Raw genomic sequence first — 55,143 nt, forward strand, 5'->3', positions numbered from 1 at the left:
TGGGGGAGGGGTCTGGGTAGGCTATGTAGCCCCAGCTCTAGTTATATTTTAATTTTGGGTCCTGGATTGGGACCTCTCTTATGTTTGGGCAGTCGTTATCCGTTATTTTTAATTTTGGACCTGCATCAGGTCCTCTCTTGTGTTTGGGGAGTAATTTGTTGTTTTACGCTGCACGCGAAAATATATATGCTTATGAGGTGATTTGTTGTGTTACACTACATATTGAAGTATTTATATATGCCTAAAAGGTTTACAGTGTATCGGATCGATCACTTTTTATGTTTGGCTAGTGGTTTGTTATTTTCATGACTTTATTGCTACATTATTGTACAAGTATTTCCTCCTATGAAAGGGATGGATGTTGATGGTATTGCTAGTGTTTATATCACAGTCTTGATGTAGACTTTGGCGTGGACACTGTCGGCATTGTCGACGTTTGCCTTTTCATGTCAAGGCTTATATCAAAACAAATGGTTATGTTTGTGTCAGATAGATGCTTATGATATCTCTAACCTTCTTTTTTTTATATAACTAAATCAAAAATAATTTAATTTAAAACAAAAAAAGAAAGATGATATGTCGGAATACGTTTCACGGATCCGCCATGGATTCATATTTATTTGGTTATTTTATAAGTTTTCGAGGTCTACTTTTGGTATAATTGCGCGCAAAAGCGAAAGTGAAAGCATGAATGAATAGTGTGGTTCACTTATGAGATTAATCCGCCTTTATTTTGTAGATCCGGTCATGTTCAAAATTGTTAATGAGCGTTAAACTTGCTTCCCGCCTTTTTGGAGGGCAGCAACAGTGATTTTATTGGTTAAAGTACTAATGATGATGTCACGTTTGTTCCCTAATAAAAGGCAGAGGCACCCCGCTTAGGCACGAGACCGCACGTTCTTCTTATGTTCTTTTAGTTGGTTTTTAGTTGAAGTCAATTTTAGTTTAAGGGATCAGGAGCGGGCTGGATGGGTTGGATGGGTTTTTCTTTAGTTAGAGTTAGATCGCGGAAGATCATTCGGTTTTAGTTTTAGTTAGGTTTTCTTATAGGTTAGCCTAGGGTTAGGCCCGCGGAAGATATTTCGGTTTTAGTTTATTTAGTTAGCCTCGCGGAAGATTGGGCGCGTAGGGTCTTTAAGCTTAGGAGAACTTAGCTTAGGGGACGAGCCTACGCGGGTTCTGCCGAAGCCACTAAAGATACAACCGGTGTCTGTCTTCCTTTGGGGTTAACGGGGGGAGTAAAGTAAAATTTTTAATTTTCTGTAATTTGGTCCGTCTATTCAGAGTCAGGGTACATATTTTATTTCACGAGGCAACTTTTCTTTAAAGAAGGCAATTAGGAACTCACACACCACCAGAGTCTTCAATTGGCTTACTCATCATCCTTCAGACTGTGAGGCTTGGCCGGCGACCGTGCTCAAAAGCACGCGGAACGCTGGCCGCTTTCCCCGCAACTGGTACCTCGTGCATAACCAGTCCAAGGCCGTGCACGAGGAGCTCCAGCACCCATACCCCGACAGTAGCTGTCCCAACTCCCTGCTGCACAAGTTGACCTTTTATACAGTACCCCTTTAGCTGAACATGTTGAAGCATTAACAAGCAGAGGATATACTGTACAGGTTTGTCCCAAATGCAAGATGACTAAAATAAAACTAATGTTTTGTTCATTGCTTATCAGTGAGTCAGAATACTGTATGCCAGTATACTGCTGTTACCATGATGGATCCTAGAACCACCTACAGAATATGTGAGGGGCAATGCAAAACACAAGGGTCACTCCTAATGTAAATAAATAAAATAAGGCATTTGTTTAAAATAAGTGCCAACCATCCTCCTTTGTTCATTCACTTTACAGAGAATCCAAATTGGATTCCAGTATTTTCTATGTTGTCTCCCTATTCTTTTTCAGACCTGAGTTGTGGTGATTTTTCTTTAAATTTCTAACATATTCATAGTGTCAGATTGTCAAGTGTGGATAGGCAAATCAGTGTAAAGGTTCTCATGGCTTCTGTAGCTTTAAATAGAAGCCTTCTGTGTCTCTTCTGCTGCTAACGGTTTCCTGTTGAGTAGAGTAGCAGCATTGGTGAGTCTAGCTCTTCTTAGTTGCCCCTTTATGTTAGTCCCTGTTTTTTGGGGGGGGTATGAGGTGTGTTTTAATTATAATTTACTTTATTCTCTACAGGAATATTGTGGTAGAAAAGCCTCAAAGAGCTCACTGGGGAATTCAAAGTTGGGTGCAGGCTCAAAGTGTTTTGCCAGGCTCAATTAATTTATTCTTTAACAACCAGCTAAACACTTTTTACTTAGAAAGTGCTTCTGGGAGGCCCAAATTCAGCCTTATTTTTAAATGTGCCTTTTAATACTGGTTCTTTTTTATAAGCTTTATTTAAATAGATAAATCACCTTGTATGTTGCTTTTTGGGCATTTTATAAAGAAACAACTAGCATTATAAATAAAACTAAGTAAAGTTTGTACAGTTATCAAGAACTGCTGTCACTCAGTGCTCTTCTTTAAGGAAGAGTATAATTACAGAATGTGGTTGACTGTGGTTGCTAAGTAGCCTTATACTACTCTCTAGTGGCCAAGCTAGGAGGTTTACAGAGGTGTAAGTAAAGAGCAACCTTATGAAGAGTGTATTTAAATAGTTCTTAGCAGCCTCTCAAGGCTCACTACCCTCATGTGACTGCTTCCAAAACATTTTGACCCATAAAAACCTCTCAGCTACAAAGTTCCATTAACTTAAAATTTCTGGCACAATTCTTTTAGTCATTTTGGCTAAACACTACTGTTTTTTAGGCTTCATTATTTCTGTGCTGTTACCTCTGTGATATATTGTTGTTGTTATATTAATTTTATACCCCGCCCATCCAGCTGGGTATTGAGCATATTGCAGTTGTCCATATATGTTGTTTTATTGGTAATATTTGTTTTAAATTTTTATATTGAATGCATTTTTATTTTATGTTGATGCTTTATAATGTGAGCAGCTGCTCTGAATTTACATCAGAAAAAATGTGATGTACAGCTTAAATTGTTTAAGAAAATTATTTTAGGAAATTCTGTCAAATAATACAGCTTTTTGGGCATAAAGAACCATTAGTTAGGCTGAGTAGCTTGATACGCCAAGACTGGGGAACCTCTAGTCTGCAGACCTAATTAGACCCACTATGCCTCATTTGGTGGCAAGGCTATTTTGGCCAAGCCAGGCCCACTGCCCTATACCTAACAGCACATATGTCAGCTGCAGGGCAAGCAAATGTGTAGTTGGGCCAAAAAGGGGATTGTATGCACCACCACAAAATGGCAAAGCCCAGGGCTTGCACAAAGCTGCTCTGAGGCCCTAGTCACTCGTTGATAGGGTTTATTCCGAGTCACAGTGTGGTTTTAGAACTCTGAGGTCAATATGATTTTCTCACTGCACCAACTGCAGGAGAAAGGTCTACCAGGTTTGCATGTTGAGCACACTGTGTGTGGGCAATTTACACCTGCCAGGAGCGATGCCTCAATGCTTTCTATATGCTCTGCATCAGGAAGGTTTTGGGCATCACATGGCAGGACAGTGTCTCAAACAAGGATGTGCTCTTCCACACCCACATTCCCAGCACGTTCACCCTTCTTCAGTGACGTCTATGCTGGCTTGGTCATGTCCACAGAATGTAAAATGGCAGGATCCCCAAACATGTGCTTTACAGGAGCTGGCTTTAGGCACTAGGCTTGTTGGCAGACCAACTCTGCATTACCAAGGTCTCTACAAATGTGACATGAAGGCTGGGAACATTAACCCTGCTGTCATCTTTCAAAGACTTCAGTGCCTAGAGACAGACAGTCAGACAGTATCCACAGCAGTTACAAGAGTAGGAATGACTGCTGGGAGAAACGCAGAGAAGAAATATCACGGTGAACCTGTAGCAGCAAAACTGGATGCCTTCATCAGCCCTGCCTGCAATAAAACATGTCTCTTCTGTATTGGTCTCTATAGTCACAGCAGGTGCTATAACCCTCCGAAGGGGCACACTTCCATTTTCTTCCAAGACAGACTGATGCCAACAGCAATTGCTGGTACTTGCATAGAACCCTTGTGGTACTTTGAAGTGGGGCTTCAAAATGCCATGCAGTGTGCTTGTGCCCAAATGAGTTAATTTCACTGTGCAGGTAAAAACAGATTACCCACACCACACTGACATAGTGTTCAAAACTCCCATTGTTCTAGGTGCATTTTGTGACAGGGGATTTCATTAGCAGGAGCTGTTTCTAAGCTCTGGTTACAGTACTGTGCCTAAGATTTCAAATTAAAACTGCAGAATGGAAGGAAAGGACGACTTTTTTCTGCCTCCCCACTTCCACCTATTTTCTAAAGACTGGAAAAGAGACCCCCTTAAGAATATTAGAGGGTGGGCAGGGGAAGGACTAGACCATGTGAAAAATGAACATAATATTTTAGCTGCAGTTCATTCATTTTCAGCTTTGTATTCTTGTTATAAAAAAGCGTGCCTAGGCATTCTGTTGTTGTGCCCATAACCTAGGTTTAAGGTGCCATTTAGCTCCTAGTTTTCATATGTTTCTAACACTGCACTGACATCAGATGATTTGCACATGAGTAGCCTTGTCTACCTGTCAAACTTGGCCTGCAGGGAATGGGGGAAGGTAAGGATTCAGCCCACAGGCCAGAACCAGTTCAACAGCACTGGTATAAGGCTTTGTGTTAATATAAGCATCCTGAATTTGGCTTTATAGCATGTTGACAGGCAGTGCAACACCTTGGAAACTGGCATAATATGTTGTTACGTTTTTGGCTGCACAAGCTAGATCCTCCATCTGGGTTGGCCAATTTGACAGGTAGCCAGGACCACTCAACTCTCAGTTGACAGACATGACAATGATGCCAGGTGATTTGGTAGTCTAGCTGGGACTTCACAGGCAGCAAGGTACAGTACTGTTAAAATGGACAGAAAAAGACTGTTTGAGCAGGGGTTTCAATGCAACCCTCTTCCTGATAAGGAGCAGGTTTGTAATGAATCATGTTCATCAGCTGATAATTTGCTGTATGGACTGCAAGAAGATCAAACCTATCCATTCTGAAGGAAATCAGCCCTGAGTACTCACTGGAAGGACAGATCCTGAAGCTGAGGCTCCAATACTTTGGCCACCTCATGAGAAGAGAAGACTCCCTGGAAAAGACCCTGATGTTGGGAAAGATGGAGGGCACAAGGAGAAGGGGACGACAGAGGATGAGATGGCTGGACAGTGTTCTCGAAGCTACCAACATGAGTCTGACCAAACTCTGGGAGGCAGTGGAAGGCAGGAGTGCCTGGCGTGCTCTGGTCCATGGGGTCACGAAGAGTTGGACACGACTAAACAACATGTTTAGATCTTAAGTACTGTAGCTTTATTTATATTAAATTGTTATGCACCACTTTGGTAGTAATATTTATTCAGCTTATATCCCACCCTTCCTCTCCAAAGAGCACAGAGCGGCAAAGGTATAAAACCCTCTTTGAATCTGAATCTACACATTCATTTTAAGTTAATTACTTTAAGCAGAAAGTGAGTGTGCGGGTGAGATGGATGCTGTGACCTGCGCTCCTTCCTCAGATGAGTCAGCTCAGCTGCCTGCTTGGGCAAGTGGAGGAGGGAGATTCATTTGCTCTTCTTTAGAGAAACAGTTGAGAGGATTGGGCTCAGAGTGAGGGGGCAGCAGTTGCTATTCTTTATTTCCACTTTCCCCATTCACTGTCGCCTCACGGCTCTTGGGCTGTCGAGCATGCAGAGGAACCGTCCTGGCCAGAACCTCCACACAAAAAGCAACAACAACAACAACATGGCAATCCTACTTTCCTGCGTGTCTGATTTCAGTTGATGGACTACACAAGCGCAGGGCCTGGCGTTCAGACAGCATCATCTTACTCGTCTTAGTCTTATTACACCAGAAACCGGCTGCCCTCCCCGCGTTGCTTCCACGCGCGCGCGACAGCATCCTCTCGCGCGCGCGCCTTCCCGCTGGCCTATCAGAGGCGCCGCGCGCCGGAGGCGCCAACGGCAACGCTTCCCCCTCACTCCCGCGGGAAGGAGCCAGAAGCAAATTGCATAATCGGATGGGGAAACCACTGGCTCGTTTTTGAACGCCGTCCGTCCCGGCAGCCAACCCGAGGTAGCTCCTGGCTCTCCATCCCGCCCCGTTCTGCCACGGCAGCCTGGCAGCCTATGAAGGGGAGGGCCCTTCCCTGAGCTCCGCCAATCTCAGAGCCTCCTCGAGGATTCTCCTCCCGGCCTTGCCTCCTGACCGGTAGTACCGTGCTATGGAGAACGGAGCGCTCGGAGAGCAACGTCGTTGCCTCACAGAACCCACAAATCAAGGCAGGCTGCGGCGTCCGGCGGGGACATGACCCAGAACCTCAGTATTGGCTCCCCCGCGGGCACCCCCAAGAGCCATAGTAAAGCGGCGGGCCGGGGAGACAGCGCCGGGGGTGGCAGGTACGGCAGGGCGGCGGCGGCGGCCACAACAACAACAACTCCCACCAGGCAGGCAGCGTGTCGGACGCGGGGGCGAAGCTCCCTGGGTGCCGCGGAGCGGCCTGTCCCACGCACGTGCCCGACGTGGGTTGGGGGTGGGTAGTTATGAAGCGGAAAAAGGGGCTTCAAGGCTCCCCAGCGGGGGTAGGTGGGGGGTTGCGTCTTGCTTGCGAACTCTGCTCTTTGTAAAGGAAATAGCCTGCAAATAAAAATTGCCATTAAGTGGAAGACTGTATGGGCTAGAACCTTAACACCCTCAGGCGCTAGATTTTTACTTGCAATGACTTTTCCTTTTGAGGGGCAGCAGGGTGGAGCCATGTTATTTTGGCGAGGGGGCCCTTCACAATACAGTATGTCATTCGGTAGTGGTGGTGGTTTGTTCCACTTTCCCTAGCCTGGAGACAACAGAAGCAGGACAGCGCCTTGCAGGACAGCCTCACTTGCCCTCCTCCTCTTGGGGAAGCAACAGTGAGGATTCCCAATTATTTTGTGTCGTCTCCTACTTGCTTGGCTTCTTGCTGAGGGGAGTTGCCTTAATTTGATTAATTAACCCTCCCTATCACTCCCCCACCATTTTGTTTTGTGATGGGCAAGAACGTGAGCTAAAGCTGCTCTTTGCAGCCACCTCCTTAGGTGCCAGGACCAGAAAGCATAGTCCAGCCACAGTCTGCTTATTCTGTGTGAGCAATAGAGTGATTAAGATTCCTCTTGGTGTCTTATTCTGGGTTAACCTAGGTTATGACTGCCACAACAGAATGTCTAGGTACCAATCTTTTGTAAACAATGAGCCTTATTATTGTTTTCCTTATTTTTCATTTCTATACCACTTTATATATTAAAGAAAAAAATCAAACCAGTTTATAACACATTAAAACATCAATTGAAACAATCCAGAATAAAACAAATATAAGCTTCAAAGAAAATATTACAGATCCTTCTCTAAGTGATGTTTTGCTTTCCCCATAATTATTTACTTGCTTAATATATATAGCTGCCCCATAGCAGAAGTAGTCTAGGATGTCAGTGTGCTGTAGTGGTGTCAGACCAGGACCTGGGAGATCAGGGTTCAAATCCACACTCATGAAGCTCACTGGATGATCTTGGGCCAGTCACAACCTCTTAACCTACCTCACAGGGTCATTGTAGGGATTAACTGAGATGGGGAGGTGAACCATGTACTTCTTGGAGAAAAACATGGGATATAAATGCAGTAAATAAGGTCTGCTTACCTGCTTAAGAAAGCTGGAGGGGCCAGAGTGACAGATGGAGTTGTCAGTCACCAACCATCTCCACAGGGTTGCAATTGGACCCACGCCAGTCATAAAATGTGCCTGGCTAACTTTGGACACTTGTTTCTCATTGCTAGATTGCCAAAAGAGAGAAGGCAGGTAGGCAAGCGCCTTGCCGTTGTCAATTAGCCACATGATTTTCTTGGTCGGGGCAGCCACTTCTGCTTGGCTGCCTACTCACTCTAGGTAGTACTGGGTCAGATTCCCACCCCTCTCCTCTGCCCAGAGGGAGAGGGCAGACTAAGGAATGGAGAGAGCTGCTCTTTTGAGCTGCTGTTTGTTTACCTGGGTTGGGGAGGAGGAGCAGGTGCTGCTGTTACCACAGACAAAGCTCCAGGGGACCTTTCTTTCTGGTAGCTGTTCAGAGAATGGCACTGATGGACCATCCCAAGATGCTGAGGCTTTGGCATCTCCTGTACAGTACTACCCCACTCCCTGTGGGAAAGCATTAAAAACAGCATTTCCTACCTGTAATCTGAAGAGGTGCAACTCATCTACCACGTCAGGACCCTTCTTCCCAGTTCATACTGAATGTGCACACAGATCCACAACTGTACTTGGGGATCAGAGTCATTCTTAAGTTCTACAGCTCTAGACAGCTCCTGTCACTCAGACACAGCATTTTTAGGATGGGTATAATGACAGATAGAAACAAACCAGGTGGAACTTAGTGAAATATTCTAAGGCAAATTGTATGTTAACAAGGGGCCGGCCAGATATTTTTGTGCACTTGCAAGCATGATACTTTAAGGGTGACTACTTAACTGTGTTCATAAGCCCTGGTATTCTTTATTAGAAGTGTGTTACTAACTGTTGTTAGCAGCTGTTGACTGCAATACCTAATAGAATTCCATTCATCTTTTAGAAAGCCATCCAAGATAGGCAGTTCTTAGAGAAAAAGATTCCTTAATTATGCATTGTGTAAAGTACACTCTTTCCTGATCTGTTTTAAGATGGAAAAATCACCTTCACTGATTGGGTATTGTCCTAATGTGGATTTTGGATTTTTTGTTATGTCTTGCCCAGCTACGGTTTGTGTACTTTCACTGTGTGATCCTGAGCTCTGTAATATGAGATAGAGCACACAAACAATTAATCTTCTAATAGACCACAGGATAATTTCTCTTCAAAACCTATGAAATTGATAATTATGGAAATCAAGCACATTAATTTGCATGGGCTTTTTTCAAAAAGCTGAAGAATGTTTATAGAATTAAGTATGGTGTGAAGAAAGAGGAATAGAGGGAAATTTCTCTCACATAATACCTCTCGCATAATACCAATGCAGCTGAGTGTTGGAAGATTAAAGGTAAAGGGACCCCTGACCATTAGGTCCAGTCACGGATGACTCTGGTTGTGGCGCTCATCTCGCTTCACTGGCCAAGGGAGCCTGCGTACAGCTTCCGGGTCATGTGGCCAGCATGACTAAGCCGCTTCTGATGAACCAGAGCAGCACACGGAAATGCTGTTTACCTTCCTGGGGGAGTGGTACCTATTTACGTGCACTTTGATGTGCTTTTGAACTGCTAGGTTGGCAAGAGCAGGGACCAAGCAACGGGAGCTCACCCCATCGCAGGGATTTGAACCGCCGACCTTCTGATCGGCAAGCCTTGGGCTCTGTGGTTTAACCCACAGCACCACCCGCGTCCCTCGTTGGAAGATTAAGGACAGACAAAAGAAAGTACTTTTCATACAGTACATAGTTACAGGCCTGCCGAGAAGAGGTTACTGGTGTACGAGGAGGCCCATAGCTGTCTGAGGGACCACTCAGAGAATTTTAAACAAAGAAGTCTCAGTCCCTTGTACAACAAGAAGAGTTACAAAACGAAAAGTCTGAACACCACACTAACTGTTTTTTTTTAGTAAATAAACTTGCCTTGCCCTTCAGTGTTTGTGACCAATAAGCAAAGTCACAGCTTTGAATGGGTGCGATGAGAAATACTGTAGAGAGTTGCATGTGATGTGCAACTCCCTCAATCAACTTAATAATGATTAGGAAGTCCTTCAGACAATGGAGAACAGTCTGCACTGTTTCTTTTTGAAAAGTTTGTCTTCTCTATCATAGAGAAGGTCATCCAGAGAAAACAATTGATAATTTCAGGTTTGTGTATCTGATTGGGCAATAGCATATCCACACAAATGAAACTAGCAGAAAAGATATCCATGCTGTTTCTAACTCAGGTTTAATTTTATGACATTCCCCCCAATGTTAACATTATAAAAATTACCCTTTTAAAGAAAATAAATACATTGCTGGGGGTAGCGCTTTGTGTCAAAATTACTAGAGAGGCATCTGAGAGAGTAGTGTATGAGATCCCAGCAGTTTAGTCCTAGCTATCCAATTTCTTGATGTGTTTATGCTTTGGGAGGGGGGATTACTTTGGGTAGGCTAATACAATTGGGTAGACTGTTTCTGATGGTAGCAGCAGTTTGTGGGGAGGAGGTGATTAATTGCTTTCCCACCCATAGAAAAAATAAACAATTATTGGGGATGAGTTGCTGCTAGTATAAATGTTTAGGTGGGAATATTCATATCAGAGGTTCAAATCCTGCTTGCTAAGAAAAATGATGTTTTAACCTGGGCTGCAAACGTTGCTATGGTTATTATGAGATAACCACAACAAATATTCTTGGAATAAACTGCTTGTGTGCCCCCCCCCTTTTTTACAGTTTTTAATCTTGAATTTATTCAAGCGTGGACACCTGAACTTTGTTTGCTATAAATCTAAAATCTGCTTTGACCTCTCCTCTTCCATCTGAAATACCACACCTGGTTTTGTACTGAATGTACTGTAGCATTGCTAGCCTAAGATTAATTAACAATGACATAAATAATTTATACCTTATGTGCCTTTCCAGCTGTGTGACAGGCAGATGTTTGTTAACCTGGTTCCTAGACATCTCTACTGCCTCACAAACAGCCGTTGCCTGTGACTGGTAACTGACTAATTTTGAACGCTGCTTGAAAGAGGAAAACAATGTAGACAATGTGATTTTTATTACCGTACTGGAAAACTAGTTAAGAGTGTAGATTTTGAGTTTCCTAGAGCAGCTGGCTGGCTGTATCAGGAAGGAGGGTGGTCCTTGTCAAATAAGGTGAAGGCTAATGAGGAGGAGTGATCTGGTTTACATAGGCACACCACTCCCTTCCTGGAAAGTGAAACTAATCTTGCACATAGAGGTTGACTGCTGCAAAGAGTCCCAAAGAAAGCTGAATCGAAAACTATGAATTCTAAACCATCAGATTATCAAAGGCAGTCATAATGAAGTTGGTGAGTTTCTTGACACTCATAAGACGTGTCAAGAGGACATAGGAATTCTGCCAGAATTAATGTTGGTTAGAATTTTTTTGGGAGAAGTATGATTTAAAGGTTCCATTCTTATTATTGATAAAGCTGGATTAAATTATTATTATTATTATTATTATTATTATTATTATTATTATTATTATTATTATGTCTGTTGTTATGCTTTTATTATATTTTTATTTTTGATGCTCCGGAAAATGAGTTTGTAATGCTGTACACTGCCCTGGGATCTTTTGATAAAGGACGGTATATACATTTATCAATCAATCAATCAATCAATCAGTAACACTTTATACACTTGCATGATATGAAAGCAAATGCAGATTTAGTTCATAGTTTTTACTGTTTGCACTAAATATATGCTATATTAGATCACTCTCCCAGACATCAGGAAATTTTCTAGTGCAAACCTAAAAATTGCTAATTTTGCTAGGATTTAACCCACATAACTTGCTTTAATCTGAGTGCTGAGCCCCAAAAAAGTGCCACGATGCAAAAGCAGATTCAAAATTATAATAATTACTAGCAAGTCATGCTTAGTTCTGAATGCTTAGGGCACCGGAAAGAAAAAAGGAGCTCGGGTTCTGAGCTGCGATGACAATCTGTGGGTCTTAAGTGAAGATGTGGTGTTAGAAAACAAATGTAAATTCTGGAGCTAAGTATAAAAGTACAGTGTGTGCAATAACTGATTTGACTTTATCTTGAAAGCGTTGAGACAATTCCCAAAGAGTATGCCAGAGAGAATTGCAACTGTACCACAAGAAAAAGTAAAGACAATTAATCAGACCTTGGGCTCAAAGTATCTGCCTATAGATGAGGCTTCCATTTGCCTGATTCACTGCTCAGGCCTTCTCGCCAGGCTAGTAATTATGCCACATCTCTGTATTGTGTGTGTTTGGCTCAATCAGTCAATTCCTGACATTCAGACAAACCACAGATTACATGGCTCTAGAGGAGGCTGATAGAAAGTAACCAAGGTCAGAGCATGGAGGAGGCTGACAGGAAGGAACCAAGGCCAGGAGAGTGAACTATGTAAAAACACAGAGCAGCCTCCTATAAATGTAAGCTAATTTTGCTTTGATGCACACTCTAGACTTGCCTCCTACACACACACACACACAAACACACACAGCATGCAGTGTACTTTTCTTACTCTTACAAACTTCTTGCAAGTTATTACTTGTGCATTGTTTTTCAGGTGTAATAGTAAAGTGTACTTCCATTATTGGAAGTCTGAGAAATACTAGGCTTGACTCTGCAGGTGTGGCTGCAGAGGCCCTGTTCTGTATCCACATCACTATGCATTGAAGGTGGGATGCAATGAACTTTTTGTGTGTGGGGGGGGGGGGAATCTGATCCCATTGTGGATGTTCAGTTTGTGACATGAGTAGCAGGAGTGGTTCTGTGAACAGAAGCTGTGGTTTCAATAGTCTGTGGTTCCACTATCTCATATATTCCACAAGTTATGACACATTTGCCAAAAAGGTTTGCCACTGCATGATACCAGATTGTCAATACAAAATGCTATCTGCCCAAACATGTTTAGAATCTATCCTTTTGACTTGACCTCCCATTTGATATACAAGTTAAGCAGTATGTTTGCATAGGTAGTATTTTCATGAACTTGTTTTTTCTCTTATAGGAACTACTGTATTACTGACTACTTCAAACCATCTCTAAATCAAGGTAAGCAAATCTTTCTGCTTATAAAATGTCTAGTACAGTATTGAGATTTGGAGCTCATCACACATTACTCTTTACTGTGAAAAGCATGAATTCCTGTATAGGTGAAAATTGCACAGTTCTGATTTATTGCATGTCTGGAAGTAACTACTCATGCTTGCATCACATTCTGCCATGCTCCCTGTTTACCAGGCAGAGGAAGGGGCAAGTTTCATAGCTGGTGACAGGTCTCCCACAGTACTGGGAATGAGATCATGCCATGTATTCTCTTCATTTGGATACCTTGGTTAATCTGGTGGGCAGCAGACCTCTAAGCACTGGGCGTGTCTATAAAGAAACCTTGTTCACATCAGGAAGTGTAACCAGTGTGAAGCTTATTAAACACGAAAATGAAGTATCAGACATTTGAATTCCATTTAAAGTGCCTTTACTTTTCAAAAATCCAACAGATTTTTGGAGTGATTTGATTGTTTAGGTCAAGATTACTATGAGAGCCACTGCAGTATTTGGATGAGAATGATTATGGTGTTACCAATCTTGATTGCTATTTATTAATGTTTATTTAACAATTTGTTTTTAATGGTTGGAAACTTGAGTTTTATTTTTAAAAGTTTGACCTAAACCTGTCATCCCCATTGTGGTTCATTCCACATGTTATTGGACTATAGTTCCCTCCATCCATGATCATTTGCCATGCTGGCTGGGGCTGATGGGAGCTGGAGTCTAAAACATTTGGAGGGTTCTAGGTTGGGGAAGTTGATCTGTGCTATCTGGTAGGATCTCTTCAAGTTTATTATTTGCTTCCCAATCATGACATGACATGATGTGTCAAGCTAGCCACAAGCCTTGGTTTGCACATAATGTGAAGCCAGCTCTAGTTTGTTTTCTTCCCAGCGTGGCAACAGCAGGAGCGACTTTGGAACTTTTAAGCAGCATGCAATAGCACTGTGCTCATAGTTTAAAATAAACCATGGTTTAATGCAGGTTTCTTCAACCCTGGCCCTCCAGATGTTTTTGGCCTACAACTCCCATGATCCCTAGCTAGCAGAACCAGTGGTCAGGGATGATGGGAATTGTAGTCTCAAAATATCTGGAGGGCTGAGTTTGAGGAAGCCTGGTTTAATGTGTTGTGTGAACCAGTTTTGAGATTCTGGTACATTTTTATTGGAGTCAAACCTTGGTTCCCGAATGGCTCCGTTTTGGAACATTTCGGCTCCTGAACGCCGAAAACCCAGAAGTAAATGCTCCAGTTTTCAAATGTTTTCCGGAAGCCGAACATCCGATATGGTTTCCACTTGAGTGCAGGAATCTCTTGCAGCCAATCAGAAGCCGCGCCTCAGTTGTCGAACATTTCAGAAGCTGAATAGGCTTCTGGAACAGATTATGTTTGACAACTGAGGTTTGACTGTACTAACTTTCTGCTTTGGTTGTTCAGCATTTGTTGATGAAGATAGAACTCTGTTAATGTTTTGCAGAAAAAAGAAATGGGAAAGCTGCACTTTCAGTCTCATATACAGAGCATCATAGAAAAAGCATATTATCTCCAAAACAGAAGAGAAGGAAGAAGTTGCCAATTCCACCACCCAATCGGAGTCCTATAATTGAGGCCTTTCTCAGAGGTGCTAAATCTGAGAAAAAAGACTGTCCAGATAATGGAACTTTTATGACATCAAAGGTTATGCATCCCAAAGCTGTTGCTCGGCAGCTCTTCACAACAGATGGGTCCTCAGACTGTTCTTTCATATTAAAAGATAATATATGCACAAAAAACCTTGAAAAGAATGAAATATCTCCTGTTCGAACAAGGACACCATTAGTAGAAAATAGTAGAGAATGTAAAATGGATTACATGGAACTAGACACAGCTGGTTCAGGCTTGACTAAATGGGCTTCAACAGCAGAAAATGACAGTTTGAAAAAGGATAACCACACATACTACCCAAAAATGAGTTGTTTGAAGATACCACAGTTTAGCCCAATTAGTTCTTCATCCCAGTTGTTGTCAGAAGTTGTTTCCAGGGAGAGACAAGTGAAGGAGAAAAAGATGCTATCTAAGCAACAACCTTTTGACTCTGTAAAGAAATCGTTGGAAGCTAGCTTTTCTAACCAGGTATGTTAAAAGGGTTAATAATTACCAAAGCAATTAAGTTCTTTAATGATGTAGCATTCACAGTATTATCAAGTTATGAAATAGTAAGTATACCTTGCTGCTCTGGTCACTTAATATTTAAGTTACTGTTTGGAGATTTTAAAATATGATCTTTGGGGCTCCTTTAAACTATTTGCAATCTTAAGATTTGGAAAGTAATGGGCCTTGATGTGGCATTGCCTTTATTTTAGCAAGGGTGCTGCCTCTTTTATTTCAGTTTCATGCTAGTTTAAGTATGACCAGCCTCTGTATTTTCAAGGCTGCTGTACTCTCCAGAAAGTTGTCAGGAAGTATGTATTGCCACACAAACTGATTTCACACATAGACAGTTAAAGTCTGTTATGGCTAATTACTGTGGACGGACCAGGAATCCCCTTTAAAAACAATTTTATTTAGTACATGTGTGCTTAGGTATGCCTGAGGCTGTACTTGGTACTATTCTGGGATGACTTAGCACTTACATAAGTGCCTGTCTGGGGTGGGGGGTGGAGAGACTCTAGCTGCTACCAACTCATTCATCATTTACACCCAAGTGAGTGTCAGTTCTGGATATTTATAAATAATCAATAATCTACTGACACAAGCATACTTTACTACATACTGGTGGCTTTCCAACCCAGTACAGTCGTACCTCTTGTTATGAATGCTTCAGGATGCGCTACTTCTGGGTTCGGCGGTTCACGCATGCGCAGACGCGTCAAATGACGTCACGCGGCGCTTCAGGTTACGCACGTCACAGGTTACCAACGGGGCTCCAGAATGGATCCAGTTCATAACCAGAGGTACCACTGTACTTGCCTTTTACATTACATCAAGCATAATGTCCAAAATTTAGGAAGGCTTTGTGGATTGGTTAGAAAACTAGATAGGGCAAACAAAGCATTAGTGATTTACTCAGATATTATTAAACACACCTCCCCAAATAGAATCGCATTTCTGCCTACTATTTATTTGCCATAGAAATTATGGAGATAAGGAAGCAGTAGTGTACAAAGAATCTAGTTACCTTGGCTACCTTACTGGTTGAAAGGTTGTAACTGTCTTGGTTCATATCATTTGCATGTGAAAATGTGCATAAGTTCACATTTTTCCTTAAACACAACAAGAGCTGTCAGAAACTTAAGGGTCAGTCATCACAGCAAACTTGGCCGGTTATGCTAAAATGACCTGTGGATGCTTCCACATGATAGTTTATTGTAAACGCAGTGTTGTTCGTGCTATGAAGCTTTTTGTGGTGTCCACATGATGTCATCAAAATGTCAGTCCATACATTATCTTCGTTTAAGTTGGATTTTCCCTTTCAGAAATTCCATGACTTACGTAAAATGAATGGCCTGCATTTGAAGTCTGTGCTGGTGTGAAAGCACCTTAGCACTTTTTTTTTGGCTGGGCAGTTTTACATGAGTGTGGTGATGTCACTCTGCCATTTTGTTTCTGGCAGCCCAAATAAAGCAATTCACTGATTGCTCCATGCTGAAGGCACGTGCATAGTACCTATATCAGCCTCTCTTTAATTTTTAATATGGAAGATTTAAGCATAAGCACAAAATCTCTCTCTCTCTCTCTCTCTCTCTCTCTGTGTGTTGTGTGTGTGTGTGTGAATGCCCCAAGAAGATATAAACAGGGCCAAATGTTAGCAACCGTTGCTAAGCAATGTGAGGAAGGAGCTGGAGTAGGATGACAGGATGTGGCTCACAGAGACCTTACTGGGCAGCCAAAAGAATGATGGTGGCTGTAGCCAGGTTGGGGTGGTGGCAGCCTGTTTGGAAGGTGCCGTGCAAGGAGGTCCCTTAACTAGCTGGTTTTAGTGTTCAAAATGTTTCTGGGTTGGATGATCTATAGGCAATCAAAAGCAGTAGAATGCATGGCACAGAGTAAGGTGGAAATTAATATATTTGTGCTACAGTATCAAGCCCCCTCCTGCGAGCAAATAACTCCCTCGCACCAATACTTCCAGTTTTGTCAACTGTGACACATGCTGGTAACATTTGCTGTTGGGTTTTTCCGGGGGGGGGGGGGGGGTTAAAAGGGAAAACGTGTGTGTACATGTACATATTGTATGTCAGTCACACACAGAGGAAAAAATGGATCTGAATACCCTGTTTGTGAGAACACCCTCCCGTGGAAAGACCCTGAATATGCAATTTCCCTTTCCTGCATCAACATCCAGGTTGAAGTCTGTATCAATGTGAATCCATTATTAATGATAAATTAAAATATTTGAGAGAGTTCCTTGTGACTTGGAAAATTCACTTTCCACTTCATGTGTGTGCTTTGTTCATAATCTCTGCCAAGCTGGACAAAACACCTTTTCCTCTGAGGTTTTAGAGCTAAGATATCTATATAAAAGTTATAAAGAAAACAGTTGTGATTATAAGCAGCCATAATCATGAAGCATTTGCCTTATCTCAGCCATTTACCAGTAAGTGGTTAGCCACATCCTGCCTGCTCTGGGGATGAAGAGGCATATGAACCCCATAGTATTGTCTTGCATTAAACAAGCCAGTGCTGTGAAGATCATATGCGTGCCTACATCCTGTTTATTGGAACCAGGTAGGCATATGAGAGAGCCCTGGCCACATGAGAGGGAAACAAAGAGCATGGTGTAGGATTACTTCCAGGTAGTTGCAGGGCTACATATGAGTGTTCATTTTTAGCACAAAGGCAAAAGAAATCTATTTTAAGTTTAGGCTTTTTGTTTTCAAAAATGTAGCCATTTTTACGTATTTGAGTCTTCTGTTCAGCACATTTCCTTCAGGTCCATGTGTGGAATCAAGCTCAATACCTTCTCACAACTATCACTAGAAGCAGGTATCAGGCTTTTTTGATTCCACAATACAAGCAGTAGTTTGAGGGGTATGACATAAGTGAGCTCTGAAACCGATCCTCGGTTATCATTGTGCTTGCTTGGGCTGCCAAAAGTAAGATCATGCAAAGGCAAGCAATAGTAGTTATAGCTGAAAAGTAAGTACTAGAGATCCATCTGTAGCTCCTGCCTTCATCAGATGTGAGGAACCATTGGCCGTCCAGCTGTTGCTGAACTACAGCTCCCATCTTCCCTGGCCCTTGGCCATGCTTGCTAGATCAGATGGGAGTTGTAGTTCAGCAACATAAAAGGCCATGTAAGTTTTCATGTAACCTATGCCTCATTTTGAACTTCATTTACACGTTCTAAAGGAAAAATATGTGGAATATACTTTAGGGTCCTATGACTACAAATGAAAATTTTCACTGTCCCAAATAAATAGTAGTGGTGGCTCTTAAGAGTTGAGTTGTTTGCTGTACCTATAAAGCAGTAATACCATATAAGGCATTGTCAAATCTATTTTGTATCTGTTTACTTGTAGGATACCAGAGGTCTCTTAACAAAAAAATCAGACTCTACTTCGCGGGAGTCCTCCTCAGGTACGAACACAGCAGCTAATGATGTAGAAGAATTGGAACAAGTAGCTTACTGCACTGTAGTATCTCCCCTATTGATGGCTCCAGTTGTAACTAATTTACATAGAGTAATCCAGTGCATATTTACATGAAAGTAAGTTCCATTATGTTCAGTGGAGCTTGCTGTTAGGTAAGTGTGCATAGGACTACAGCCTAAAGAACTCTTTATTTTCTTAAGATGTTCTAAATCGGGGTAGACTGTGGTGATGCCCTCCAGATGTTGTTGGACAAGGCCAACAAACAAATTCTGGTCAACAGTACCCCCAACATCATGGGCCCAGTTGGCAGTCTAGATTAATACAGTAGTACCTTGGATCCCGAACACCTTGCAAGTCGAAAGTTTTGGCTCCCGAACGCCATGAACCTGGAAGTGAGTTTTCGGTTTGTGAATGTTCTTTGGAACCCAAACGTCTGTTTTGGCGTTTCCGAATGTTTTGGAAGTCAAACGGACTTCCGGAACGGATTCTGTTCGACTTCCAAGGTACCACTGTCATCCCTTGGAACATTCTGTTACACTGACATTCTAATCAAACAGAACTTTTTGAATGATGCATCACTATTTTAGAGGCCTTGCATTATATAATAATTTTAGTTCATTTTCATTTCACAGCTGAGTCCTCTTCAGTGCAAGCTTCAGAAGCAGAATTTCCTTCAGGATGGGCCTCTGATGAAATGATTAACATGAGAAAAAGCCAGGCCTGCCCATCAGTATACACTGACTCAATACCTTTGTTGGGAATATCAAAACATAAAGAATATACCAGAAAACGAAAAAGGAAATCTTTAGAAACAGATATGAAAAAATCAAAGAGATCCATTGTACAGAGGTTTGATAAACACAATTTTAGTAGTTCACTGGAAAAACATAATTCTGACTGCTCAAAAAACAGAATGTCTCCTCATGTTGACTTGCACGTAGAGGTTATGACTCCACATGACAGCGATTTGCCTCTTTCAATAGAATATATTGATGCTGAAGAAAATGGATATAACAGTATGGATACAACAAATAAAGATTGCCAAATCCAAACTACAGATGCCAAAGAGAGTCAGTTACAGACATTCCCAAAAATTTATTTAGAAAAGATGATTCCTTTGTTTAAAAAAATAGACTTTAAATCCATTAAATCTCACGAAAACTTATTTTCCAAACAGTCAGCAGAATCTGAATCACACATTCTGCATAATAGTTCATGTGAAGCACTGAAACGGATGGTTCATCCGCCTCTCACTTCTACTTTGCCTTCAGAAAATAATTCTGAGCACCCTGTATTGGGAGATAATGTTCTGTCATCAGAAGATTTGGATCTTGGCACCATCTCTAGCTCTTCATACGATTTAAATGAAGGTTCCAACCTAAGTGCATGTATTTTGAACAGAAAACCAAGTCACCTTTGTGATAGTGATGTTGAGACCTCTGACAGCAATATGGACAGCAGTGATGAAGAGATTCTCTTGCCACTTGACAAAATACTGGCCCAGAGTGCCAGACCATCTGTAGAAAACCCAGAACAGAGAAATGATGAAAGTGGTAAAACAGACACCATGAGTCCATCACAGAAGATTCCTGTAAGTGGTTTAAAAGCTCATCTTAGTTTAGGAAATCATTTGAATGGTTCAGATGTAATTATCTGAGGCTAATAAGCCATGCTGTATCATGTGCTTCTGTGCTTACTCCATATTTCTCCTTGTGCACTGGGCTTCAGCACTTTTATTCCTGTTTTAAAAAATAAAATAAAATTACAATTTCCTGTTGCTTCCAGCTGGGGAAACTGATCTAACTCTTATAAACCAGGCTATGAAACCTAAGTGGAGAGAGGTAAGAAGTGAGCCTGCAGGCACAAGTCTTGTTCTCAGGGTGGATACCCATGGTCTGGGGTAACTGAATTGGGCTGTTATGTCTGTGTCAAATGTGAATTTCTCTTGAAGACCAGTATTTTATAGCACGGGTGGGAAAAGTCCTGGGCAGTTTTCCAGAGATATTTCCAGAAGTGACACAAGTAAACACAAGCTCATTCTGGTTTAATGTTTCAGTTTCAGAAGGAGTACTGTTCCAAGGGGCTACTCTTATTTTGATAACTACAGTGGTGTTGGTGTGTACAGTTAGGATGGGTACTCACAGGAATATAGCAGTCATGCAGAAACCTTGTTAAATAGGTATTATGACATGTTGAGAAGTCACAGCTGCTGTTTCTACTACCTGAGTGTTTGCCCTTCCTCTTTCCAAACAGAAAGGTTCTATTATATTTTCTCAAGTCTGCATCCAGGCTCGTTTCATGTGTTTTGGTACCTTAGCTCCTAATGAGAACCACAGACAGATGGGTAGAAGTGGTAGGATTTTGGAGGGCCCAAGGCAAACAGGGAACCCATACTTTTTTTTAAGCTGAGTTAAATGGACATTTCTTTAAAAAGTAAATAAGTCAAATTAGCTAAGATCTCCATCAATTTTCAGGAAATAGAAAATATCCCAGGAAAATTGCCAGTTCAAAATCTTCCAGAAAACCTATATTACTTGAGAGAGTTTGTATTGCCCATGTGAAGATGGCACCTATCTGTTTTATTGCACCTATACATTTTGGGAACCTATGGTGGTTTGCTAGCTAAAAAGAAGCAGTGCAGTTTTTGTAATAGAGGGTGTACAACTTGTATACTTTCTGTATTTTCCTAGTTTCAAGATTTTCCTTAATCTAAATGGTGACTGAGAACATGCAAAGTAGTGGTAGCTAATAGAACAAAAATACTTGTATTTTTAATTTTCACACTTTGTTTCAGCTTTTCACACCTTCTGTTAAAAATGTCCATTACATGAATCACCTGGAGGATATATTGAAGGAAAAGGAAGCACTCAGAAGGTATGGATGCCTGTGTGTCTCCTATCTCTAGTAATGCAATTTAGGATCACCCTCCATAAACATTATGTTGAAGAATGATACGAAATAAGAATGAAGTTACATAAAATTAGCATTGTTTGTTTAGTTTTGCACTATGAAAATCTACTAATCCATCAGATACTAATGGATAAGTATCTTCTTGTCTGCAAGAATCCCCATTTCTAACCTAAGTTATAGTCTTTTTTTGTAGTTGTCTTCATTTTGAACTTGTTGAATTTAAAATATGAGATGGTTTTCAATGCATCAATACATAATTTGATGAAAGCCATGAAAATACTTGTTCTAGAAGCCTGCTTAATATTACAGGGATTTTAGTGGTTACCGGTACTAGGCTTGAAGAATAAATCTATCAGGCTTAAAAAGCAGGAAAATTTGAAGTTAGTTCCTCACATGCCATCTACTATTTCCATCCACCATTCTCTCCTCCTTGACATTGTAGTAGAGATCCTACTGAATGTCCTGGCCTTTAAAACCTGGACAGCCTAAATTTGCGGTTTCTTATAGGGAAAAATCAGTGCTCAAGTATCAGTGCATGTGGATCTTTTCTGGTTTTAAAAGGCTACACTTTTATGACCAGAAGAGAACTGTGCTGCAGCTGCTTAGTGCTATGTTGCTTTTTTATGGTAGTATGGAGTTATATGAGAACTGTTCTGAAGTTTATAGGATCAGGAAAGGTATCTAAAATAGTACGGCTATGTCAACAAATCATTGGCAGCGGGAAGAGAGGGAGCTAGCATGCCATTTAACTGGTCCTGGGGCAATTGGCATTCATTGTAATTGCTTGGTTGGTTGAATCCTGACCACTGATCATGCTCTGCTGTGGTTGATGGGAGTTGTAGTCCAGAACATCAGGAGGGTACCACGCTGTCTACACTGGCCAACTGCAGAGTTTGTACAAAGAATACATATGAACCTATTGATTCCTTATGAATTAACATTTTAATAGAAAAAGGACATGTCAATGAATTTTAGCAATGTGCTCTATGTTGCTTTTTCTAACTCCAGTAGCAAACAGAAATACCAGGTGCCTGTTTATAAGAGAGGAAGCATGCCAATATTTAAACTTGCTCTAAGATGTGCTGTTATAATCAGAGGCCAAGGTTCTTTTTAAACACCCTTCTCTGCATTACAGGATAGATGAACTAGAGAAGCAGCTACAGCAAGTCAAATGGGAAGTTCCAATAAATTGTCAACGTGAAGAAGACTCTGATGATGGTGAACTGTCTGCAGAACACAGGTCTTCCTTCTATTTAATCCTTTTCTTGTGATTACACTCAATGAAATACTGTTTGTCTCACTTACCACTGTAATCTACCCTTCTACTGGCTTTCTAAAAATTTTCTTTAATGTCTCTCTGGGTTCCATTCTTATTCATTATTTATATCCTGTATACATGATTGGCAGTTGTAGTGTTAGGCCATGGCCTGGTTCAGATAATTTACTGTCATAAATCATTTTTCAGGATGGTTATCAGGAACCATCAGACCAAATCTCTGGCTCTTGTGCTCCCCTCCTCCTTTGTGTGTGAGATGATGAGTAAAAACTTTCACTTTAGTTCAAACCATAGTACTGCATTTGATAAAGACTTTAAGAGATAGTGGTTTGTTTAAAACAAATCAAATATCATATCTTGGTTTATCTAACTTTGGTTAGAACAAAATCCCAGTTTCGTGAGTTCAGAAGTAACCTAGAACTGGATTATTCTAAAGTAAAAATGGACTTTGCACTCTCCTGCGCAGTGGAGGAGAAGGGAGTGGGATCAAGTCCAAGACTTTCCATGTCCCCCCCCCCCAATCACTTAACCATGACTTAGGTCAAGGATAGGGGGCCTGTGTATTGCAAATCCCATCATGTCTAACCATTGGCTATGCCTGTGTATTGCAAATCCCATCATGTCTAACCATTGGCTATGCTAGCTGGCTCTGATGGGAATTGGAATCTAACAGCATCTGTTGGACATAATGTTGGCTGCTCTTGCTCTAAGTCAGGGGTAGGCAACCTAAGGCCCATGTGCTGGAAGTGGCCCGTTTAACCAGCCCACAAGTTGCCCCCGAACCTGCTCGGCGAGTCCCCGCATGCTGCACTAAATTGGCGTAGCGCAGGGGCTCTCTTCCGTGGCTCCGGAAATCACTTCTGCGCATGTGCAGACGCCGGAAATCGCGTCTGTGCATGTCCGCGGCGCCGAAAATCCCTTCTGCGCAGGGACATCTGGTAATGCGCAGAAGCAATTTCTGGCGCCACGGACATGCACAGACACGATTTCCGGCATCGTGCTGCGCTGGCCCAGCCCACAGAGGATCTCCACGGGAGTGATCCAGCCCATGCCCAGTAAGCCTTCCCGACCCCTACTCTAAGTGGATAAATATGTGGGATAACTGTTCATTAAACAGACTTTAAGGATTATACATTACCGGTGTAATTTTGTGTTACAGAGAATTTTTAGAGAGATTTGCATTAATCAGTGATGCTATTCCTGACCAGCACCCAGGAGAAAATATATTTCATGTAGTACATACTGGGAAAATCTTCAGTCATCTTAACCTTGATTTGAGGAACTCTGGGTTTCATCCTCAAAATCCCATTGAAAAATATATTCTCGGGTAAGGATGGTTTTTAGTAATGTCCATTTTCTTAAAGTATCATACTAGCAAAATGTCATCTGTGTGGTTGGTAGTGTGGTTGGTAGTTTGCCAAAAGCAAAGAGCCTTCTGTCCCTAATGTATGCTTGCTACCCTTATTAATCTCTGCAAATTAGACAAGTTTCGGAATTAGAGGTTGTGTTTATTGAAATGTGTCAGTCAACTTCGTGGTGCCTGTTTTAAGTGATCAGTTTGTAATTTACTTAAAAGACCACTGTAAACAGTTAAAATCTTTGACAGGGATGTAAATACACTTGTAATGTGGAATTGTTTTAATTGTAATTATGGTTATATAATAGTTAGATAAGAGTAAAGATGCAGTAAATATAATCTTAAAGATGCAACCTATGGAGGGAGGGAAGGAGGTCTAAGGGTTAGAAAGAACTCTGTATTTTAATGTTTGAAATTTCTATGTTTTCTATGTATATATTTTTTTCTTTCAAAAAACATAATATTTTTTTAAGTGATCAGTTTACCTTTTAGTCATGAAAAATATTGTGTACCACTTTTCAACAAGCCTAGTTATTCTTGATTCTGATTTGGCTTAAGCATCACCTGCATAATATGTCATTCTGTTAGCAAAGGCAGCAGTAGTTGGCCATCATATGCTTGTGCAAGAATTTCCTACGAGTCTCTCAAATGAGGCTGCAATTCTCCTGTTAAAGCCTCTGTTATTGGGTAGAATTCAACGTTGTCCTCTTGTGGTTCAGTCTGTGCAAGCATTGCAGTTTGCCAGATGGAACAATCCTTTTCTCCCCCAAATGCTGTTGGGGGGGGGGGTTTCTCCTGACCCCTCTGAACCAATTTGTGGGGAAGGAGGGGGAAGCACCACTGGAGAAGCAGAAATCCTTTTGCAGGGCTGCCACTGGAGGGGCCGATTAGGTGAATCCCACCCTTAGTTTCCTTATATCTGATAGTTTTTATTGTTTCAGGCATGGTTCTTTAAATCTGAGTTTTAATACACAGGTTAACTTTGAAAACATTAAAGTGATTCTTGGTGGTTCTTTCTGCAGATCTGGAATAACACAGCAGCTTTTTGTAATCTCTGAAGGCTTGCTTCTTTCAGCTTACCACAGTTCTCCATGTCCTGTTCCCATTTTAAAATGGATGTTTCGGGTAAGATGCATCTTATTTGATGTTGCATTGGATATCATGAATCTGGAAGCCTTATTAGACTGAACTTCAATTAGTTTATACCTTACAGTTTAGCTTTCTAGATTGCTCATGTTCTGCATGCACACACTCCCTGGTTCTTGTAGCATGAGCTGTTGGTAAATCCTGAGAATTAGAGAGCGGGCATATAAAATAATTCTTCAGTTACAATTCATTCTGCATTAACTCCTATCTAGTTTAGGAAGTGTGAGCACACTTAAATTAGCCACTTAATGTCAGAAATGTGTAATGCCTTGCATTTCATGTTGATCACTTGCTTACCTCTTCTCTCTGCACTGCCAGCAACCTCCAGGCTATTATTTCTCTCCATACTGGCACTATTTCATGAGTCCTAGGAAGGATGCCATAAGTACAGTCAAACCTCAGTTGTCGAACCTAATCTGTTCCAGGAGCCCTTTCGGCTTCAGAAATGTTTGACAACCGAGGTGCGGCTTCCGATTGGTTGAAGGAGCTTCCTGCACTCAAGCAGAAGCCGTGTCAGATGTTCAGCTTCTGAGAAACGTTCTAAAACCGGAGCATTCCTTTCCGGGTTTTTGGCGTTCGGGAGCTGAAACATTCCAGAATGGAGGCGTTCGGGAGCCAAGGTTTGACTCTGTACACCAAAGCTGTATTCTCCCCAGGAAAGGGGATCAGATTTGAAAGCCTATTGTATCTTTACTGCCATACCAAAACACAAGGGAAGACATGGGATGAAATAGACTGTTATATGGTTGACTTCAGACATCTCTAAAAAAGCCAAACTTTAACTCCTTTTGCAAAAGAAAGTTTTGTGATTTGAACTTCCTTAGCCCTCACAGTACAGTGGTACCTCAGGTTAAGAACTTAATTCGTTCTTAACCTGAAGCACCACTTTAGCTAATGGCACCTCCCGGCTGCCGCTGCGCCGCCAGAGCATGATTTCTGTTCTTATCCTGAAGCAAAGTTCTTAACCTGAAGCGTTATTTCTGGGTTAGCGGAGTCTGTAATCTGAAGCATCTGTAACCTGAAGCGTCTGTAACCTGAGGTACCACTGTAGATAGATTGGAGGTACGTGAGCTAAATAGGAAGGTAAAAATGAGAATATTCTGTTTGGCTGTAGTCTTTTTAGGATGGCTCTCTTAACACTTGCAGATCTGGCAGAATTGCATCTGTGCAGTTTTGTTTAAAGATTTATGCCCCACTTTTTGATTATACGCAAATTTGTAGCAGAATCCACAGCTTCCTTTCCTTTTGTTATCCCAGAGAAACAGGTGGCTGGAACAGAGTTCTATTTGGCTGGTAAAGTAAAGCGAGCTCCCATCAGCTGCTCATTCTGTGGCCAGGCTGGTCTTCCCATTGCTATCATACCCTTCCTGTGCAAGAGGAGATGCAACCTCCCAATAATAATAATAATAATAATAATAATTTATTATTTATACCCCGCCCATCTGGCCGGGTCTCCCCAGCCACTCTGGGCGGCCTCCAACAATCAAAATACAATACAGAGTCACAAATTAAAAACTTCCCTAAATGATCTCCCAACCAGTGACAGACACTAGAGCACCATTACCTTTCAGTTCTTGCATTGAAATAAGTTCTTCTTAGAAGTGTGTGACTTTGTAATATGCTATCAAATACACCTTTAGCTAATGTATATCTGAAAATTGTCAAATGATTCCATTTAGCTTTACTCTGTGAGCAGGTATTTTCTGCCATCCATTCCTTTAAAAAAAGTTAGCATATTATTCTCTCCCACTCTCTTGTCCTTTCTCTCAAGCTTACACTTAACTTCTTAAAATCATTATGTATATACTTTATGGGCATGAATACTTGTCCCCAGGAAATACCCAGGATATCTTTCAGTTTAGAAGTCAAGGATTTAAGAGTGCTGCCTTCGCTTTCCCCCTTGTACAGCAAATTGGAAGAATATTTAAAAGACCAAAACTAGAGCAGCAATGGTTATTCATATTTGCATTGATCAACACTATTCTTAGCTAGTAAGACTGATTCACATTTCTGGCACATCAGATGGCATTTGTACTGTATTTCAGTAATTCTTCATCATAATGCAAGAATACTGAATATGCAAAAGTTCTAATTGTCTTAGATGACCTTCAGTTTTGTTTCAATTAAACAGATGATGTCAGTTCATCCAGACATTTCATTGTCAAGAAAGATTTTGGATATGTTGATGTCATTAACAATTAAAAATGGTGAGTATTTGAAGCTAAACTTCAGGAAGAACTTGTAGTTTTTACACATTGACACAAAGTCCTGCAACAGTCTTCTCACTTTTCACATAATTCATTCAAATGCAATTTGGTTGTTTTACCATCTAATAGAATTATGTTTACTTTAATGTGGCTCACAAGGTTCCTTGTTAGGCACAACAATGTGGTGATGAAGATTCTGCCACTTCCCAAGCCCTTCTGGCTCACTGATCAGGGAATGGTGGGAAGGCCTGCTTTTCTTAATTTTTCTTCTGCCATTTTCCTTCCAGTTGTGATAGATGGGAAAGAATTAACCTGCCAGCTCTAGGGCTTGGATAGCTTTTGAGAGAGTATTGGGAATGAGGGGTTTTAGGATTCTGTAAATCCCCAGCTGTCCCTGGAATACCCTGTTTCAGGCTGCATTTTCTACGGGCATGCTGGGGAGCCTTCCTCTTCACCAATTAAGCAGCATCTAAATTGCCACATAAGGCCTCCTCAGCAACCAAATGTCAGTTGTCGGATCTCACCCTAAGCCTTGTTCACACACCCTTCTTCTGGTACAGAATACTTACCATTGAAGTAGCAGTAGAGCTATTAAGTCCATGTGGGGATGAGGATGTGCATTTACAAGGAAATCAAATGTTGTTTGTCATGATAAATTGAGATAAAAAACAAACTATATTACGAGACCATGACCAGTACAGACTATATAAATATTTCTGTATCTTTTCTGTGTCGATACACTTATATATTTTCTGCCATCTTTCCCAGGTTAATCACACTGACAGCTTATTTGCTGCTTTGAAGATGATTATGCTTGTGTAGCACAGATGTACAAGAGTGGTGGGAAATTATTAAAATAGTACCCTTTGCCTTAGAAAACACAACTACAGTGTCCCAAAGAACATACCATGCTCAAGTCGCATTGTGCTCTTTACTTAATGCTATTGAGTCTCCTCCACTATCTTCATAAACTACTTAAAGCAGAGCTCATGTCTGAGGGAACTCCATACATTAGCACTGGTATGCTCATTGTGCTTTCTGTTCCTCTGGTTCGGGAATAAATGGCCAAGTGTTATCTCTCTGCAGCTTCAGCTAGCAACGACCAGCCAAGACCATGGATTCCATCAATATTTGATATAGCAACTGTGCTACTAAATATGGGTGTTCCTTTCAGTGCACTGTTTCCTCTGCAAGATTTTCAACCTACCTTTTCTGAGGATGATATAATGTAAGTGTTTAGCATCATACCAGTTTTTTCAATGGATCCATTAGGGAACTTTAGAAATACTTGCCACTTCTGTAGGGTTCGGATTAGCATGTTTCTGTGGTTTGCATTTAAGTAGGGATTTCATGCTGTGCTTTTATTTTATTTTTGTCTCCTGATACATATTTTCCTGTCCTGAGACCTCAAGATGTAGATTCAAATTAAATAACATTCTTAGTTTTATGTTCTATAATGTCCTACAAATGTGCCAAGGTAGAGCTTTCTAGAGTAGTTTGTTTTGCCAAAGTGTAATAAATTTAATGGGGGAACTCCTTTTTTTTGTTAGATCTGAAATGCGTGAGACTATACGGAAAAAAGCAAGTGGAGACATCTTTGGAAACTCGATTCCTATCTTTCATCTAATAGACACCAACCTTTGCAATATGTCCAAGGTGAGAGAGAGACACCCCCACACTCCTTTTCCTGTTTTTGAAAGTTCTCTTGTGTATGAGAAGCATATGTGGTGATTGCTGGTGATAGTCATGATTCACTTGTGCAGGTAGTTCCAGTTGTGAAGCAAAACATTTGTGTAGTGACAAAAAACAGTTATGGGCAATATATCCTTCTAAGGTACTTAAAATAGGAAGTACAATCTGCTTAAGTTAAGCATTTCTTGCTTAAGGATGAGAAATTTAGCCATCCACTTAATTCTGTTGAAATCAGTGGGGCTAAAAAGTACTAAATTTAGCTGTCCAAAGTGCTTACTCTTTGTAATATGGTGCCGTGTGTGTGTGTGTGTGTGTGTGTGTGAGAGAGAGAGAGAGAGAGAGAGAGAGAGAGAGAGAGAGAGAACTGAAGATAACACTGATGATACCCTCTGACCAGCAGCTGTCAATCCAGCTGTAAACAGAATAAGTAGCTGGTTGATCTTGACTATTAAAGCTTTTAAAAAAAGAGCTTTCTTTCAATGAGCAGTCTGTTTCTTATTGGTAAGGTAAAGGGACCCCTGACCATTAGGTCCAGTCGCGGATGACTCTGGGGTTGCGGCGCTGATCTCACTTTATTGGCTGAGGGAGCTAGCGTACAGCTTCCGGGTCATGTGGCCAGCATGACTAAGCTGCTTCTGGCCAACCAGAGCAGCTCAGGGAAACGCCGCTTACCTTCCCGCCGGAGCGGTACCTATTTATCTACTTGCACTTTGATGTGCTTTCGAACTGCTAGGTTGGCAGGAGCAGGGGCCGAGCAACGGGAGCTCACCCCATCGTGGGGATTCGAAACGCCGACCTTCTGATCGGCAAGCCCTAGGCTCTGTGGTTTAACCCACAGCACCACCTGTGCTGGTAGTTAGCAGAAATTTACCCCTGATAGGTTCAAGGACAGACAAAACTAGCAAGTTTCACATCAAAGGAATAAACACTGTCTGCGCTTGTAATATGCAACTGAAGTCAGATTCAGTATTGCTTAAACTTCTAAAGTCATTATCATCTCATTTCTCCCCTTAAGTTTCTGCGGCTCTGTTTAAGCATGTACCCAGAAGGTTACACGGACAAAGAAATATTTATGTTGCTGTTGCTGCTGCTTAAACTGAGTTTGGCAAAAGAGCTGAAACAATTTCCCCTAGTGGACTTGGAGTGCCTTGTTATAAAACTACTGGAAAATATCAGAGAGTGGGATACCAAGGTAACTGCATCAATAAGTCTTTAGTGAAATCTGTGTAAAATTTAGCTTAATTTTGCAAAAACCTTCAGAAGTAGTGTTTCCCTTGAGGGAATTCCTGCTTTGGTTGAGGTCTAAAAGAAATATAATACTTTAAAATTCCAATCGTTTGCTGATAAATACTACATGTATTGGAGATACTGATTGGAAATATTCTTTTTTGTTTAAGAAGTAGTAGATGTGAAGATAACATGGTAACCAATTTTTATCTCAAAAGTAAGCATAGATATTACAAGAGCACATTACTGTATCCCATAACATGTGGAATACTTATTAATTGGAATACCATTATTAAAGGAAAGCCATTGACTCTTGTGTGCAGTGTATTGATACTTTTAGATTTTTTTGCAGTTGCTCTTAATTTCTACTAATGACTATTTCTCTTGTCTTGCTTGTAAGATGCCTGAGTTATGCCTTGCAATAAGCTACCTGTCCAGCCACCATCATGATCTCTTATGGCTGGTTCAGTTTGTCCCAAACTGGATGACACGAGGAAGGTAAGCCTCACTGCAATACAGTTCACTCTGCATGTCACTTCAAAACACACAGAGAAACCACTACATTGTAGAAAATAATCTTTATTTACTGGTAAATGTTATCGTTTCAGACAAGTAAGAAGGCATCTTAGCTTGGTAGTAATCTTGAAGCTTCTTAAAACCCATGTGAAAATACCCAAAAGCCATGACCAGCAGGTACTGTACAAACTCGCTTTATTAATATATTGAGTTCTTAAGAGTTATCTTTATTCCACTAATCCATGATCTTCATTGACTGTTTAACTCTCCAAGCAGCTTGCATGCCTTTCCTTGGGAGGGCATAAAATCCCAGAAGAACTCTTCTTTCTTTCAACCCCTTTTTCCTTTTATATTCCTTTTTGTAAACAAGGGAAACCTAGTTTTTGCTAATTACATAGAGATAACTAGGCTCCCCTCATTCAGGGACAGTATTTTAGCTCTTACCAATCCTATGGCTGCCTTCTTGAAGTTGCAGACTAAAAGAGGTGTTTGTTCCAAATTGTGTCCAGCTCCTCCTGCTCTTTAGAGGCTGACTTCAGCATCCATCAGTTCTAAGGGAAATCCTCTCTAATCTATTTTGAACATGCTGCTGCTGTTCCTCTGCAAGCTTTTGAGTTGCTTCAGTGCTGTCTTGGTATTTTTATTCTATTTTTAAAATGTGTGCCATCACTTTTCTTGATAAAATAAACTCAAATTATGTGCTCCCATCTTGTTTGGATTAGCACCCAGAGCTGCTGCTCATCAGTACAACTTGACTCTGCTTGCTATTACTATCCTTCCTGCTCTCATTCTCGATGACTCCCAAGAAGATGTTTGTCTTGATTCATATAACTTCAAAGTAAACTAGAACCCAAGAATTCTCAGGATCCATGAGCATGAATAAAAATTTGGGAGAGATCGCATACATTAATTATCCTCCAGACTTTTGTCTTTATAAATGATTTAGGCTTGCTCCTCTTAATGGTGCCAAAAGCCAGGAAGTATTAGTAAGCTGTGCTCCTCTCTAATCTGTTTCTCCCCCCACCCTCTTCTTCCTGGGATTACATAGATGTCACTTCTGTGTAAAGAACTAGTGAATATGAAACCTTCAAATCTGTTAAAGAGAATATCTGAGACAGTGGAACACCATGATGGTCTTAAAGAAGAGTCTTTTATTCGTCAATATGAACCAGAGGTAATCTCAGACACCATTCCTGGAAAAGCAGGGTCCCAGGGTCAAACTTAAGGCAGGCTGGGAACCAGATGGGCATTGAGTGTGTTGGTTATTTGTGTATACGAGATGCTCATATCTCAGAAGGCAAGCATTGGCAAGGTGGGATGAAGTGAATGGATGAGAAAAGAGAAAGGGCTAAGGTGTGTGTGTGTGTGTGTGTGCGTGCGTGCGTGCAGTGGAGCTACAACTTTTTTATTGTATTGATTACCCTTTCGGGTAGAATAATATAATATGCTCCAAGTTCTTTGCTCTGACCACAGCAGATCAACAAGGCTCCTGAGCAGATCAGCAGAGAACATACTGCTTATCTTAGCGAATCTCATTTTAGAAATTATTAGGACAGTTTGTCCATGTTTTAGACTCTACCTAAAAATGTGTCTCTCTCAAGATCAAACTGATTCACATTTAGAGCCAAAAGTGAACTCCAGATAACAACAAATGCTTCAGTCACTCTTCCCAGCAGTGTCTTGTGCTGCTAAAATGAGTGCCCAGATATCTAGATTGACATAGGTGCTGATTCCTCCAGCTTGTGGAACAGTCCAGTACGAGAGCTCCCCTATGTTGCACTATACAATATTGCCTTGTAAGCCTACTTTTGGGATGTGACCTATCAAGAGGTATAGACTGGGCTGTGTTAATAAGCTTTCTTGTATTGCAGCAAGCCCTAAAGCCACAATAAAGAAAAGGCTTATTATTGCCTACTCATTTTGTTTATTCACCAAAGTCACATTAAACACAACTGTATTATGGAAATTGTCCTTAATACTACCAAAGGCTGGTTCACATGTGACCACCATGTAGGTGGTACCCTGGATGCCAGTTTGTGTGTTGTTGGGGGGGGGGGATTGGCAGTATGTGTGATACAACTTTTTGCTATAATAGACTCGTCTGCTTAGGTTTTGTTGTAAATGCGTTCTATACAACTTACGGCTTCAGCAAACACTAATTGCTCTCATTCTAGGAACATGCCTTTCACACTACACATAGACTCTTTATTGCAAGCTGGTATTATAGATGCAAATACCTATGTAAATGCCCCATATTTGTGCAATTTGTTTGCTCAAAAAATGGTGAACGAACTGATTTACTTGTCTGGGCATATTTGCACCTAACTCTTGGTTTATCTTACAAGGTTTTGCTGATTTTTGTTCCTTCACCTGCTGCTAAGAATCAGTTCTTAATCAATTTATATTGATGTGTGGGTAGTTGAAAGGGGTAAGACACAAGTATTGGACTACTAAGAGCAGAATGTGTAAATCTGCTGTAATCTTACATTGTTGATATACTTTGGTAATTTTTGAATCTCAGTGCTATTTTTAAAAGCAGTGGTAAACACACTCAGATGTATAGGCTGTTCAGTTTTCACTGAGCATCTGCAAAAGTTGAACTGCCTTCTTTGTGAAAACTGATTGTTTTTCCCCTCAATGAAGTTGGCAACATCCTTACTCCTAAGAGCTAGGCTTAATACTTTCTATTCATTTTCTAGGCATACTATCTGGCCTATGTTCTTCTTCACTTGGTCAGGGAAGCTAGCAATTCTGAGGTTACAAATTCTAATCACAGGGTAAGTAATTGATTTTTTGTAAACCACTTAGAGATTGTAATACAATCAAGTGATACTAAAATGGTGTGAAATAAATTAAAGTTAGTGTGTATGTGCTTATACTACAAATTCATGGAAATGGTGGTCTACTGTTTTTGGCTGGGGTTACATTCCTCATCAAGGTAAAAGGTTTGCTTTTCGATTTAACTGTGCTCATGAAGGCTCAGTATCTTCTGTAAACATTTTAACCATTTTAGTTACATGGGTTCCTAGTTTCTTTCTAGGTGCAATAAAGCCCTATATAGTGTAGGATACCCTTCCCCAATACACAGCCTATTTTGGGGGTGTTTATTGTTCAAATTGTTAGTTTCCTGGTCACCTTACAGATTTTTATAATTGGAAAGATAGGATGTAACTATAACTCTCTAAGTAACACCTTATATTTTTAAAATCATACTGTTACTGAAAATGTAGATAATGAGTTTTAGGGAAGATGTCACTTTGAAATGCTTTCCCCAGTATTTACACATTTGGTACCAGGGAGCAGCAAAGAGCTGAGTGGGGAGGTGAGCAGGAGGAGAGCCAGGTGGTGCTAGGGCTTTCCAGCCCAGCCCTAAAGAGCCTAGGCGCCACTTAAGCAGCTCTGGGATGTAAGGGGAGGTAACAGCTCCTCCACTGTAGATGCGCAGAAGTGCCAAGCGCAGGGAAGAGAGGCAGAGACTTGCTGTCCCAAGATTACTATGTTGGAAGCGATCTCGGAAGGGGGCACTCCCGGGATCTGAGTCAGACTGACAAGTCGTGCGTACCATGGACTCTGTTGTTTTCTTTTGTACATAATAAATTCCTGTATATATGTACCCATTAGGGTTCCAGCCTTTCTTTGCGGAGAGCCCATAAGATCCCCTTACATTTGGTCAGGAGAAAATTAACCCTTTTAATCTCACATTTAGGAATGGCTGGTGAAACTCTGCACTGCTTTGGAAAAACATGTAAAATGTGATATTAGAGAAGATGTTAGACTGTTCTATAAAACTAAGGTGGGTAGTCTTGTACTTTTTTAATCCTCAGAAAGTAAGAGTCATTGTGAGGTTCTCTCTGCTCCCCCTTCCTTATATGCAGTAAAATATGAGTAACCTTGCACATTTGAGGAGTTTGCTTCCATTACTCCAACATCCTATCTTGGCCCGGGCATAGATTTTCTTTTGTGGACTTCTGAATGCGAATTTCATGGCTGCTTATCACACTTTTATTAAATTTCAAGAGTGCACTTCAGTCCTGCATTTTTAGGTCTGATGAGAATAAGGTTGAAGCAGATGATGATGTAAGCCCTAGGTATCTGATTCATCTGTGTACTCAGAAGTAAGCCCCACTGTGTTCAATGATGCCTACTCCCAGGTATTTAGGATTGCACCCTTAAGCATCCTTTCCCCCAATTGGTTTCAATCAGTTTGTTTTCTCTTTCTAGGTAAAAGACTTAGTTGCCAGAACATACAGCAAATGGCAACAAATGATTCACAGTTCTCGGCTTACTCAGGTACTATGCTGTTAAAACAGCTTTTCACATTGCTATGTGATTTACAGAAATATTGTAAGACTTCAATGTAATGGTAATGACACAGACTTGTGGAAGGGTGTCTTTGTGGCATGTTATAATGAATAAGTTTGCTCTTCTAACAGGTGAGCAACTCTATAGATTAGCTAATAGAAGTTTGGATGTCAAAATAATGCTTGAGGGGTATGTAGCATGCATTACACACACACACCCCATTCTGTAACAGCCTGGAATATTATTCAAGAATGAAGTGTAACACATTGGCTACAGAAACAAATTAGTGCAACAAAAATGAGCAAGGGGTTCATGCATCTCCCCCCAGAGCCACCCAGTGGAATTTATTTGCATTAGGTTTAAAAAGGTAAAGGGACCCCTGACCATTAGGTCAGTGCTCATCTTGCTTTACTGGCCGAGGGAGCCAGCATTCAGCTTCTGGGTCATGTGGCCAGCATGACTAAGCCGCTTCCAGAGCGGTAACTATTTATCTACTTGCACTTTGTGGTTTCGAACTGCTAGGTTGGCAGGAGCAGGGACCAAGCAACGGGAGCTCACCCCATCGTGGGGATTCGAAACACCGACCTTCTGATCGGCAAGCCCTAGGCTCTGTGGTTTAACCCACAGCGCCACCCGCGTCCCATGCATTAGGTTTAGGACAAGCAAAATGAAGCATTTCTATGGTATGAATTAAAGTGTGTGGTAGTGGTCATTAAAAGAGAATTGGACTGATTCAAGGAGAAGAAAGCTGTCATTGGCTATTAATCAATGATGGCTATGTGAAACCTAGATTCAGAGGTAGCATGCCACAGAGAGAGCAAGCATAAACAGAAGAGGACTATTGTATTATTTTCAGGTGCTAGAATATATAGATACATATACACAGACATACTACACATACAGCTGACTCTCAACTTATGCTGGAGATACGTTCTGGGGATAGTATGTAAAGCCAAAATCACGTATAGTCAAAACATTGAGTTCAGTTGCAAGTGGAAGTGGCAAAAAAAATTCCTGGACACCCACCCCCTTTCCACCTCTGTTTTATTTCTTTTTAGTATTTTTGCCAAGCACATAAAGCTGAATGTGCACAAGTTAAATGTGCGTAAGTTGCAAGTTATCTGTACATATGTGTCTTTGGACCTATATAGGGCTGCTATTGAATTAACTAAAGTTTTGTTATTTGGTCTAAACCGATTTTGAAGTTCAATTTATTTTTATCTTAGGGGCAGATTCATGATTTTTGGGTCCCAGAGTCTTCAAATGGATAGATTGAAGTGAATTTCAAAATGAACAGTATGGCCAAGAAAATAAAAGGATGAAGACTACAGTGTGGCCTAAGAAGAACAATGACAGTAATCTGGATATCACTTCCGCATATTTTACATGATTTTTACTTTGTCCTTCCCTAATAACTTAACTGAACAACGTTTGTAATTAAGAATCTTTTAACATTGGGAAAGCAGCTTTTTACTGCTTGTAAGAAGAATGTCTTATCCTGTTTTGATGGATTTGATAAAGAGTTAATATTTTTAAAAGTAAGGGTAGTTTTTATTTTTTTGGCATGCTTGTTACTATAAAATAGAACTATTCTAATATCTCTGTTGCGTTTTGCCAAAGGACAGGACTGTATATTTCCTACAGTGAAGCAAAGTTTAGAAACCACTGTATTTGTTTTGGAATGGGGAGGAAGTGCTAAAGTGACCCTTGTGTTTAGAAAGTGATGGGGAAAACACTTGAGCTACAGTCCTCTATTCACTTTGAAACAAATCTCATTGGTTCCTTTGGAGCTTATTTCAAAGTAAGTGTACCAAGTGTTGCAGCCTTTCACCTGTAGACACATTCAGCTGCCTAAGCAATCGGGTGTCTGTAAACTCGACCTAGTGAGCCCAGTTTTAAGTTTTCAAGGAAGTTAAAAAGATTAATGACAGTTCATACTTGGTTTTAGACTATGCATAAAAATTACATGCTAATACAAAAGATCTGTTAGTGAATAGTCTAGGGGAGTTAATTTGTTTGGAAATGTGTATAAATTCAAAGAAGAGTTTATTCTCCTGGTCATGCCACTATAGATACTATATGTGACTTATGTGTAGATCTGAATATTTCACGGGCATCTCAGTCTTAATGCCAATAAATATAAGGAGAGAGAGAGATTTTCTGAATGCTTGCACTGCCATAAATGTGAATAAACAAATTGTTAGCGATCATAACAGAAATTAAAATGTAAATATAAAGAAGTAGAGATAATATAAGTCTAAGATAATTGATTTTTTACGAGGAGACACTTTTGGCATTGTGTTTAATCCTATTTATCCATTTTAAGCAGAAGTATGCAAAATAGATTGAAAAAGCAAGATGGACTACTAGTCAAGGGACAGTTCAGCTCTGTTAAATCCATGGGAGTTTTGTCATTGATTTTAGTGGGAGAAAGTTTGTGCTCAATTTATATTAAAACATTTCACACTTTCAGTGCTGTTCAGAATTTGTTGGACCCCAACATCCCACAGGTTGGGTGGGAAATGCTACCTCAAAGGGGACTAGTTTCTTTTATTTCTTTTTTTGTAACAGGGAGTATTTTACAGACCCTGCATTCCACAGCCAGTGTCCAGAGAGCCCTGTGTGCAAGGAGATTGCTCAGGAGGAGACATCACTGACGTTTTTTCTTTGACCTGCAGCACCTTGCACTACATCAAAAGCTACTGTGGAAGGTCCTCTGACCTAAAGGAGCAGCTTTTCCAGCCAGGGGCTACAGTGAGAAGAGAAACGGGCAACGCCCTAATGTGCCTGCACACCGTGCATACCTCTCTGGATCCTGGCCTATAGTTAAAAGCCTCCTTTGTTGTTCATTTGTACTTTTTAATATACTCATGTATAACTTTTTATAAACATTTCACATTAATTTTATAAAGTACAAAATATGCCTGCTCTCTCTTTGCCACTTTATTGTATCTGTGTATTATATGAAGAGATACTATTTGTATTACTTTTCAAACACACTTGGAATTATCTATGTCACAATTTAACCACTTTTTTAATGAGACAAAAGAGTAAGAATAAAGTATAAAATAACCATGTGTGTCTCTAAAATTTATGTGAATATGAATTTAGGCATTATTCCTTACACTCAAGCAAAACATATCCTGAGCATCATACCTTGCCTGTACAGCAGCACTCATCTCATCTTAAATGATTAAATGCAGAAATACTACCTTGTCATCTTGCAGTAGTTTCCCATTGTACATGTACCTAGCTTAATAATTACATTTTTTACAAAGCATAGAAATGTCATTAGTTGGCTTCTCAGCCACACTCTCCCCCCTCCCCATTAGTCTTTGCTTGAAAAACATGTTACTCAACATTGTATTTTCCTGCCCCCCACTTCCCTGCTGGATTTGAAGATGAAATGTCGTAATTATTAGGGTTCCAGCAGCTCAGCAAAGACTGCTGCTATTCAGAATTGCAGAGGCAGTTAAGCCTCATCAAGGCAATTAGTGATGCCAGACAGAATGATTAATGGGATTAAAAGTAGTATCAGATTTTCTATAAATAATTCTCCTTTCCATTATCCTGTATGCTGATGAGTCGCTCCATTGTTTAAACTCTGTGGCAGAGCTTTCTCTAATTGTAAGAGATTACTCTAGCAAAGAAATGATGCCAAGAGATTGTATTTGTAAAGGTGACAAGCTTGCAAGGGTGAAACTTCACTGAGCAGATCTACCTCTGGCTGATGGCAATCCTAGGAAAGGAATATGATGGCCAAATATTGATTCGCTAAGCTTTGCATAGACTTCTTTCTGGCTTCGGTGTGAAAGTTGGAGAAAGCGTTGCCACACACGTTACATCTGTGGGGAATGTGAAGACAAATGGCTTCATCTAATGCTGAAGGCAAAATGGCCATCAGACCCCTTTGGAGAAGCAGCAACTCAGTTCTAAAGCAATTTCGGGCACTATGCTTTGTGGGTGCTGACTCACAAGACCCGTCACCCTTGAAAAGTATTTCCTATGTGCCTTGTAACTTGTCTTTCATGAAGCAGTAATCTTGCTGTATTTAGCAGCACCAGGTGGTGCTGTTGCTCATGATCTCAAATTTGCTTCTCTCCTAAAAGGAAGAATCAAGGTTGAATAAAAATTACTTAGTTTTCTTTCATTTTATGCGGAAGAAAGAGCATTTAGGCAGGGTAGGATGTTTGTCTTACCTCTATCCATGGTGTGCTCAATATTTGAAAAAAGTCGTCTTGTTATCTGAAATGAGAGCCCATTGTGGTTGTAAATTGGAACAAACTGCAGGATGCTGTCCAGAGTACGTTCCTGCTAGAAATACTTAGCTACACAGAAGTTACTGATAATATGGTATAGATGAAAGGCAGGGCAGGCAATGCATTATTTGCTTCCTCAAGTTTATATGCTGCTTGATTGTAAACACAAAAAACAAAGTGGTTTACAAAAAGAATAAAACAATGACATTACCAATAAAAACGTTTTTTTTTAAAAAAATATCGACAATAAGTTGAAGACCTCATTAAAATGCATATCAGAATTCTACATATCTAAGTAGGCTTGCTTAAAAATGTTAGCAAGTGCTTCTAGCACAAAAATGGAAACGAAGAATTACCGACGAAAGAGGAATGGACAGTGAAACTGACTGAATATGCAGAAATGGACAAACTAACGGGAAGAATCCGAGAGCAGCGGGACCAGAAATTCATCAAAGACTGGTTAAAATTTACGAATTATTTGAAAGACAATTTACATCTGAATACGTTAATAGGATTTCAAGAAGTTTTGTAGTGAATGTGTAGAACTATTATTGTAAGTAGGATAGTAAAGTAAGGGAAATTTCTTTTTTTTTTTGATAATGTAAGCAATGGTTGATTAAAGAAGTATAATGCTAAGTTAAAAAAATTAGAAAGCCATTTGAAGGGACTGACGGAAGTCATGGCTTGACAGCCAAACGGAAAATGTATGAAAATGTTTGTTTAAGTATTATTGTATTATTGTAGTAGTTTAGTATAAAAATAATAAAAATTATATGTAAAAAAATTTTTTTTTTAGCAAGTGCTGAAAAGAGTACAGCGAATATACCTGCCTGGTGTTAATAGAATGCAGTCGGAAGGCACATAATGAGGAAATAGGTGGCATTGCCAGTGCAAATGGTGGATCAGGCACCAGGTCAGTGATAGAGCATGTGCTCTGCATGGAAAAGGTTCCAGGAGGTTCGGTCCTTGGCATTGCCAATTGAAAGGATCAGTTAGCCAGTAACAGGGAAAGGCCTTTGCCTGTGACTGCTGCAAGTTGCAAGAGACAATTCTACTCTAAATGGGCAAATAGTCTAACCTGGTACAAATCAACTTCCTATGATGATGGGGCCCTATATTTTAACAGCTGTGAAACAAACTGATTTTCAGCAGAACTAGGGACATGTGCACCTGCTATCATTCCCTCTGATGTAGATTGTTTGTTTGTATACCGCCCCATACCCGCAGGTGTTAAGAGCACAAAGACCCTATTATCTTTAGCTCATGGTCATATTATTACTGGGTGAGTAGCAAAACAAAGACCAAAATAATGCCTGTGTACCACCATCCTGACTTCCCAATCACTTCCATTTCCTGTGTTGTCTATATATGTGAGCTTTTCGTCTGTGAAATTTATAGACACATATATGCACACCTGCAATAGGCAACAGGCAGTGAGATATTAAATGTAATAAATTAAACTGTACCACCACATCATATACTCGTGGAGTGCTGAATGCATTTTAGATCTGTTTCATTAATCCAAACCCTCTGAACGTCCATTAATCCAAACCTTCATCACCAGAGGAAGCATATCCCTTGGCAATCTCTTGGTAGCCGATACTTCTTGAAAGCATCATACTGAAATGGTGTGTTTTGCTTTCCGAAGTGCCTTCTCCTAACCTTTATTGGAGGTTTGCAAAACCTGCTCAGAGCCTACATCTCTGCTTTTTTAAATAATTTGCTTTTTAACAGCATCAAACAGCATATTTAAATGGCTTTCTGTGAAGAAGGAAGCTATTGTCTCCCCATTTCAGCCAGCCGGTGCTCTTCGAAATGAAGTGTATAAAAAATGAAGTACTGTACCCAATAGCTGAGTGAGGTTCTGACTCCACTCTGCATAGCTGCTAATTATCTCATTACAGGGTGAGTAGATAATGCAGTTGGAGCCAAGAGGAATTTGGCCTCTCAAGCAGCTCTCATGAACAAGAAAGGCTCGCTGTAGACCAAGGCTGTTTTTACACAGGAGGCTAAAGCTGGCCGGACTTCTGATTCCTGCTGTGAATGTATAACACATGAGCTGGGCCATTCCTTTTTCATTCAGAATTCTCTCCTGCCTTCTTTATGTATTGACCACCCTTCACCAAAAGGCCACAGGGCAATTTACAATGTGATAAACAATGTAAATAAACACAGAGCACAAGAACTTGAACACCAGTTATGGGCAGCAACCTACAGGCCTCTCAGCTGACATCATATGTGATGATGGGCCTAGGCAGGTAAAGATTAACAAATTAACAAATTCCTATGCCCCACAAATAACCCAGAGATGCATTTTAAATAAAAGCACACATTCTACTTATGTAAAAACACACTGATTCCTGGACGGTCCGCATGCCAGATTGAGAAGGCTATTGGGCTGCATCCGGACCCTGGGCCTTAGGTTGCCTACCCCTGACCTAGATAAAAGTTCATGAGTGGGACGTGATGTCTCCAGCAGAGCTCTCCTTGGCTTCCTTCCCTTCACACCTGTGTTATATACTTTTTGAATTATTCTTTAAAAAGATTAAGTTAATGGAGGGCAGATTACCTTTTCTAACATGGAGATGTTATTGACTGGAAAACTTTTGAACCAAATTCCCCTTCTCCTTTTCCCAGATACTGCCCAGAGAAATATTTTAACAATCTTTATCTTGGTGGGGTGGAGACATCTGTAAAACAGTTGATCCTCAGCCAGGTATTAAACAGAGAGAGACACAAACATCAAGCAGGAAGCAACCTCAACAGGGAGAAAGCCAGTTTACATTCACTTTCATAGAAGCCACCTGTCTTAAACAATCCAAAGCCAAAATCTGCCCCATCCAGATTTCTATGTTAATGATGCCTCCCCAAAACAGTTGGCATCAAAATTAGCGCTGGCTGAGTAAGTCTGAATTCTCCAGCTCTACAATTCTGTGATTCTTGTACCTTGTAAAGAAACCTTTGGCTCTGCTATATCTATGAGAATTCTTGTACACCTGGCAACAATCCTTGGGGGGGAAATCCAGCTTTGTCTGCTGAGCAAACTGTACCCAGCAGCTGTTGCCTAGTGATAAATGTTCATGGCCCTTTGACTACCAGTGTGGAGTGGACCAGAGTGCAGACGCAGGATAAGTTTGGTTCAGTTAAAATTTCAATATGAAATCACCAAATTTGCGCTTCCCCAAACAAGATGTGATGCAGCTAGCCTTCAAAATGCACACTGTTCTGAGTTTTGCAGTGCTGTTCTTCAACCAGAAAATGTATACAGAAATGTGTGCAGTAGAGGAAGCAAGCATAAACATGCATTTATTTGCAGAAATAATAACAAATGCATTATATGAGGGGAAACTGATTGCAACAAAATGCATTGTTATGAGTTTGTAGGGGAGGGGGCTCCCTTCCAGTTCTTGGGATCTGGTATCTGGGGGTAAAATGCCTAAGAGGAAGCTGGTCAAACCTGTTCTTTTTTTAATAGAATGGCTTTGGTGAGCTAGTTAAGTACCATGATTTAGTATCTCCAAAGAAGTTGCTCTGTGCCATAGAACAAATGCGTAGAACAATAGTGACAGTTGTTGGGTTTATGAACTGAAAGCTGGATGCTGGGAGCTGCAGACAGATACATGTGTTGCTCTATGCAACTGAAAACCTGAAGGGGAGATAAGGTCTCTGGGAGTGTAAATGCTGTGAGCACCCACATCCTATGCTCAGATTGTATATATGCATAAATAAACCCATATATCTGATAGGTACCACAGTCTCTGCTGCCTCATTCTGAAGAAGCCGGACATCGGCTGCAAACTGATACAGAAATGTGGCAAACAATTTAATATAGAAAAACGGATAAACTTAAATTGGCGGATGCCTCTATCCCTAGACCAGAGCCAGTGCCACCATTGTGTGGTTGTTAAGTCCCTTAACACAGCCTTGAAAGTAGAGATCTGCTTAATCCCTTTGACAGTTGTTTCTCTATGTAGATGGTTCCTTCATCCAAACTCTTATGGCCAAATGAGATTTGGTTTCAACTGAAGTTGCCATTTAAGTTTCTCCCCTTCCCACTCCCCCACAGTCTTTTCCATGTGTCTATTATAACTTTCCCAATATCTCTTTTTCACTTTTAAGGAGCTGCGGAAGGTTGCTGACTGGATTGAAACAAATGCAATGAGTTAGGGGCTTAATCCTTCCCCCTGCTCTGTTTTCACTGATCAAAATTTCCCCCATGACACATCTAGCTTGGACCCAGAGAACTTGAAGCATTTGTAGAGTTTGAAGGTGGACTGATAAAGCAGGAGAGTGGGCAGGTTTTTTCAGTATATTTTTCTGCTGGTCTTTGACCGTATTAAAGTTTTACTTACTTACGTACTTACAGTATATTTTATTGCATAAATCTCTGCCCTAGTTGTGGGGTGAGATTCACCCTTGCTGTGTTGGATTGTTACCAGCTGGGACGAGATCAAATGCTTTCAGTCTCCAGCTCTCACACAAGCAGGTGAGAACATCTGGAGGAGTGATCCTAACAGTGTATATATTTTACATAATAAAATAAGTAAAATTTCAGTCTGGACATGTCTAGCTCTTCTTCTGCAACAACATTTGCAACACAAAAAGAGCAACCCATCTCTTTATTAGAAAAAGAAAGGAAGGAGTTAGGGCGATCTGAGTCAACAAGAGAAAGAAGAGCGGGTGTTAATCACAACAGGTTATGCTTGAGGTGTCTTTTTCTTTCTGCTAAAATAATTAACACCTATATATAGTTCTGAGTATGTTTTCTCATTTGTGATCTTGAAATGCAGAGAATAGCTACTTTTCAACCTGTGAGATGGGGAGGCTTTGCCCCTTGAAAGCCATATTTGTAGGTCGGTCAGGGAATGGTCAAGGCTTTCCTACATGTGGGTAGGCAGGACCAAGTTCTGAAGAGGGAAGATAAGCCCTCACACATTACACACCACATTCACATGGTTTGACTCCCTTAACAGCAACCCTACACACAAAATCCTTGCTTTGTTCCCTCAGCCCTCTGCCAGTTCTGGGCAGGTCAGCTGAGGGGATATTTTCACCCCTATAGGACTACAGTTTCAGCATTCTCAAGAGCAAAGATGTTTAACCTCAGGAAGGCTGTAACGCCTTCTACATTCTAATCCTCCATCAGTTACTACCCAAAGGCCTTCTCAAACTTTCACATGCAACCCTGAGGACTATAAGCTTGTTTTCAATAAACGAGAGACTGCCTATTTTCTTAGATAGAAAATAACTGATTCACGCAGGCTATGGAACAGCCGGGGGGAGGGGGTAAATGTGGCTCAAAGAGAAAATGTAGTTGCTGTTGGCATTGTTAGGCTGGGAGCCCTGTGGACACTGGTTATCAAAATAGCATCCTTCTAGGCTATACATTTTTGCATCGTCTTCCTGTGAGTTCACTCTTAGAAAATGAATCACTTCTGGGCAAGGTGAGCCTTGTGGAAGGTGAAGTGTGAGGTTGCTGATGAGATGGTTCAATTAAAAAAACACAAAAAAACCCTCAGCGTCATGCTCACTTCTCCTTGCCCAGAGTTGGTGCTTGGATTGGTGCCAATCACCCCAGCAACACTCTACGGTTCCCTGAAGTGTATATAGAAGAGCAATTTTTTTCTTGCCTCTTTCCCCTGTTTACGAGATGAAGGAACAGAATGATTTACTTTCAGTGATCTGGGAGCGGGTTGGGTGCTGCTAAGAATATGTGAGAGTAAACCAGCCAGAGCTGCAGCGTGGATGCAGATATATATAAAGACCAACTTTTCCAAACATCATGAGGGTGGGTGGTTTTTTTTTTTTTTTTGCGTGGTTTAATCACATTTTTATTTATCTAGGGAATTTTGGGTGGTTCAACTTCTCATTCAGGGATGAGAAAAGCTACATTTGCTCTACACGCCTGTTAAAGGGATGGGAGCTCTGTCTTCCTTTGCTTCTGCTCCCTCTTATTTCTGTCAGGGTATTTATACCTTAAGGGACCCAGGTGGCGCTGTGGGTTAAACCACAGAGTCTAGGACTTACTGATCAGAAGGTCGGTGGTTCGAATCCCTGCCATGGGGTGAGCTCCCATTGCTTGGTCCCAGCTCCTGCCCACCTAGCAGTTCGAAAGCACGTCAAAGTGCAAGTAGATAAATAGGGACCGCTCCAGCGGGAAGGTAAACGGCGTTTCCGTGCGCTGCTCTGGTTCGCCAGAAAGCGGCTTTGTCATGCTGGCCACATGACCCGGAAGCTGTCTGTGGACAAACGCCGGCTCCCTCGGCTTATAGAGCGAGATGAGCGCCGCAACCCCAGAGTCGGACACGACTGGACCTGATGGTCAGGGGTCCCTTTACCTTTACCTATTTATACCTTGAACAGCTGCCTGCAAAGACAATTACCAGGTAAAACTTTTCCAGGTGTATGGTGGAGGGATATCTGCTGGATTTCTGCTTGTTACACAGCTATCAAAGGCATAGGAGCTATAAAGCAGCTGGCCAGCTGTGTTGACTTGCCAAGGAGCCACTGTCACATCACACAGCAAAATATGAGAAGAATTGGGGTCACAGAGACACTTCATATTTTTTCTTCCAAAGAAATCATTCCTGCATTGTCTGATACTTTCATTTACGGTAACTGCTTATTCTTGGGTAACCAAAAGCCAGAGCCAGAGGGTTGGGTGGCAATATTCCCTCTTTGTGCCCTAGACCTTCCTTGGCATTTTTTTCCTGCTCTCATTGCTTCAAAACTAGGGTGCTGCTTCACTTTTTCATGTTCTATCTACAGGCAGATCCACACCATACATTTAAAGAACATGACTCCCCGCTCCACCCTGGAATCCTCAGAGGTGTTAAAGAGGAGACTGAGATGAGATAGCCGTCTTCAGTATCTAAAAGGCTGTCACATGGAAGATGGAGCAAGCTTGTTTTGACTAAACATCAGGAAGAACTTTCTGGTGGTAAGAGCTGTTTGACAATGTAACAGACTCCCATGACAGGTGGTAGCCTTTCTTTCCTTGGAGGTTTTTAAGCAGAGGTTGGGTGGCTATCTGTCATGGATGCAGTTTTCTGTAACTCTACAATTCTATGCTTCTAAACGTGCATTCGATGTTGTTTTAAATTTATGGTGTGAATGATCTGCTTTATGTATCTGAGCATGTCTTCACCCACTAAGCTCCTCTGGCTGCAATCTGCAAGGAAGCCACAATGCTGATGCTCCATGGCTTTTTCTAAATGCTGTATAGAAAAGCACATGAATCTGACCTTTGGAAAGTTTGTAAGTAAACTTTTTTTAAACTTATCAAATATGTGGTTTGTTTTTTTCTATGCTAAGAGGAAGAGGGAAACTTTGGAGCTCACTTTAAAGAGCACCTTTAAGATTTTACAGCTGCATATTTTGTGATTTTAGATCTCTGCTGTGATTCTCTCACCAAAGAGTACTTGCCCCAAACTTGGATCTTGGCATCTTGGAATTCTCCTTTTCATATACCTAATTTTTCCTTGAACCAACCTTTTCTACTACGGTCCTGCCTAAGACACAGGGCATGCTCCAGGTTTGAATGTACTCTTAGGGCACTCAGGCACTTGGTTTGGGAACTGGGTGTCATTTGAATTTCCCAGGATGCTTCAGAATGACACCACATTGGCTGCAGCAGAGGGAGGAAGAGAAGAAATGCTGGACCATCACCTGCTCAGCTGAGAAGCCAGGCTCCTTCCTCCTTCAATTATCACTAGGCAGCAGTCATTCCTTCAGGATATAGCAGCTGGGAAGAGAAGGGATGCAAGGCCCTCTCACTTGCACAGCGGAGAAACCAGCAGCATTTGGCACCTTCATTTGTTCAACTGTTTCCATCCCAGCTGGTCATTAGAAGAGCTTGCAACTAAGAGCTGGCATGGTGACAACAGGCCTACTTGGAAATGTCCAATTTAACTCAGCAGGATTTAGTTCTGAGTAAAAATGAATGGAATCATGCTGCATCTCTTATTTTCCAATGATTTAAATTGAGAATAAGGTATGCCACTAAAAGGGAAGCATACCCTATTAACTGTGGCTTGTGTTCTTTTATACAAAAACAATATTAGGAATAGTAGAAACAGGAAATAGATGTAAATACAACAACATCATCCTTTGATGGCTGCATTTGGATCTGCTCCTTGCTCTGTGCACCAGGATCTGTAATTAGGGCCTGCATTATTACTGAATTGGGAAGCAATGGTGCTGTCAGGGATAATTTTTGAGCCAGAAGTCCAGGCACCTATGCAGCAGAACAACACAGAGTATGTAATCTGTAGCCAGGATCACTGCCGTTCTAGCATGGAAAAATCCCCTAATGCTGGCAACAAATATGGCACTTTCCAAATTTGGAAAATTATGAATTTTGCACATACACCAAACCATCAATTCTTACCCAAGGGCATTTGTAGGAACACAGGAAGCTGTTGTATACTGGTACACATCCAGCCTTACTTTGAGATGCTGGTGATTGAAACTTGGACCTTCTGCATACAAAGCAGATGTCCTACCATTGAGCTATGGCCCTTCCTTATGTTGATTTGTACTCCTGTTGTGGTCATATGCAATCCATTTTCAGTAATTTGTGCCTGCAAAGGTTTTGAGGCAACCATGCTGCTTCATTTCCAATCGGTGTATATCCTGTACCTTCCTGTTGAAATCCTGTAACTTTTCATGCCACATATGTTCTGCTTTCTTTTCTTTTTTTCTTTTCTTTATGCCCTGCCTTTGTTATGCTATAGCCACTCTAGACAGCAGTAATGTGGCAGATGGAGGAAGCATCGCAGAGGAACTAATAAACAGAATAAACTCACAACTAATGCACTATTATCATGTCAAGGGCATGTTGCAGAATACACCTGTCTGGATGGTCCTGTGATCGCATGATGGAAAGGTTCAGCTATACATTCAAATGCTCTAGTCTCCGAATCCTTTGACATTTCAGCAAATACTGAATTTGGCATGTAAGTAAGGATCACTAGCAGATTTCAGCGAGGTGCTAGGTGGTGCAGGCTCCTGTTTTATTTTCTGTTGGACATAAGGCTTGTTAAAGCATTGGATATGCTGTGCTGCCGAGTCTCTCATTAGAGCACTTCGTCTGTAGCAATTGCCATGCCATCATGGAGCAAGGGCAGAAACTGCTGTGTGAAAAACTGCGATACCTGCCTGCTCCCTGCACCCAGAATCCAGTCTACCACTGAAATTATACTGCTGTTCTGATTGCAAAACTCATTCCTTGAACACTTGCTTACCTAGCATAGGGCTGTTTTTGTTTCAAACATGGCACCTGCCCTGCCAAGGCAGCTGATGTTTCGAACGTACGTATTTTCTTTTGCCTCAAGCATATCATGTGGTCACCGGGTCACTTCAAAATCTCTCTAGCTAGGCTAAGGTTGCAGGGGGAGTTTGCTGCCGCAGTAATTGCTAAGAGGGAGCCTTCCTCCTCATTAAATTAATAAGCTTGGTTGGGAAGCAGGCAAAAGCTCCCCCAACGCTGCAGGATGTGGAACACTTTGGCGACTGAAGCAAAATGCACACCTTACTGAGGAATGGAAGTGCAGAGGTGTGGGCTACATCAGAAGGAAACACATTCCCTGCCTCCCCCAGGGCTTTTGCAGTGTGGAAGGTCTTGGACAGCAAAACAGGCTGTTCCCAATTACCATCCAGACCTCTAATGAGGCCAGGAGCTTCTGAGCCAAACACAAGCCTGCTGCAGTGCAGGAGGAAATTGACCAAAATACCCACGTGGCTGGCGTGAGCAAAGCTGTGTCAGGCAGTTTTGCACAGTGGAGTTTGACCCAAAGACGGAGCCAGAATGCTGAATCCAGAGGGAACAGCAAGAGAAGCTTCCAAGGCAATTGACTCAGAGATCCTATTGTCCAAAGGTTTGTCGATTCAGAAGTGCTCCCCCGTATTCAAGAGTCTTCTTGGCCTTGTTTTCACTGTGATTTATAAGCCCACATTTATCTACTAATCACTGAAATGCAGCCACCTCTGAGATGGCGAAAGAGCTCCCTTTGCTTTGAGCAGCTTACGGAAACGGCATTAGTATTGCATTTCGGTTCTTTGCTGACTGAGTACAATCTCTTTTTGTGTCAAGCTCCACTCACATGTCATGGACAGGCAAGCCTAGGAGAGAGCAGCAGAAATGCACCTTAAGCATTAAGGGAATTCATTCAGCCAGAAGAGACGGCACCACATGGATTTCCTATTTCATGATGACATTTACTATGGCTGCATCCACCCCAGGGCACTAATGCATATGTGGATCGCTGTTTCCATGTGTGTGTTTGAGTATCTTTGCCTGTGAGCACTTTCAATTTTATGCCTCTCAAATCTGTCTTGGTGAACACATAGGCAATTTGGGGAGATGGTGCACAGTGTGGGAAGCATCAAGTAAACACCCCTCAAATTTGTAACCATATACTAATGCCTCTTAGTGGGTAAGCACAACCCAAATGTTGGTGGCGCTCAGTAGCATTACTTTTATTTTGATTGTACTCAAAGTTGCTTGAGATTGGTTTGCCCTCTTGCGTGGGGTCAACTTGCAATCCAGCCAAATGAAAAAAAGACTGGTTATTTGAGTTGGAGGTACTTATCCTTGCTTTGTGCCATGGGCCCTCTTTGGCTGGAGGTGGATCTTAATCACAGTACTCCACTGTCTACCAAGACAGACGGATGCCAACCAGCTCATCCTTGCCTCGGGTCTGGGAGCAGCCTAACAAGCAGAATGCCCTTTGGCAAAGATCAAGTATGTAGAAGGTAAGAAATGGAGCCACATGTTTACTTTGCAGAACTTTAGGTCTCGGAGGCAGTAACACCAGAGTCTGTGGGAATATAAGGGGTTCTGTTTTGTTCTGGATATGTCAGTTGTAGTGCCCACCTCACCACAAACGCCCTGTGAGGGAGACCAGTCATGCCAACATTGTTCATTTGTCTGCCACACCACCTTCCTTCTTTCCACTGATTCTGGCCAGGAAAGGAGGCCAGAGATATGAGCCAGTTCTCTACCTGGGTGAGGTGGCCTGCTATTAACACACTCCTGCCTCCACAGGACCAGGGAAAATTGTGTTCCTTGTGCTTCTCCTTAGGCACAAGTCCATATGGAGCCAGTGAGCCAAGGCACACATTTTATTGTTACCAGCTTCAGCCTCAAAGCCAAATTAAAGATAGATTTTATTAAGAATAAGACTAGGAGAGGAGAGAAGAGTGGGACAATACTTTAAAATAAACGAGACACTAAAGAACTGTCTAACCTATAAAGACTATTGGTTGCAGTCTCAACTGCACAGATTGGATCCTCTGCTGGAGATTTAGCAAACAGCATCCTTGGATAAACAAAGGAATATGGGCATAACATTTCATCTTTATGGGTCTGCACCCAGGTGGCCCTGACTAATGGGCTGCTTGGTCCAGCCAATGGGCTGAGTTGCTTATAACAAATAAAGCACTCTTCACGCCATTTGGGAGCCAGAACAATGGGTGGCCGAGGTGTTAAATAACAAGGAGACTGACTGATCTGCTCCTGATAGATTATATCAAAGGATTGCTCAGATTGTACACACAGAAGTGGTGAGAGTTATGTGACTTGGGCTGTGTACACATTACCAGCTAGGTCATTCTTTCTCTCAATGTGGACTGGATCTTGTCTTTCGAAAAACACATCGAAACAGGGTTTCCTAAGAAATGACAGGATATATATAGTAAAGATATGGATTGTGGCTAATGCCATGTGTACACTGCTTCCCAAACCAGCTGAGGGAGAACACTGGATGTGGAATAAGTGGGAGTGGGTTCACAGCCTTGGTTGCTTAGAAGGAAAGGGGGGGGACAGGACTAGAGAGAATGAGACTTACCATGAACAAGTTGCACTTCTTTTTGTTTGAGCGTTGGCTTTGTTAGTGGAAATGGTGGCTTTTGCTAATCTCTGGCACTGCATGGCACAGCTGGTGCTTTTATGGCTACCATTATTTTTTAATCTGTTCACTCTGACCTTGGCTAAATGCTGTGTGGCACCGAGTTTGATGGGGTTCTTTTTTTGTTTTTGTTTTTTGTTTCCTTAAGTGAAGTGGGTGGAAGGAACAGGATATTTTGGCTCAGAAATGCTTAACTTTACCTCTTGAGAAATAAAGGGAGGGAGATACGGTTAATCAAACCGGAGGTTCAGCTGTGGAAAAGAATTCTCCCACCTCTGAAAAGTTAATTTATTGGAGACAGTATACAGTATTGCGTAAGGTAGGCTTGTGCTGACGCATGCTAAGAAAACAGGAGGAGGCTAAGAAAATGAAATGAGGTTCCTGGCTCTATCTATTGGTCACTATGTTCAGCTTGAGAAAGGAATCTTCCTTCTGTCCCTGTTAGAGTGTATCTTTGGAGGCTGATTCAGTGAGTATGTGTTGTGTTCTCTTCTCTCTCTCTCTCTCTCTCTCTCTCTCTCTCCCTCTCTCCACACACACACTCCTCTGTGACACATGACACAATTTGCTTGTTCTGTCTGGATCTGCTTTACTAAATGTGTCCAATTCAAGGCATGGGCAGAAATTTGCATAAAATTAGCATGTACTTATTTATATGTATAGGTGCCTCTGGGCAAATTAAGATGGTGGGTGGATGGGTTCTCTCACCAGCACTGCAGTTTGGGAAAAGGAGCAGGAGATCAGGCCCTGGTGCAAAAGATCATTGGCTCAGGGCCCCCAGGCTACCCGCTTGCCATCTCCATACCTGGTATCCTATTTATTTTCTCTAGAGATGCCAGGAAGCGGAGTTGGACATTTCTGTATGCAAAGCATGTGCTCTGTCACTGAGCTATGGCCCTTCTATTACTGAGATAATGAATAATGATTTGAAAAGATAATGAAAAGCAAGAACCACAGAATGACAAGATCCTGATTTGGCAATTGGCAGACTAGGCAAGACTGTCAGGGCCCATCAGGATTCAGACCTCAGCCCCAATGAAGCCTTCTCTATTGAGGAAGGGAGAGCAGGATCCTATGGGAAACCTGCATACTCAGTACCTCCTGACTCACGAGCAGGGGCTGCATTCCCAGAAAGAGGCTCCAATACTGGGATCCCACTGTTCCTTGTTGCGACACCCATCCCATCTCTGAACACTCCCACCCACCATCTGGGACTACAGGAATGCCAGCACTGCTCTGGCCTGTCAATACAGAGCTTGAGGTCTCCCATCTCTCAGGCCAACATGGCAGAAGAGGCAAGCCATCTGCATGCTCTGGATCTCAGCTTTGAGCAGCTCTAGGCAAAGGAGGAACTGTTAGGTCGTTTAAAAAAACAGTTCCAACTACTAAGTGCTGATATAATAGCTCCATGATTTAGCTCCTTGGTCTCTGAGTTCCAGAGCATACCCTCCAACATTTGTCTGATGGAAATAGGGATGTCCTATTCCATTATTATTATTATTATTATTATTATTATTATTATTATTATTATTATTATTATTTATTTCACCTGCCCATCTGACTGGAAAGCGGGACATTCCGGAAGCAAATCAGAAATTAGGACAGTTTCTGTAAATCTGGAATAGTCCCTGGAAAATAGGAACATTTGGAGGGTCTGCCAGCTCCTTGCTTGGCTCAAAATGGGACAAGGGCTGATTCTCATGCATCCCTTTTAGCACAAAAGAATAGAGGCTAACGTACCTGACAAAACAGTTGTTTGATCATAGTTTGCTGCACAGTTCTGTCACACCTCTGCTGACTCCTGTGTGGATCAGATTCTCATTAACAAAATTAGACAAATATCAGGCAGGAAAGGCAGCTTAGGAAGTAGGCGAATACACGTTTCAACAATTTACATTCCAGAAACAAACCACAGCAGAAGGTAGAACCCTGGCAGGCTTTCTAGCATGCTGGGGGAGCCAGCATTAACAAAAACGTGATACAATTTAGGATGGTGAAGGAAACTGAAGGAAATGATGTGCCATGCGAGCTGGGCCTTTTCAAGTGCCCAAGGCAATCTCTCAAAAGAAGATTAAGTTCACACAGGATTTCAGGGATTTCTGGAGACTATATTGGAACATTATAGCTTTCATACGGAGGCTGCTGAAAAAACTTCCCTGTAGCAGTGCTGTCCACACCGCAGTGTATTTTAAAACTTATTACATTTTGCATCTGTTTTAGTATGTTTATTTGTATTCATTTGTCAAATGTCTATTTCATCCTTCCTCCCAAAGGAGCCCAGGGCAGCAAACGCAACAATAAAACAATACAAATAAAAACATGTTTAAAATAATATTAATATATATTAAACATCTACAAACTTATTAAAATGATCTAAGAACAATCACATACTCTCACAGTTAATCTTTTAAAGGTTGCCGGAAATGGCATATTTCAGCCATCAGATGCCTGGGTAAAACAGAAATGGTTTTACTTCAAGGACCGCCTCTCCCCCTATAAACTGACCTGGACTCTGCGATCATCATCTGAGGCCCTTCTTCATGTGTCTCCTTCACAAGAAGTTTGGAGGGTGGCAACACGAAAATGGGCCTTTTCTGTAGTGGCTCCCCGTAATAGATAGATAGATAAGAAGTAAAATAAATTGCTCCTAAATGGAGAACCACCACTGGGAAGACCCTGTGCAATATGTGCCATCTATGCCGTCTGTCACCAGGGATGTGTGTCACGCTGCCTTAAAGATGCTGTACTTGGCTGGGCTTATGCAGACGGGGTAAAAGGCTTTCAAAATATTACACCTGCCATGTGGAATACAGTTGTGAGAAAATACTTTTCAGTGGTTCCATGTGTGGTTCATTGTGTGTTAAGTCCTCCACATGGTTGCTAGGAACTGGCTTGCCAGGATACATTTCTTGCGTAGTGCTCTCTTGAATTGGGAATGTTGGGGTTTCTTTACCTTTTGCAGGGTGATACATTCCAAACAGTTAAGTTCACAATATTTCGTTTTGAAACACCAAATTCCATTCCTTGCCAGCATACAAAAGAGCACGCAGATTAGAGATAGGCCAGACCCTTGGAGCCATTCCAGAACAAAGTTCTCTCCTCCACTTGTTCTACAGTACAGCTGAAAAACGGGTGGGTGGGTGACTGTACTTCAGTTGTTTGAGGCGAGAGGTGACTTAGAGAAATAATGAATGAGCCTAGCTAAGTGTTTCCTACAAAAGGAGTCTGCTGAACTTAATTGCTGCCAATGCAGACAGAGGGAGAGATCTCCTCCTCTGATTCTAAATAAGAGCATGTTGTAAGTTGGGAGGCAGCCAGGATGAAAGGCTTTTTGGGTATTGTCTTCAAGCAGTGCAGCGGGTCTGAACAAATAAAGTTCTGATCCTTTCCCATGCATCTACCTTTGCATCACACCTGGAAAGCAATTATGGTACTGAGCAATGGGTGGAGAAAGAGAGGTGGAAAAAACTAAGATATGAGTTTAGAGGGCTTATCTGGAGCACTTTGGACAAGCTGGATCCCTCCTGATATAATTTGCTAGACCTGAGGAAGATAGGGACCAGACAGTGGTGCAGCTGGATTTGTGTAAAGCTTTCTGTATTCTTGGATGAGATTGTATAAAACATTTGAAACAGTCTTTGGGGGAAGGGTCGTGGCTCAGCATGTGCTTTGCATTCAAAAGATCTCCAGTTCAGTCTGTAGCATCTCCAGATAGGTCTGGGATACAGGAGTGTAGACTTCAATTCCTTCATCCACGTCACTTTTAAAGATGTTGAACAACATGGGTCTTTTAGGATGGTCACTTTAAGATGATCAAATGTGTACACATGGACCTAGGATAAACTGTTACTGGACACCAACTCTTGTCTTTTTTACAGCTCTGCATACCATCTTTTAGGCCCAACTGAGGCCTTGCCATCTGTTGCTCCAAAGAAAGTGTGTGGCCTTCCTGCTAGGATCTTAATACAGTGGTACCTCGGAAC

The 55,143-nt window shown here is 41.4% G+C and overlaps 1 protein-coding gene across 1 annotated transcript; it reads left to right on the top strand.

Moving 5' to 3' along the window:
• The first annotated feature begins 6,365 nt into the window (after positions 1-6,365).
• Positions 6,366-38,065, top strand: SLF2 (SMC5-SMC6 complex localization factor 2). Its single transcript, XM_033149805.1, has 20 exons — positions 6,366-6,472; positions 12,751-12,794; positions 14,267-14,901; positions 18,288-18,345; positions 18,992-19,950; positions 21,154-21,233; positions 22,405-22,509; positions 23,705-23,872; positions 24,925-25,027; positions 27,180-27,255; positions 28,342-28,483; positions 28,806-28,911; positions 29,963-30,139; positions 30,575-30,672; positions 30,783-30,867; positions 31,739-31,864; positions 33,390-33,467; positions 34,397-34,483; positions 34,912-34,980; positions 36,219-38,065. Exons 1-20 carry the CDS (start codon positions 6,381-6,383, stop codon positions 36,261-36,263), a joined length of 3,333 nt encoding a protein of 1,110 aa, XP_033005696.1. The 5' UTR covers positions 6,366-6,380; the 3' UTR covers positions 36,264-38,065.
• The last annotated feature ends 17,078 nt before the right edge of the window (positions 38,066-55,143 follow it).

Source organism: Lacerta agilis, chromosome 5, assembly GCF_009819535.1.
Source record: "Lacerta agilis isolate rLacAgi1 chromosome 5, rLacAgi1.pri, whole genome shotgun sequence".
Taxonomy (NCBI): domain Eukaryota; kingdom Metazoa; phylum Chordata; class Lepidosauria; order Squamata; family Lacertidae; genus Lacerta; species Lacerta agilis.

Bases quoted from the DNA above. Each gene is read 5' to 3' on its own strand.
- SLF2 (XM_033149805.1), top strand. From the start codon at position 6,381: ATGACCCAGAACCTCAGTATTGGCTCCCCCGCGGGCACCCCCAAGAGC. The intron at 30,673-30,782 runs GTAAGCCTCACT...TTATCGTTTCAG, and splicing joins AACTGGATGACACGAGGAAG to ACAAGTAAGAAGGCATCTTA. The intron at 34,484-34,911 runs GTGGGTAGTCTT...TTCTCTTTCTAG, and splicing joins GACTGTTCTATAAAACTAAG to GTAAAAGACTTAGTTGCCAG.